This window comes from Netta rufina (genome assembly GCF_964035555.1).
Source record: "Netta rufina genome assembly, chromosome: 5".
Classification (NCBI taxonomy): Eukaryota; Metazoa; Chordata; class Aves; order Anseriformes; family Anatidae; genus Netta; species Netta rufina.
Genome location: NC_140128.1, coordinates 42,237,440 through 42,309,168, shown reverse-complemented (window position 1 = coordinate 42,309,168; position 71,729 = coordinate 42,237,440). Strand labels below are relative to the sequence as shown.

The following is a 71,729-nucleotide window of genomic DNA, read 5'->3' as shown; positions in this document are numbered from 1 at the left end:
TTTTGCTCCCCAAATCTTTTGCAACTTTTTCTTGTCGCTTCTTTGATGCTTAGACAGAGAAATGAGCTACCTCTGGAGCTGCTAATGAACAGAGCTGACTGGCTCCAAGCTTTGGCCAAAATGGAGGCAGATTTTGTCCTAGAGGCACATAGGGATATACAGAGCAGGCAGATGAAGATACATGGTGGAGCTGAGTTATGGATCTCTTTGATCCAACGTGAGCTAGGACTGGAGAATCCTAATTTAGGGACCTGCAACCCATTCCCTGCAGCAAATTTATTATCACAGCAATGCAAAACCCCTGCATTTACATTGCTGAGGCTTTCCATTTTAATCTTTGTAAATGATGCCTGAAAATTAGGTTCTCTTATTTACTAAAGAAGCCCCCTGTGTTGCCTTTTTTTTTTTTTTTTTTTTTTCCATGAACACTGCAGAAGTGCAAGATATTTACTGTTCTTCAATTAATGGCCATGTTGCTATCATTTCTGCAATTCTTTTTATGCAAAGGTCTCACCAAGCTTTACTAGTACCAGTGAATCAAATCTCACCCCCTAGCTCCTCTGAAAACCAGAAAGTATGTTAACTTTGTCCTGCGGTTATTCTACTTCACAAGCTATCAAGACAGAGACAAAAAAATCACTCAGCAACTCAGTCACAAGTCTGAGGACCTCAACTCCTCCTTCTGATGGTTGAGAAGCACTCTCTTTCTACAGCTTGCTCTGCTGTTGCCACAATGGGCAAGTACACAGAGAACACAAGAGTTACAAAGGTAAAACCCTAGACAGGAAATCTCTCATCACACAAATGCTCCTTGGGGCGACTTACCAGGCAGAGCACAAAACAATGAGGATAAATTCAGCACAGAGAGCCAAATGCGTCTGGCCAGGCTCCTTTAAAGCCAATAGTGCAGTATTTCATAACGCCCAACCCACAACGTCTTGATGTTGAAATAAAACGAATGCTATCTGCTTGACAAGCAAGACTGACCTCCAGATGAGGTTAACTAGAGATGGAAATTAGGCTTAAAATAAACTAATATACATACATATATATATATTCTTCTCTATAGTATTCAAAACTTGAAATCTGTTCTGTACCTCCCCAATCTTCCCTTGCAAGCAGCCAGTGCTTGCTAGATTTCTAATCCCACTCTGACCTGTCAGCATAAGGAACTTCCCCCCTTGAATAGGATTTCCCACCCACCCCTCACATGTATGACACAATACTCGAGGTACCTGGGACAAGCACTTGCCATTGTGTTCATATGTCATTGTTTTTTGTCATTGTGTCAGGTCATATCAAAACAAAGTCAGTTTAAGTACCGTGGGTGTCACTGTTACAAAAATAGTTGAATAGGCTATTAAAGGCACAATACCTTCTTTTGAAATAAACAGGCTCTTGAGATATATTGTAGGATACTGCTAAATTTTAGCTAATTTTCCCAATTTGAACTTGTGGGAATATGTGTGTGTAGGTTTTGAAGAAAATAACTTGAAAGTGTTTTGCAGCCCACCTCCCGATGTCTCATAGACAACAGATTAAGAAATGCTGTTCTGTATCAAATTGTGCCACTTATCAGAACTCCTTTTAGGTTTCCTTTGTTACTTAAAAGCCCATAAAGATAGCAACCTGTAACAGATAAAGTGCCATAAGCCTTCAGGTTGCTTGAACACAACAGTAAGCATGTGACAGTCAGTTCCCAAGGGATTTTCAGCCAGTCTTACTGATCTGCTGTGTCACACAACTTTTTTTTTGGTAAGTCCACACTAGCAATACATTGTTCGGTTTCAGAACTAATAACAAAAATAATTGAGTGAATTATTTTCAGCTTCTGAATCAGTGTACATTTTTCTTGTCCCGGGCACTCACTCAGATAAAAAGGAATACCCTCACCACTGTGCCTGGCGAGATAATGGAGCAGATCCTCCTGGAAACTCTGTTAAGGCCCAGGGAAAATAAGGAGGGGACTGGTGACAGCCCACATAGCTTCACGATGGGCAGGTTGTGCTTGACAAATTGAGTGGCCTAGGGGAAGAGCTTCTCTTCTAGACATAGCACCCAGGCTCATCCTCCTGTTGCCAGAAGAACTGTGCTGAATATATTCAAAAAGGCAATTTAAGAATGCAGTATCTGCCAAACAGTGCTCTCAAAGCATGGATCTTGGAGAACTTTGTGTTCAAGGAGATCTGTTAAAATCCTGCCGTTGCAGTCAATATACTTAATAATTTGGCTCTTGCTGTCTCAGAATGGATTTTATTTTTATGGACAATCAAAAGCATCCCCTTTCATTCATTTCTGGGTGTTTGTTTTTCGGTGGGTTTTTGCTTTGAGGTCACATGGAGTCCTCTGTGTGCTCTTTCCCCAATCACTACAGAGTAAATCAGATTGCAACTATTAATTGGAAAATACTTTTCAGTTTGCTGTGCTTTATTATAATTATATTTGCAATTTATATTACAGTCCTATAAAGTCCCCTCCTCATCACATGAGGAATCCTTTTCCTCACTCTGTGCACATTTTCCTGCATTCTGTAAGTGTTTTAACAGAGTGGCTTAGGTCTTTTACGAGTAATGTCTACATATTTCTCCCGCCATTTGTGCTGATTGTTACTTCACTGGTATTGTCATCTACTTTCCATTTTTCTGCCTTCCATCAATTTTCATTCTGTTAACTCTTTCCTAACTGGTACAGCACTGAGCAATCCTTTTCATCATCCTTAACTTGCACTCACTTATTTATTTATTTATTTATTTATTTATTTATTTATTTATTTATGATGATACGTGATCCTCTGACACTTAGAAACTTTCCACAAAATGCTCTGCCTTGCCCCCTGGCACTTTCATGGAGTGCAATGTACTTATCTCACCCTTCTGGATCTGCACTGTTGAGCAGTCTTATCTGCTCCTCAAGTTTGTATCGATAGCTTTTAATTTCCACTTGACACTTTTCCTTTACTGTGTCTTTGTGTGTCCCCTGGTTCTCAAGGCTGCACAGGCTTAGTATCATCTTTTAACATTACCTTTCTTTCCAGTTCCTTTACACTCTGTGCTGCTGTTTTCTTGATGAGCAAGACAGGTTTCACGATAAATCCTCCATTATGAGTGAAAACTGTGCATGGAGAAAGATTTTTTAAAACTCCTTTCCTGGATGTAGGCTGTCACCATACACTGTCCCTGTGCCCTTTTGTTTGACATTTTTTAGCCTGGCTTGCTGTGAGGCACACTGAACTGAGCACTTCTGGAAGCCTATCCGCATGCCACAACTGGATCTTTGCAGAGCATTTGTAGCAAACATCTGCATTTCTTGAAGTTTCAGGTTTCAGGGCAAACCCACAGCTTCACTAGCTTCTCTGGAACCTGTTAACTTTCAGAAGCTTTTGGAAGTGGCTTGAGAAGGGTGACTTCAGGTGGAAATCATGAAAAATTTGGAAGTTTTGATTGGATTCACCCAAAATTTTACCCCAAAAGCTTAATTCTAAGATGAGTCTGAAAGGCTTTAAGATTTTATTATTATTATTATTTTTAATCTCTGTTCTGAATGAATTATTTAAAGTACCATAATCCAAATTAATGTGACATTCAGGATTTGCAGTAATGGAATAACATTTGAAAGTTTATAACGTATATGCCACCTTAATTCTGCTTTCCTTGTGCAGATCCAGATTGCTGTATAACCAAATATAACCTTATGCATCTGCATCTTTCAGCAATATTTGATAACTGAGTTCTAAGCTGACGTGTTCACAGTGTGAGAAACTGCTGCTATTAAATGACTCCAATCCTACCTTTTTGGACTGACTGTCTGGGCTGGCCTGTGCAATATTGTGCTCGACCAGTTCATCTTACTGAAACAAATATTCATTCACACACACTTTCATTAATTGTAGGTCCCCTTACATGTGATAGGGAGGGAAAAAAATGGGCCTTTTCTTTACCTTTGTTGTACCAAATAGGTGTGTGTGGATCTCATGCACAGAAGCTACATCCAGGGCCATCCTTCCCTCTGCTTAAAGTCTTTATCCACATGCTTGTGGAAGAATTGCTGCCATTCTGAACACAGCTCACAACATCAGAAGATTTCCACATGGCTGAAAATGTTTGCTGCTACAGGAATTTCACTGTAACACAAGCAGGGATCTGTCAAACCAGCTCTGCCTCTCCTTCAGCATACTAGCATCCAGACACCCATCATGGAAAAATCCACACCAGAGTCAACAAAGCTCAGACCTGAAGAACGAGCCTTCCTTCCCTCGTTCCTGGCCTGCAGCCATGCTACTACTGTTGGCTCTGATCTCCTCATACAGCATCCTGTAACCTCAGGAGGGTCGGCTCGGGTGCTCGCTTATGGGAAGCTCAGCTGCTGAGGGGCAGGAGGGGCTTTGTGGCAACGGGCTGCTCTGGGGGCTCAGCTCGTGTTTCCATTCCCTCTGAACTTCACTTTCTGTGGTGTGGTTTCGACCTAAACACCACCGAGTTAAGCAATACTGAAGGCAGTCATTTAGCTGAGCTGAGCTGGACAATGTGGTGTACCCAGAGGTCCCATATCACTGCTCCCAGCGGAGAAGGTGATGGGATGTGATCGGTCCTGCTCCAGATGGCGGCTTCTTCTCCTTGCTAGCTCACCTCCTCTGACAGTTCCAGCTCCACACTTACACACATCTAACGCTGAGAGTGCAAATAATGCTGGTGTATAAGCACGTGGAAATACAGGGGGAGCACTTCCAGTTTGCAAAGAGCTTCTAGATCGGCAAATAAGATGTAAACATAAACCCTGCATATGTACATACACGTGTGTGCACACAGACAGATGCAAAGGTGGTGAGCCATGCCCTCTCATTTATATAGCTACTTTGATCTTCAGACTTATCTTACAACAACAACTTCCTTCCGAGCTAAGATAAAGGGGCATCTTCCCTTTCTAATATGCAGTGGAAAATAGAGACATGAGCTCTATCTAAAAGAAATAGTCTCCCCTGCCTAGTTTGTAGGTATTTGTTGATGCAGAATGATTAAAACCTCCGCAGCACTTTTATAGAGGCGAGTTTGCAGACTCAGACTCTTCATGCACATGAGTCAGAAGCTGATGTGCAACATCCACTACGGGCTTGCATTAGACCCTGGAGCTACTCTAATATCAGGGTGTTTCTGGACACCAGATCTCACTGTGCTGTGTTAGCACCCCCAGACAGCTTCCCTTCAGGGCTCACTTTCAGCAGGATTACTAATCGCCCTGGTATCAGGAAAGCATCGCATTGGGATGACAGCTGGACTTTTGCACTGACCTGCTGTGTGGCTTAAGACACCTCTGCCACAGTTTCCTTTCTCCTAAACCAGGAATATGCTGCCAGGCGTACAAACACATGCTACTTCTCATTCAGAGCTCACAGCAAAGAATTCAGGACATTTGTGGTGATTGTTCAAGTGAAGACACTGACAAAAGCAACAGGGCAGCTGCCTCGGCTTCGTTCTTTCCCTTCCCCTCCACATCACTGTGCTCAGAGGTAAAAATTTACAGACTTAATATTTGGAAGTGGCCCAAATGCCTTTTGCTTAGATACCGTGTGCAAATCGAATCAGGTCTTAGTTTAAGAATGTCGTTAAGAAATTTAACAACTCTACGGAAAAATAAAGTGAAAATCCCCCAGTCCCAAACCTCCTTTCTTCAGCCAGCAAGACAATCATTAAAGTGGGATGAGGTGAGCAGAGAACTGAATATGCTGTAGTTCTTCCAGAAGTAACTTAGTTTTGGAGACACAATAATAATAATTAAAACGGGCTTTATTAACCAAGGAAAACTCAACCACTAACAACAGCAGAATTTCAGGAGGGAGGAAGGGGACAAGTTACATGTACCTAGTTATAAGGTCTTTGATAGAGCCCAAAGCACATCCAGATTTCCTCTTGTCAATGCTGCCCTCTTCTCACTTCAGAGTAAAACAGGGTCAAGCAATGCCAATCTCTTTTTTCACCTTGGTTTCCCACTTCCCTGGTGGAAATTCATATCCTGTGGCCAGCAGATGTTATGATTCAGGTTGTCACCTGCTACCCGTGAGACAGTTTTGGCAGCTTGCTGGGCTAGGGGAAATGAGTTTGTGACTCATCTGCTAACAATCTGAAGGGACAGAGTCAATCCATGGCTTCCAGTCCAAACTTTTTAAGGCTAAGTGAAGGGTTTGAGTGAAATTCTGAGCCTGCCCTAGACTTCCACACAGACTCAGTGACCTGTCAGCTCAGCAAAGATCACTGCTTATGTTGCCTGGTGAAAATGAGCCCTGAAGGAAAACTCCTTACTAAGACCATGTCTTCACAAAGGGCACTATAATGGAATCTGAATTTTGTGTTAGTACCCCCAAGACAGCGTTTTTTCAGGGCTCATTTTCACCAGGATTAATAAAAAATATTTTATTTTGCTTCTGTAAAGAAGGCTAAAGCTTTGGATCATGCTGAGTTGAGGTCCTTGGAAAGAGCAGGAGGCCAGCATGAGTTTTTCACAAGCCAAGTCTAAACAGTGTTAAACGGACAAGTTTTTTGCTAGCCATAAGAATGTGTTATTAAAAGCTTTGGTTTTGACAACAACGAGGCTATTTTCTATGGAATTTCGGATATTGCAAGTGTCCATCGTGTCCATCATTTCTATCATATAACAGTCATGCTTTTTTACAGCTCAGATCTTAAAATAACAACTCAGACTTTATCATGTGAACAGGGCCGAGTGGCAAGGAGGCACCTTTGTTACATGACAAGAGTAGTGCAGTCAGCCCTGCACATGCTCAGTCATCGTGGAACCTATAGAGTTCCAAACACAGAACACCCTCGATGCAAAAATGTACAGAAAAATCTTCCTTACACCCTTCAAGAGAGTGAAGAGTTACCACTTAGACCAGATGAATGGATGAGTCTGCACAAAGTGAGGATAGCTAGTAATGTGTACGCTGGTATGATGGACACTTGCAATATCCACATTTCCATAGTTGCTTTGAGTCCTCACAAAGTAAGGATAAATAATAATGTGTACACTGGTATGATGGACACTTGCAATATCCAAATTTCCATGCTGGCTTCTTACTTTATGCTGTACCACTCCTCCTTTTTGTCAGGAAATAGCTAATGTCAGAACCCAGAATTATTCGGGTCAATGCCCTACCTACAATTTTGCAATCAAATGTTATATCATTTACAGGTTTTGTCTGCCTTTAAAGTGTTAACTGTTTTAGCACATACAATTATACCAAAGTATAATTCCAGGATAAACGAACTGCTAGTCTGATCCAGAATTTGTTCTGATGTGCTCTCTTGGTATGTGGAGATAGGTATCCCCTGTTAAATGGGAAGGATGGGGCCAGGCAATAATGGTGATCCCTTCTGTTTTGAGCTTCTGACACTGCCTTTCTGCCTCAGCCCCATGGGAACAACCACACTGAGCCCTTGCAAGCAGAAGAGCTTATAAAAGAGGTGTTGGAAAACAGGATGGCGTCTTCATGGCAGAGCTGATGGTGGTGGTGGTTGTTGCTTAGGAATGCGCGTAGAAGCAGAAGCACATGGTGTCGTGGGGAAATGCTTTTAAAAAAGCAATGGCTGGGGTTTTACCACAGAGAGTTGAGACCTGAATCCCAAAGAAAAAGAAAAGCAAATCATTAGCAATGTGGAGGATGAGTGCATTATCAAATAAAGCCTACAGAGCTAAAGGACTCTGAAAAAACAACCAACCAACCAACCAAGTGAACAATCAAAAATAAAAACACCACCACAAATGTCACAAGATGGACAGACAATTCACTGTGATGAAGGAAGTCAAAGAAGTGCTTGTCTTGGGGTCTAAGGTTCTTCTTCCTCCTTCCTAATGCTAGGCCGAGTGTCCTATAATGACACCTTATAATGACAGTGTAAGCCAAGCACAAAATTTTGATGACATTTTCTATATAACTCTGTTGCTTAGGAGAAACCAAAGCTCTCAGTTCTTTACTGTCTATGCCAGGATAGTGATTGCTAAAATTCACTGAATGCCAAATAGTGTAACATGTTTTATATATTACACGTAATGCAATGCTACTTAAGTTCCTAGCTTTGCTTGGTTGGTGATGTATCTGAGTGCCTCCAGCACTACATTAAGTGAAATGACTAACATCCACCACATGCTAAGCTTTCTCCCATCTTCTTCTCAAGTCATATGTGCAGCAAAGTGTCTTCCATCAGGCAGGTGCTTTCATATCTTTTGTGGGTGGTTTATCATGTTGTTTTTTTAGGGGAAAAAGTGATTTTATTTTCTTCCTGCACACACAGCTCTTTGTGTAGGGGTAAATCTTTGCTCTTGGGAAGTGGAGAGTTTTGCTACAGTGCTTCGTCCTTGCTGGAGCCCATGCTGACTCCTCAGAAAATTCTCTCTCTGACCTGGGGAGAGCTCCACCCTTTGTGAAGAGTCCCAAATCTTTGTTATAATCCTGAACAGCTTGGTGAGAAACTCTGTTGCCAGATCTTCCTGCAGTCTGGGTGTTGATTTTACCATCAAACAACGACATGTGATGGATCTCCCTGACACATTACCCTGGGCTTGGAACCTGGTGCACTGAGGGAGAAGTAAGTGAGTCAGTGCGCAGGCAGGAAATGGAGGTCCTCTTCTGGAAATGCTCGTGACAGAGCTCTGAAACCAAATTAATGCTCTTCAAAACTGAGTGACCATATTTTCAGTTTCCAGACTGTGAAAGGATGTTAAGGGTTCAGTGGGGTGTGGGAATATAATCCAGCGAGGGCAGAGTATTCACGCAGCAACAGAGCGGGGCCACTAACAAGTTCTACTGCACATGCAGGAATAGTAACTTTCATGGGCTTATAACTCAGCCAAACTGGGCAGGGTTTTTGCAGGGATGGCAAAAAACACCTCTTTAACTCCAGGAATATTTCCTTGCCAAACCTCAAAGTCCTGTGCCAAACCCCTAAGGTAATTTTACTTTTCTCTTTTTTATTTTTATTTTTATTTTTATTTATTTTTTCATCTTTTCCATCTTCTTCTTCCCTTCCCTTCCCTTCCCTTCCCTTCCCTTCCCTTCCCTTCCCTTCCCTTCCCTTCCCTTCCCTTCCCTTCCCTTCCCTTCCCTTCCCTTCCCTTCCCTTCCCTTCCCTTCCCTTCCTTCTCCCCTCTCCCCTCTTCCCTATTATTTTTTTTTAAAAAAAAGGTGAATCGTCTGAGTTTTGGAGACACTGGTGTTTGCACCCAGGCCGTGCAATAAGGAAGTTCCCACATCGGCAGCTCAGCCCGAGCCCTGCACTGAAGTAACAACCTGGGAGCGGAGGAGAGGAGAGCAGAGCGGGAAGGAGGCAGAGGCTGCGTTGGCAGCCATTAACTCCTTCCATCCATTTCGCAGCTCTCTGCAAAGCACTGCCCAAGGGGCACGGGAAAATTCATTAACACACACATAACACGGCAGCAGGGCACGCTGTGACTGAGCAGGGACATACAGGAGGGGGATCTGCTTATCCTCTCCTCACCTCTTGCCCTGCCCTGGCATCCTTTGACAGAGTAGATCACAAACAGTGGAGGCAACTGCACTGCACAGAAACAGCTGGGTTTTCCTTTCAGCTGCTTGGTTCCCTTAATTCTCCGGGTTAGTTCCCATTTCCACCATCTCTGCCTTTGTCTTGCTGATGCTGGCTGCAGCACACACCAGCTCATCAGTCCTGCTGAACAGGGGCTGTGCTGAGCATGGTGCTGCGAGCTTGTGGGCACCCTCAGCCACCACACATTGTCCTTCACAGGGGACAGGAAATCCTTCCTTATTGCAAGGGACAACCTTGGGAGATGAAAAGATCTGATTTAACTCTTTCCTAAGTGGTTGAGGAAATGTCAGTGTAAATTGCAAGCCACTGCCCACCCCTCCCTGCCCCAGCCTGCACTCATTTGTTCTTTCTGAGCACTTGCTTAGTAGGTGGGATGCTCAGGGAATGGCTGCTTTTCAAACATGTAGCTGCAGACTGATGCAAACTGAGCATAAACAAAGGAATTACCTCTTCTTCCTTTACTAAGGTCTTCCCAGATTAAAGAAGCTAAAACCATCCAAGACACCAAGAAGGGGAACAGAACCCCAGTAGCTAACTTCCACACCTCAGTTTATTTATTCGCAAACAAATCATAGGCTGAAACTGAGTCAGCAAGGTTTGTTGGGTTGTTTTTTATTTGGTTTTGTTGTTTTCTAGGATGGGACAGGGAAAAGGTCTCTCTCTTCTATCTGTGTTGGAGTTCCCAAGGCTGGGGAGGGGACACAGGGAATTTCCCTCTGCTGCTGAATCACATCATCACTAGTAAACATTCTCCTTATCCATCTCCCCCACCATAACTGGCAGCTAACTCAAATCCACAAGCCCAGACATACCTGTGGAATGACCACTGGTGGTTCATTGGCATCCAGTGGCCTCCCAGTCCAATGAGCTAGGACTTGGGACTGGGAGCTGGGCTCTGGCTCTGGCTTTGTTGATAACTGTCTGGCCCTTTAGGACAAGTGACTTAATAATGTTCCTATTTTCTTGTCATATTTATATGTTATGTCTCAGAAGAGCAACTTGCAAGAGGAGTGGTTAATATGTGCATATGGTGCCTACTACTATGGCATCCTAACCCACAGTTTTTCTCTGGGCTGTACTGTAATAATAGTAACATACAGAGATTACCCAACTCAGGATACCTATGGTAGCTAAAACAACTCTAATGTGTGAAGACAACTTCCGAGAGACTGATGTAGAAGGAAAGTAAAAATTACACTTTTATATTTATTTTTTTTTTTGCTTAACAGACCATGGCAACAACACCAAACCCATCAGCAAACAGAAGGATGAATAGCCAGGCTGTTGTCTCATTCAATAAACAGTATGAATATGTATGAACTGGCAAGCTCAGCACAGAATTCCTCAAGTTGGGGCAGCAGGGGTCCAAAAAGAAGGTTAGCACGTCAGATTTCTCCAGTTACCTCAGTTAAAGTGTAGCAATGCCTTGCTTCATGTAGGTCAGAAACCCTGGGTTTATGCGAGGCCTACAAATTAAGCATTCCTGCCAGTGTTTTAGTATTATTGCTGCTGCTAACTCACAGTCCCCACAGAATGCTTCTGTTTGCCATTTCATGCATCATATCATTGTATATAATCTGTCTGGATGAGGCACAATTAAAGTACGGTATGAATCTTGAATACTGGACATCCAGCTTTGAATTTCAAATACTCGTGCACATGTATGCTGATCCCTGAAAAAGTGGAAAGCAAGGCAGTGTAAATATTTAACCTCTACTTCCCTGCCAATCCTGTCTCTCTGTAAGTGATACAGAACAAAGATTGTATAGGTTTTAACTTTTTCTATATGAAAATAGCAGAGGTCTCTGTGTAACAGAAGAGAAAGCTGAGAAGGCATGGGGAAAAAAGTAAAATTAGCAAGTAGGTGGTGTGAGAAAGAACGACCTTTTCTATCCTGCCTCTGTAATCTAGCTGAAGCATCTCCTACCCAAATTCTAGGCATCAGTTGGCCAGCTAAAAAGAAACACTTCCTGGCCCTTATAGCTTCAAATGCCGTCAGTTCAACTAAAGCAATGGTCAGTTCAGATAAAGTAATGCTGTTTTTTTGTACAGCATCCTGCCAGCTGCCTGACTTGTTGCACTGTTGCACACAACTACATCCTACCTCAGAAGAGGCTGGTACTGCCCTGATCACTGATAGCTGGAGGAAGAAGTGTACCGTAATCACGTAAGGAGTAAGGATCAGACTTGTCCAACTCTGCAGCTCTCTGGAACTAGTCTCTCCACTCCCTGTTTCTCTCCAGCATTTTGTTTAGACAGAAAGACTCTTGGCCATTCAGTCTGGAGCTTGGGTAGCCCACAGCAAACAGATTTCCAAGCTCAGCCAAGTATATGGTCTCAAATGAATAGCAGCAGCACTGAAAACAAGTGGAGAGTGCCCAACTTCAGTTACGCTGTGTATTTAATAATGCTTGATGTCCAGATGCTTCCGTTTTCTCAGCAGACCACTTCTCCACTCATCGGAAATGACAAAAGGGAAGAGAAAAAATTAAAAGGTTTGGAGAGGATTAAAAAATCACAAACTGACAAGATTTTAAACTGATTGTGTCCTTTTGAAGACTGAAATAGCTCAGTCCCATATGCAACATCTCTGGCCCCTGGGGGTTGCCCTCCTACTTCTTTTGGTTTTAAATACCAAACACTCTTCATTTCCTTCATTGTCTGGCACTGCTTCATCTCACCTACAGTAGCACCCAGCACTTACCTATGTTGAATTTCATGCCATTTCTCTTTGTCCAATGGTCCAATCTATGTAGATCTGTCTGCAAGGCCTCTTTTTTCTCCAAGGAGGCAACAGCACCTTTCACTACAACCCTTTGAGCTCTACCTTTGAGCTGGTTCATCACCCAGCACAGCATGAACCTGTTTTCACACAGGTGGATAATTTTTCCAGAAGGCAAATGCTGTGAGGAATGGTATAAAAGACCTCACTAAAATCCAGAAAGATTACATCCACTGCCTTCCCTTCGTCCACCAAGAGGGTGACCTTATCATAGAAGGAAATTAAATTACTAAGGCAGGACCTTCCCTTCATGAGCCCACGCTGACAATGCCTGATGATAGCTTTGTTCTTTAAATGCCTTTCAAGAGCACCCAGGATAATCTTCTCCCTAACTTTTCTCAGAGTACTAGGCAGCTCAAGATCTATCATCGATACTAGAAAATGAGGCAAAAAATGTATTAAATACATCTGCCTTTTCCTCATCCTTGCTTGTTAGGTGGCCATCTGTGGTGGTTTTACCATGCTAGGCAGCTAAACACCACAACCGCTCTCTCACTCCCCCTCCTTAGATGAGGAGGGGAAGAAGTAAAGTAAGAAAAACTCATGGGTTGAGATAAGGATAATTTAATTAAAGGAAAAAAAATAATTATTATTATTAAGGAAAGATTATTATTAACTAAACAACTTAACTAAAGGGGGGAGGAAAAAAGGAAATGGGGAAAGGGAAAAAAATAAAAAGTTAACATCCCAGCCAGACTCACTACACCATCTTCAGCAAGTATCAGTCCAATATTTTTCTTAGACCTCCTCTTGCTGTTGACATATTTTTAAAAAGCCTTTTTTGTTGTCTGACACCACACTGGCCAATGTCAACTCAAGTTCAGCTTTGGCTTTCTTATTTTCTGCCTGCAGATACAAACTGCAGTGCTGTACTCTCTCTGTGAAGCCTGACTTTGTTTCCACAGACCACGTATTTTCTTTTTCTGCCCTACTGCCAGGAGTTCCCTCTTCAGCCAAGCCAGTCTTCTGCTCCATTTTCTTGACTGGCGGCACAACTGGCTCGTCTGCTCCTGGACTTTTAAAAGGGGTCCAGTTCTCATGGACCCTTATACTCTCTAGAGCCAATTCCCAAGTGTTGTGGTTTAATCCGACCTGCAGCTAAACACCACACAGCCGTTCGCTCACCCTCCCCCCTCCCTCTCTAGGATGGGGGAGAGAAACGGGAAAGTGAAGCCTGTGAGTTGAGATAAAGACAGTTTATTAAGACAGAAAAATAATAACAACAACAATAATAATAACAGTAATGATGATAATAGTACTAGTAATAATAATGCGTACGAAACAAGTGATGCACAATGCAATTGCTCACCACCTGCTGACCGATGTCCAGCCTAACCCCAAGCAGTCTGGCCCCCCACCCCAGCTAGCCACCCCTATCTATTGTTCAGCATGACATCAGATGGGATGGAATACCCCTTTGGCCAGTTTGGGTCAGCTGTGCTGGGTCTGTCCCCTCCCAGCTCCTGCTGCACCCCCCACCTGCCCGTTGGCAGGACAGAGTGAGAAACTGAAACGTCCTTGGCTTGGTGTAAGCACTGCTCTGCAACAGTTAAAACATCAGCCTGTTATCAGCACTCTTCTCATCCTAAAACAAAACATAGCACCCTACCAGCTACTAGGAAGAAAATTAACTCTGTCCTAACTGAAACCTGGACACCAAGGGACACTGCTAACTAGCTTCCTGAGTAGCTTGAAGGTTGTTCTCTTAAAAGCCAGGATGGCGACTATGCTGGCATTTTTTCTCATCATACCAAAAATTTCAACTCAACTATTTTACGATCCCTGTGGCCAAGGCAGCCATCTACCATCCCCTCTCCCACAAGGGCCTTTTAAATTCTCAAATAACAGATCCAGGAGGGCACCTTCCCTAGTTGTTTCCCTCAGTACTTCTGACAGGAATTTATCTTCAACGTGCTTGAAGAATTTCCCGGACTTGTTTGTCACAACAGTATGATACTCCTAGCTCATGTCTGGGAATTCAAAATCTCTTTTAAGGATGAGAGCAACTGATGCAAAGATTTCCCCTAATTGCCTGTAGAACAGCTCGTCCATGCTATTATTCTGAGTGGGTGGTCAATAATAGACACCCATGACAACATTTACTTTGCTATCTGTTCCCTTAATGCTCACCCAGAGGCCCTCTACTGCAACATCCCTAATGACAAGGGCTGTACAGTCTAATCTCTCCCTTACACACTGTACAACACCTCCACCTCACCTGCCCTGCTTACCCCTTCTGAACAGCCTATAGCCCTTGCCAGAGAGACCATCATCCTTTTCCAGAAGCTCTAAAATGTTTAGAGCTTCATCTGTTGGGCAAAATGAGGTTCTATTTTGCACAGCTTTCTTGAGCCACATTCCTCTGATTACCTGGGAGATGTTCCTTTTTCAGGTGTCCTGCCTTATGCAGCCATTGACTTCAGCTGTAATTATACACCTAGGTCCATGTGGCAATGGACATTTCTTCACAGTACATGCATTTTTTATGGGCCACTACACCCGTCTTTTAGTAGGAATTCCTTCACAAACCATGCTTTATTTCTTCTTTGTCAAGGCACACGCTTGAAAGCAGAACAATCCTTTGTGGTGTAGCAAATGAAGCTTTCTTTTCTTGCAAGAACAAAACAAGTGTCTTGGAAGAAAAAATGCCTTATCACAATTTATATATGAAGCCTAGGACACCACTGCTCTAATGAAAAACAAAAGATCAACAAAGTACAGGTTTAAATCCCTTAAAGTGTCCTGGAGATTATCCAATATTACATGATGACAAACATCATTGGAGCCATGACAGTGTGCCTGTGGGACATCCTTACAAGTTTCCAGTCTAAACATGAAACCGTAGTCTCTTGACTATTTAAGATGCATTTGCTTTTCCCTTGCATTCCTTCTCCTGAATTCCTTCTCAGTGCATTAATTTATCTTGTCCACCAACCTGAAGAAGCTCTAAATCACAGTATTCTCTGCCTTCTTCCTTTCATACAGGGCATTGCATTACTCCTCAAGACTTCAAAAGGGTGCCCAGTCAAGCAGAGAAGTGCAATTTGCACTTGCTGGGACTTGCACATACAACCACACCCTTTCAAACCACTTGGAAGGAGTGCCTCAGAGCAGGTTTTCCCACTGAGAGACGTGATCTTCCACCTGTTGACCTCTGGCATGGAAATTAAGAAGGAATCCATTCAGTGGACTATGCAAGGGTTGTGAGAAACCCTGTTCCTGCAACTTCTGAGAAAATCCTCTCCTCCTCTACCTTTCTTTCAACCCCTCTTCCAGAGTTGAAGAAATACTTCTTATTTGGCACATCTGTTCATTTACAGACACCCTGCTGCATTAAAAAAAAAAAAAAAAAAAAAGGCATACAATGAAAGACTTTTACTGTGTCTATCCAGAACTTCATAATGAGTAATAATAAAATCAGTAACACACCTTCTCCATGGAGCACAGAAAAGCTGGGAACAACTCAGCTCAAATCAGCCATGCCACAGCAGAAAACTCAAAGTAAAATGGAGGCTGAAAATCTTCAGGCTTCAAATGTCATCACAGCATGGAGTATTAAACTGGCTAGCTCAGATCCTGAAAACCGCTTAGCACAAACAGTATAAAGATTCATGAAGGCTATTTTACACCTTTTAGTTTGCAGTTAATTCAAGTATCTCCATGGAGTCTTCCCAGAAGACAAACTCTAAGAGGAAGAATGCAAAAAGCTCACCAGATTTAGTAATGTCTACTATAAGGACATCTAAAAAAGACCTTGCTGTGATCAGTATTCTAGGAAAAAAAAAAAAGAAAAAAGAAAAAAAAAAAGTTGTAAAGAGCAGGCAGGAAGTGTTTGTTAAGGCAAAGGAGGTTTGGATTTTAATCTTCCCTCTGATTTTTGCATAGTTTTGGCACTTATATTTAACAACTCTGTTCTAGTTCCTCTCTCTGAACAAGGAGCTAGGTGTTAGAGTAAGCTTATGCCAGTAATGCTAACTAAGCACTTGTGATCCTGAGAACAGATGGAGAAATGCAGCTGAGTGGCATCATATCCATTTTACTTGTTTCTCCTTTCCTCTTTACTCTAGTCCCCACTATCAAAATTAAAGATTACTAAATCCACGTAGTCCTTTCCCACTTAGGGCCAATACCCAATTTCTTCTGTAATATTTTCTAGTGCTTTATCAGTCCAGTCTTATATGACTCATAAAGCTTTCATCACTTTCTTCATGAGATAATTCAACAGTCTCCTAGACAACATGACAGCAGTACATAGGTCCTAAAATTAAGCAAGAGAAGCTGTATTCTAATTTCTCCATAAAGAAATCCTGTGAACGAACCTGGCTCCACAACTTTTCTCTTTGCATTTTTCAACTAATGCCAGACAGTTATCAAGCCTCCATATTATAGCTAAAATCTTCTTTATCTAGTTCTTTATTCTCACTGTCTTGTTTGAATGCAAATGTGACTCATGGTTAGAGTCGGAAGCTGAGTTCTGGCTGACACTGGACAATTTTGAGTCTTGCTACACAGCCATTGAAGTGACCAAACATTTCAATTTAATCCAGATGCTGTCAGTTCTTTGTTGCAAGTTGCTAATGCAGAGTTGAAACATTTTTCTAACCACTCTAATCTGATATCATTTTTTTTTTCTCCATTACCTGCCTAGGTCTTTCCCATTCAATAGCACCTTTCCTCTGGCAAAGTGAACCTTGTTGGACCAGGTATGGATTTTTTTTTTAAGATGACTAGTACTTGATAGTTCAGAAATCCAACACACCCAGGTAGAGAGAATTCCTAGCTGTGGAATAAATGGTCCTTGTTTAAGAAAAGATGGTGGGTATCAGGAAAGGCTTCTACAGAGCTGAAGTACCAATGTTGTTTACTTTACCAGGAACCAAACATTCTCTGGAAGTCTTCTGTGGAGGGTACACCTCTGCCCGAATCCCAAAAGGTGCTTAAGCAACTAAGTGGACATTAACAATCCAGTTCCTCATGGATTTGTGATGAAGTAGTATACTCAAAGCAATGAGCAGGATTTGTGCTTAGTATCTCTGAAGTTCAGCCGTGCTGAGGAGCTTCAGGACAAAATCTATTATAAAACACGGTGAGTTACGAAGAACAAAACTGCCTTGAAGGCCTGTCAGTTAGACACCACTTGGAGCTTGGTGTACCTACACAAAAATAATGAAAAAGAGAGTTCTTGTCAAGATTTGAACTGAACTCTAAGTATGTGTATGTGAAGCTTAGGGTTATTTGATAACTATTTAGGTAGGTAAACAGTAGAGTGCACTACACGCCTATGTTTTATAATAAGGGGACTCAGATCAATATAACAGGAAGAAGGTAGCAACTGGAACGAAAAATCAACAGAGAATTTTGATAGGATAGCATCTCTCTCTCATATTTCATTTATTACTAGAAAGCAGTTGTCCCAAACATACAAATATGAATATAGGCTCATGTCATTCCTGATCTGGAGAAATTTAGGGCCAGCACTATAACGTGAATCTGTAATATAAAATGCTTATTAGGTAGAATTTGTCTGTCAGGTATTTTCTCTACATTTATTAATATACATACACACACACCTATGAAAACAGACATATATAACTTAAATGCAGTGAAGAGCTCTGTATGACCCAGAGGACCAAGATGGAAGATGCATTTGGTCTTATGTAGTCTGATTAGACAAGGATTCTCCTTAACTGTGTTAACAATCCAGAAGCTGCCACTGAAAGAAAGAAAATACCAGTCAGATTTCTCAGAGTCACAAGGAAGACTGTTCTCATTCAGTTACAATACATAAAAGCAAAATAAATAAATAAATAAATAAATTCTAGTAGGTAGAATATGTCTATAAATACCGGAAGGGAGGGTGCAAAGAGGTTGGAGCCAGGCTCTTGTCAGTGGTGCCCAGTGCCAGGACCAGAGGAATGCACAAAGCAAAAAATGGAATAATGCAACCATGCATTTGTCCCTTCCTTTAAAACATGCTACCTATTAAAGATGGAAAACACAACTATCTTTTTTGTAAACTTCTCATTTGAGCCACAAATCAGCAGCATTTTGCCAAGTTCATTCAGAGATCCAGGAATTAGTTCGTCTACCAGATGGGAGAACGAAATGCTGCAGATGAAGGGGGGAAAAAAAAAAAAAGGAGGGGAACATTAGATATGAAACATAATATCCCTCAGGCAATTATATTACCCAATTGTGTTTTCATTAACATTCAATATTTCTTCTTTTAACTTGCAACTTGTATGCCCTGTATTTTAAGGCATCAAATTATACTGCCATATTGAGGCTTATTTAAGCAATCCCAGTAAGTAGGTCAGCCAGTAATTTACTCTTGGTTTATTAGAGTGTGCTAAAAGAAAAGAGCAACACCGTTATTTGTTAAACGAGCAGCTGGACCCAAATTTTGGGGGGAGAAAAAGCCATTAGTTGAGAAAGTGTTTTGTTAAGATTTCTAGCTTAAAGAAAGGTATAGCAAAATCTGTTTGTCACACAAATTTGTATAGCAAACAAACACAATTAGAGCAGCTTCTCTTCCATAGCAGGTTAGATTAAGCATCAGGAGGAACAATGCAGCAAAGAGCTCTGCGTGACCCAGGGGACCAAGATGGAGGATGCATTTGGTCTTGTGTAGCCTGATTAGACAAGGATTTTCCCCAACTGTGTTAACAATCCAGAAGCTGCCACTGAGAGAAAGAAAAAAGAAAAAAAATACCAGGCAGATTTCTCAGAATCACAAGGAAGACTATCCTAATTCATCTACGATATATAAAAGGAAAAATGATGAAGTTATGCTTATTAAACTAGGATACCCTTCTGGAGCCAGACCTCAGGTATTTACTTGTGAACTAATCTCCAATTTCCCAATGTTCCCACTGGAAATTCTCTTCAGTACCATAACGCATCAAACAAATTGTAAAGAGAAGGTATTGATTTTGATGTGTGGCTTTCAGTAAATATGCATGGCTAGGATGAAGCTTTTAAAATACACTAACTGAATGGCATACAAAGGGAGAAAAGGCCAAAGACCTGGCCTTAAAACTGTGAGATCAATGCCCTAATACTCGTCCTTCCCTCTGAAAGTGACATCAACAGCTCCTCCACATGAATACTCAGCAGTGAGGGATTTTCATAGGTTTAGATAAAGACAAGGGTAATGCCCTGTCTGTGCAGCAGTATCCCCCCCAGAAACTGCCACAGTGACTCATTGGTCATTGTGTGCATTTATAATTAGCGATCATGAAGGAGGTAAATTGTAATGTTCTTCTGCCTCAGTCCTTTTACAACAGTGCAGCTCTGCCTGGGCTGTGGTAGTGAACCAAAAGCTTTGCTGTTGTTGGCCTCAAGAGCTTCCTTGAATGGCAGCACTGAATTACAGTTCTGCCTTTTCCCTTAGAAACTTCATTTTTAACAAGCTTTATTCATGAAATAACTGGCCTTCCTTAATGCAGGGGATTGATTTCAAAAGTTCAACTTCCCTTTCCCTTTTCCCTCCCTCACAAAGAATTTTTTCTTTCATAAGCTCTGAAGAAAAAACATCATTAAATTTCCTTTCAAATCCCTGCTAGAAAGTTTAATGGAAAGCTTATTTCCAAATGAGCCTGCAAGAAATCAGGAAGAGCATTTTACTAACAGCTTATTAAAATATCCTGATAAATGTTTATATTTATAAAAATGTAGAAGGCAATTAAGATGGTCATGTTGTTCTGCTATAGGCAAGAGAGAATTTGGGACATCGAGCAAGGATTGGTATTCAGAAGGTGAAATATTCAGATAGCCTTTGGTTTCTATTTATTTCTCTCTTTTCTAATTTCATAGCTTGTGGTGGATAACAGGATGTTCCTGCTAAATATTAGCGAGCACTGAACAGTTACAGAATACATTTTCAGATGTATTAAAGAACCACCTTTCTACAGAAGGTAGCTTTTACCAAGTTCCTACTGTTCAAAGGGTTGGAAAGCCTTGGTGTGCATACAGGCATCACCATTTTTAAGGGTTTGGAAAGTATATTCTCAAAATACAAAGTGAAACTCAATGGATTTGGGTTGTGCCAACCCAATGGAGGAAATTCCATTTCAAGAAAACTCCAACATCGTTCTCTCACACTCGTCCTGTGACTGAAGAGGATCTGTCTGAAGAGTCAGTATCTATTGTCAGCTTTGGCCACCTTGTCTGCATCCAGGCCCTAATACCACAAAAGTAACCAAACAAACCAAAACAAGAGATAAATAGCCTGTATGACTTCACCATCACCTTCAGATGGCTCCAGCACAGGGGAGGGACTGACAGGAAAACTTAAAATTCTCAATTCATTTTGAGATGGTAGAGGAAGGTGGTGGAGTCAAAACATATAAGCAAAGCGTATTAGTGTCTTTTGCCAAAAATATATGAATAAGGCCATGTCTCTGATTTGATGTCCACTCCTATCAGCAGACTGATGGTCAAGATAAACAGAGAGAAGACCTGAAAGGATCAGTAGTACCAACAGGCAGCCACAAAACTAATACAGTCACCCTACTTTGTACATGGTACAAAAATCAGGCAGGTTACAGAGGGTTGGAGGGGTCAGGTATTGTGAGGGATGAATCGCCTTTCTTCGTAATTTTCTCCTAGAAGAGGAGGATTAAAGAAGAATTAAAAATAAGATTGAAAACAGCTAGAGAGCAAACAAGGATCCAGTAATCCCCTGTTTGAAAACAAGCTGGACACTGTGCTGCCCAAAAGAAAAGAAAAGGGCCCTGTCGCTCTGCTGTGTGTACCTACTGTCTCACCACAAGGCGTTACTGGGACACACACACAGTCCATTAATAGATCACTGGTCAAAATTCCCTCCACAAAATTCCACTTCAGAAAACCTTTTCCTTCCAAAGAAGCTGACAGCCCAGATAAAAATCAAATCATCCTACCCACGAAATATAACAACAATTTTCACATCAAGGAACAGATAGATATGTACCTAGACAAAGACAGCAAGGATTTTACAAAACCTCTGCTGTATATTATCTGTCTGATATCATGAATCACCAAATCACTGGCTTAAGCCCTGTGGAGTTTCCAATCCCTGGCATAAGAGAGTGGGATATGGGCTAGAACATGCTCTAACAGAACAGCTCAAGAGTACAGCACTTGGATAGTCAATACAAAACCCTACTGAAAATTGCACCACGAGTCACCTCTGCTAGTTCTGCAGATAGCACTTACTTGTGTTTCAACCAAACACATTTTTCTGCCTTTAGCACACAAACATATGAGGGAAAAAATGTGCAGACAAAAGGGGTTTGTTTGTTTGGTTGGTTGGTTGTTTTGTTTTGTTTTGTTTTGTTCTTCTGTTTTTTGTCTAGTATATGTAATATGTGGATTGCTTCTTGACCAAGTCAGGAGGGGCCTTTTGTCTTTGAAGAACTTACAGGGACTGCGACTAGACCACTGTTGATTGCTTGTCCCATATTCTTGCTGGCTAAAGTTTCAACCCCAACACAAAGCAACTGCAAAAAGAATGGAAAAAAAGAGAAAAAAGAAAAGAAAAAAAAAAGTATCTGCAACTCTATGGGAATATAGAAATTATCACCTGAAATCTATACCAAAAACTTTGGTTTGAAGATGTAACAGCCTTCCTGGTGACACCCAACCTGATGAGCCCTACAGCTCTGGCAAGTCAATGACTGGAAAGAGAGGGCATCAGCATGAAGTGGCCTCTTTGGGGCAAGGATGGGTGAGACTGGCCAACCCTGTCCTACTAGCCCTGCCGGCTCCTCCTAATGCCTACTGGATGAAGGGAGGAAAGGCCTAGAGAACAGGTTAGCTGTTATTACGGGGTGCAATAGGGCTGGGAGACCAGGAACTATATATCAAAGGAGGTGATGCTAGGTAGGATCCTGTGAGCTAGAGTTTTGGTATTTAGCACTAAGTTGCATTTGCAGCCCAAATATGACTTTAAGCAGTCTTTAAACTATTTTTAAAGCATCCATATTGTAACTGAAATCATTGATCTGTTACTTGTATCTATACATTCTGTATGAAAAACGAAGGCAGAAGCCAAGATTGTACCTATAACAGACATTACACGTTTCTACAAAAATAGTTATAATAATTAAAGCAAATTTATGATACTCCATCAAAATTGAAGGAAGGCCCAGGCTTATCAGCTATAATAAAGAACGAATTTGGATTTCAGTCATGCAGTTCTTTAGTGAGGTTGCTGTTAAATACCAGATACTTCTGCTTTCTTGTGGAGAACACTGTTTCAGGAATAAAGTTAGACTGGAAAATTAACGATTATCCTTTTTTGCTTCCCAATTTCAGCATGGAAGCTGTTTCAAAGTGAAGCAAGAACTCATTCTGTTATTTCTCGAGGCAGCTGTAAACCAGAAAGCCTTTGCAGATTGCTGTCAGTGTACACTAATCCCTTTGCATTTAGCACAACACTGCAGATCCAGTAACATCTTTGGTGACCGGGGCTTGCACACAGTTCCCTTTATGCACAGGACCTCAAGGACGTCCCTACTGGCTGATCTGGAGCCTGGAATTCTGCTGTGGACACATGAGCCCTGGCAGAGTCTATCAGCCTTAATTAGGCATAGTTAGGCTAAGTAAGGCTGATAGACATTTAAGAAGGCATTGCTCTTACCCGCAGGGTCCTCAGTGAAACGAAGGCCTTCCCACTGCCATCTGCTTTCCCTAAAAATTCACAAACCGTGATGCCAACCTAGTAGTCTTTTCTCAGGACTAAGCATTTTTAGCTGCCTGGTAGCCAGCAGGTAGTTATTTTTTTCCAGGTTAATGAGGATGTGAAGAGGGACACATTGACAAACTGGGCTCTGACTCCCTCAGAAGGAAAAGTCATCCTGCGCAAGAGGCAGCTCAGGCCATTTTGACCTTTCCTGTTGGCAGACAGATACTGGAGAAGCTGCTTTCTAACAGGATGGTACAATGCACTTCTGAAAGCAGGATAACTACAAAGTTCCTCCACATGTGATAAACCACAGACTAGAAGAGGGAGGATCTCCTGAAAAGAAAAAGGGGCTTCTCATCAAATATTCAGAAATTTCAAGGAATGTTTCCCCTATTGTCTTATGTGCTCTTGCTTTCACTTAACAGGAATGAGGAAGGATAGCAAAGCATAGAAAGGAGAAGCTAGATTTATTTGTCTTCTGTATGTAAGCATTTGTGCAAGCATCTACTCTGATCACTTCATCCATATTCTCATTAACCCAGAACATGGATGGAAACTTCTTGTTTATCCTGGTGCATCACTGAAGAAGTTTCTCTGCTCCTCTCCACCTCCCCTCAGAGGCAACTTGGAGTTCTTCAAAGCAAATGGGTTTTGGCATGCAAGTGGCTGGCCTTCAGCTACAGACTCAGAGCCCCAAATCATGTGAGCCAGATCTGTGCTCAGTCCTCGAGCATAGGCTGCTTCTTAGGCAACACTTTATTAGAGCAGTATCTGTGCACTGGGGCCACTTTTCAGACACTCTTAAATCACATAGCAATCCTATGTGGTAGATGTCATTAACTCATGGGTAGGCATAAAAAAAGAGAGATAATGAACTAACAGAGAGACAGGAGATTAGTGAAAGGTTTCCTGTGCAAAACTAGAACTGCGTGGAAGAATCTGTCATCCCAGTCCTTTCCTTTCATGCTCAATGAGTTCGGTTTGTAATCACCCCTCTTACCTCTGCCACTTTGCAGTTTCACAGAAAGGCCAAAGTCATCAGGATGAAGCCCATAATGAAGTGGGGGGGGAACAAGCCAAAAACCTTGCTGCCAAGGAAAAGACCAATCCAGATGTTTTGGTAATTTCTCGCTTGCCTGTACTAAAAACAAACATAAAATTAACAAAAGCGAACAAACAAACAAACAAACAGCACAGATACGCCCAAAATTCTATGAAACAATTTCCACCTCTTCCTTTCCATCCAACTTCAGTGAATAACAAGCAGTCTTTTCACAGCTTAGGACAGAGCCACCAAGCGACCTCCACATAGACCCGTGACAGTAGCCAGATGATTTCTTCCAAACTTCAGCTCCAGACAGAGCTTCAGAGTGTGAAAAGACCATTTCCAGTCACACTCCCAGAGCTGATTTGGGTTTGTATTGTGCTAGACCTGTGAAAAGCTCCTCAGAGAGCCAGCAGGAAGACAGAATGTATTTCAATGTGTTTCACAGTCACAAGGAAGCAGGTCAGTTCTGACAACTCCTGAAGTAATAATAACCGAGGCAGATTTATTGCATTGCTCTTTGGAGTCCTGTGAGACCTCCTATCACGTTTAAGGACAGGATGTTATCAAAGCTGTAATCCCATTCCTCTGAGATATCCATGCCTGTAGCAGGCACACCGAGTGACTAAAACCTCAAAACCATAGTCAAAGGATCTATTTTTCTTTCCATTCAGAGTAACCAAAGCCTTATGTATCTACCCCAAAGACTCGGAACCCACTGTTAGATAACCAAACTGGCTGACTTGACCTTCAGACCAACAGTTTCAAAAGCATTTGGAGCAGCTAGCACCTGCTTTGTGACCACTTACAGTGGTCTATAACTGCAGAAAGAGCAGATCAACAGCCTAACTCAGTCAGCCTAAGCTTAAATAGCTGGCAATTGGGAAAACAGACAGAAGAGTTTCAGAGAACTCCATCTCTACAGTGTGAATTTGCCTTGGACCTTTGAGAACCTCTCCTGGAGATGTGAAGTGCTCTAAAACAGGGCCCCCATCTCCCATAGCATGGTGTGACACTCCCCTCTGCAGAGCTGCAAGGGTGATACAGCAAGAAAGCTACTTTGTACCTGGAGAGCTGAATTACCAGAGAAACACCACAACTGGTATATATCTTAGAAGTGCTTTTGACCACATAACTCATAGCTGGTAGCGTATCCGAATGCCTAACAAAATTTGTCTGGCTTTTAAAGAGCTTTTTTTTCCATCTTCAATCTGCTCCCAAAGCTGCCTCCAAAAGATACTAGCCTCCATCTTAAGAGAGATGCAAGTAGAATAGAGGTTCATTAGTTGCCTCTGTTAAATCCCCAGCCGTTTTCCCTTGTTACAGGTGTTGATAAGTCTAGTCCAAACTTGCTTTAGCCCTTACTTCTTACCCTCCCCAACAGCAGATGAATGAAGCAGCCAAGGACAGAATTTGTTTAACTTCTCATCCTTCCCCCACCCCCTAACTAACCTCTGGCATTTTTCTGAAATGTGTACTCAGGTAATGGAAGAGAACCTCTCCCCTTTCTGAGCAAGCCACGAACACAGCAAACTCCATTTTGCTTGATGAGAATGCAGCAGAGTCGCACAGAACTTACTGTTTTTTACTTGATAGAGATGCTTTATTTTTTCTAATTTTTAATCTTTTTACAGGGAAATGAGAAATTCTCATGCTAGCCCTATGACATGAAGTGAAAATTGCACACACAGAGATTTTTCTCCTTGCTGAACCATTCCTGGGTAAAGCAGCCTCTCTGGAAACAATAGCTGAAGCTTGAGGTTTCCACAGGGAAAACAGAACATCATGCTTGATTTAATGCTTTCTCAGGGGATTCACTCATGCCAAAGTGCCTGTGTGGTTTATGTCAGAAGGGATACGTGATTCTCATGTGGATCCAGTGCTCCCCGGGAAGTAATTCTTTAGTACTGATGGAGCATAACAGAAGAGAACAGCCCTTGGATTGAAGAGTGCACCTGAGATCTATCCTCCATCAGGAGAAAACCAAAGGTGCACCTGACTCTGGGAGGAGAAGGACAAATATTAATATCCACATCTCTCCAATATAACCAAAAGCACTGACCGGTGAAAAAAAAAAAAAAAATCATTAAATTCTGCAGTCAGATAATGAGCAGAACAGGGTCAGCGCATCAAAAGTTGCGAACAAAAATGTGAAATACAGAGTCTGACCTCTGAATCTTTTTAAAAATGTTTTTCATCCGTGAGATAATTCATACAAGCAACATATACAGGCAAATAATGCCTTGATCAGCATGCTCGATTGCAATCAGAGCAGTACCATCAGAAATTTGCCACCATCCTCTACTTTAAATATAAATAAATAAGACAATCTTTCATAGCAACAAAGCTTGCAAGGTGAAAAAGCATTTGTCCTTGCCCTGCTACTTGACACTAAGCTTCCCTTTGCTGTTCACAAAGCTGGAGGCTCTGTCCAGTGACAGAACTGCAAATACCATGATTTGGGGGTTAGAAATCTGTAGTGGATACATGAAACTCCACCCTATCTTCCTATAGGTGCAGTCTGCATGATCCAAAGAGACAGCACAGCCAAACCTGGCTCACAGTTACTTGCAATGGGTCTATAAGTAATAAACAGTAGGTGTTTCTTCCAGTAGCCATTTAGGATAAGATATGTAACCACTTCTATTTTGCAATTTAGAGTGATTGAGGGACTGAGAGCACTTGGCTGCTTGATGCTTTTTATGAAGGAATTGTCTCAGAACTTACAGAAATAACGCAGAGATGGGGAGAAATAATGTACATCATCACACCTCACAACCCCACAACCTTGCAGTGATTTGCCAGTTTGTATAGGGAGGAAAAGCCCGGCTATAAAAGGGAGATTAGAGAAAGGTGCTGAAGCATAGCATAGGACTGGTAGCCTTCCCTGTCTGTACAACAAAAGAAAATGAAAAATCCCTCCCAATATAACAAATATCTGAATGACAATAGAGCTATGGGGTGACAATAGAAATCTTCCTCCTCAAGCATGAAAATACAAATACCTGAGATCAATGCAGTTTAAATTTGTTATTTGAGAAGCTATTGTGTTTTGCTTTGTTGTTTTGTTTTGTGTTTTTTTTTCCTGCCTCCTTCATATAAACTGAGTCCAAAGTTAACAAGTAGACATGTAGAAACAAGCAAAAAACAAACAAAAGCAAAAAACTAACCTCAGTTTGAAAAGGAAAAGGAAAGAAATGGGTTCAGATTTAATTTGAGAGGAAATGAAGGAGCTTGTTCCAGAACTGACCTGGAAGCTGCAAACCATGGACAGACCATGGTCCAGCTGTCCATCTGCCCTAGGTATGGTTCCCAAACATTTAAATGGTAAGAAAGGAGAGACAAGCTTTTGGATATATGCTACTACAAATCCATAAGCAACAGCTCATTGCAGAAAGCAGGAAAAATAAAAAATAAAAAAGGGACTTTTTCCTGTTTCTTGATACCCTTCTGTACATTTGTATAACATCTGACATAGTGGGATCCCAGCATGATTGGGTTTTGTCCATAACACTGTAATGGCAATAATGGGCTTGCTGAAATTAGTAAACTCATAACGACTTCAAAGGGCTTTGCCTGAAGGCAACAAGCAGTTTCTGGAGCCTGTTTTTCTTCAAATTCTAACCTTTGCTTTCTGTACAAATATCATCTATTTGTACCTCTTCAAGACAGGTCACTTATGCAGACAGATGTCGGTGAAGGAAAGCAGGAGTGAAGGAGGATTTGTTTCATAGCAAAGCAGCATTTCTTGCTGACGACAATAAATGCAGCCCTCTCCAAATGGCCAGTAAGATCGAACCATCACCAAACAAACGCCATCTTAAAGAGAGAAGGCTGGAAGGATTTTCACTGGCATCTAGCTAGCATCTAAACACTCACTGGAAGTTTTGTCCAGAAATTCTACATCTTCAGCAAAAATAATACACAAAGTTATTGGCAAATGAACTCCGACTGCTCCTTCCTGCCATGCAACTCTGTCATTTACTCTCATTTCCCTTTTCTTCTTCCTTCCAGAACTTACATTACTTGTTGGAAATGTATCCCTTACTTGAGAAACAGGATTTTTTAACATCCACTCCCATCTCGGTGGGAAGGAAGAAGGGTATGGAAATGAATAGTAGTTAATTTGCTTGCATATGTTCACATTTTAGAAAGATGAGATACATCTGACAGGGAAGTGTGTATCATCGCACTGAGAACTCGAGAGATCGCCTAAGAATGAGTCTTGGATGTTAAGGTGGGATGGCATGTGAGATAAAAACTCTTTTACCATGCAGGAATTTTATGGAAGAAAGAAAGGGTTTCCTAAACAGGGATAGTGTTAGGAGACAGGACAGTCTCTTCCATGGACATGAGGGATTTTGTTTTCCAGGTGCCTTTTCTAACCTTCTGGATCTGTTGCCTCCTTCCTAAACATCCAGTTATTATTAGATAGCACTTATTCCTGTTCAGCATTGACCCCTTTACTATCTTTTTTGGTTTGGATGTAGCTCAGTGTGAAGAGAGAGTGACTACAACACTGAGATTGCTGGCAGAGAAGATACTGACTTTATTCATATTTGATAGTTGGATCAATGATGGAGAAAACAAAACAAAATGAACAAACAAACAAAAAAGCAGGACTTATGTAAAAATCTGCAGATGCTGATTAGCTTATTTAAAAAAATAAAGGAAAGGGTTGGTGTTGATACGCATTAGCAGAGAAAATCTGCCTGCCTTTACTGCAGGCAGGGAGCTGAGCTTTCACACTTGTCATTTCAGCACTGTGCCCCTGTATTACAGTCATATAAAAAATCCCTATAATAACTAAGAAACACAAACCTCTGTATTTTACAAATAACAATCTGCAGACCCAAAGTGAATACAAGGATGTAATTCACTCTAGGATTTCTGCAGCTGTTAATAAATCACTCGGGCTGCACTCTGGCAGCTTATGACATCAGCAGAAGCCCTCAAGTGAATTACAGCCACTAATTTACCCAGAGGAGGCCATCTATCATCTATTATTGACCATCTGTTACTGAGAATATGTACATTTTGGATAAATTAATAAGGTTCTGATAGAAACGGTCTTTAATTTTATTCGGTTCTTACATTCATTTGTGATGTTTAACTTCGGGTTTGTAATCATCAGTGAAAACTGCGTTGTGACACTGCTCAGAGTTTGGGGAGGCACAGTGACTGGTATTTAAGGCCACACTCCTGCATGGATGTCAGTGGCAGGGACTGATCCTCTTAAAGATGTCACAGGAAGATATTTACTTGCTCGGCGTAGAAAAGGAGCACATTCTTAGTGTGCCCATGCCAACACAAAAGCGCCCATCCGCTGCTTGCTGTGGTGCCTGCAGTTTTATCTGCAAACAGCAGATAAAATATTACCTAAATTGAAAGATCAGGCTCCTTACACCTGCCCAGTTACTTCGGCTCCTTCTTTGTATTCCCTTCTATTTCCTCGTGCCTCTGCTTCCCTGGATGTCATTGCTGTGCCCTTAAAACCAGCAGAATTGACCATATGGAGCTGGGTAAGGTATATCCAGCTTAAAATTACAACAGGGCATATAGCACTTACGAGACGTGGTTTTATTTTTAAAAGGGAAGGTTGCTGTCAATGCTTTGGCAAACTTTGAGATTTCAGCGTAGGGCACATGCAATATAGAGGAGCGCTTCTGGGCCGTGAAACCGAGACCTTCAGAGTAATGGAGAAGGTGGGGTCAAACTACCCACGGGAGACAGCTTGGGGCACGTCAGGGTAATAGAGACTTCAGTGCTGGCTCAGAAGAGTAATGCTGCCGGTTATTTAGTATTCAGCATGCTCTGCTCCCAGATACTCCTTGCGATGCTCCAAGGCCTGCTAAGGAGCCAGAACATATAGGACAACCTGGCTCTGTTACTGGCACATTAACACTCCCAGATGCCCATTTCCAAAAACGCTTACACTGGGGCTACGCAAAAGTACCACAGAACAAAAGTAAGGGAAAAGAAAAAAATAGAAAGAAAAAAAAAAATCCTACATGGCTGAGTTAAACTGTAAAGTGGTAAATGGACTTTTCAATTGGGATGATATGTTTGTGCTCCTCAAAATTACCCACTGCTACAGTCTTCAGCAGGAGCTGATCAAGAGCTGTATGTTTTTCAGCAGCAGCTGATTTTGGCTTTATATTGCTGGAAAGGTTTTGTTGCAGTGGCTGTTCTTCGTGGAAAGGGAAGGACTGAAGTCCTCACTCAGAAACTGCAGATGAGGGCCGAGGTTTGGACCCCTGCGATGCCCCAAGAAACTGCAACACAGCAGCCTCCATGCATGCCTCGAATCCAAAGTTTGAGTTTCATTGCCTGAAAGACGTAGTTCTACAAAACTCTTCATCACATAAAGATTTTAATAACTACAGATTTTCAGTAAAAACTGGATGCTTTCCAACTTTTTGCTACATTAGGAGCGTAGCACCATAGTGCCTATGGGATGTCGAAAATGCAAAAGCTACTATTCCCAAAGTGAGACGATCTACAGAATCAGCAAAGAGCAAATGCAGTTCCTTTTAAATTTTATAACAGTAACAATTTAGGAATACTACTTTGGGAAATAAAAAATACCGATTCTTGCCAATGCACACTGAAATAAACTCATCTGTTGCCTGGCATATGCTCTAAATCTTTCAGTCCTCTGTTATCAGGAGAAAATTATCAAGCAGAAGTCACAAAATTGCCATGTGACTGAAATATTGAGTAACGTAACTGAAAGAAATTTTTACTCCTGCAAAAAATAATGCCTTTGTCACAGTCCTTTGATAATTAGTAAGAAAACAATACAAGTTTTAGATTTGAGTCCCTTCACATTCTGGTGAGGATTAAGCCTATTACGGTAGCATTAATTTAGGAAGTGAAATCAACATGGAAACTATTGATGGGTTTTTCAGAATAAATTTCTGAAATTACATTTATTTAGAGTTAGTTACCACATATCTATGGTTTTTCAGAAAAAAAAAAAAAATTTGCAGTCAAAATCATTTAACATAGTAAACTTAGTAAGGTATGCTCTCAGGCTTTGACCACCCGACTTCCTTATTTCAGGGCCAGTATTTTGTGTAATAAAATGAAAGAACTACAATGGGAAAATGCTAAAAAATAGGGGGAAAAATAATCTAATGGAAAAGTGTCTTTTTTTTTTCTTTAACTTTTGTAATTGCTACCTGAAGAGCAGAAGAAGCAAGTTTTAGATAAATGTATTCTGAAAAAGCATCCTTTTGGACTCAGCCAGGGTGTTGTTGTCAGATCACTGGCTGGAGTCCATAGTAAATAAGTTTTTTTGTGTGCCCTGCTGCAGCTACACCCACTGCTGGAGCTATGGCAAACCCTTGTCACCACCAGGACCAAAGCTGGCATCTTCCCATCCAGCAATATCTGAACTCAGGAGATGGCTGTAGTCATTCCCGTAAACACACCAAACAAGCTGATACGTCTATAAAACGATATTCAAATATTGTTACTAATACTATCAGTGGCACTGCTTGTGGCCCTGTTAACAGCCAATTCTGGCCTGAAGTAAATATTCCAGGGGTTTATAATTCAGGTGTAAAAATCTGTGCTAATCTAGTTTAACAACTCAGCCCAAATCTCAGCTTCAGAAGTCATTTCTTGTTACTGCAGTAAAATCAATGTATTTAAAATTTGTTTTGTTGGAATACACGCCATTCCCAGATATTGTATCGCTTGGATAATTAAAGAAGAATTAACGCCAGTTCTAACGTGAAATTAAATTTTATTTAAAATCTTTAGTTCCCTACTAAGGATAATACCAGAAGACAACCGAGGAATTGATATTCCTGGCAAATAGCTGTGGAAAGTCGCCGTGTGGTGAATCTGCTCCTTCTCCACAAGCGTTGATGGCACCTTACAATGAACTCAGCCTAAAAGGCTTTTGGTAAACTTATAAAAATAAAACACATTGGAGAACAAGAACCGCAACGGGTGTATCATACGTCAAGAAACACAAAGGACAACTCAGTACTTTAAGGATGTAACTAAACTTCTCAACTTCGAGCAGAAAACATTTGACTTTTCCACCTCCTGCAAGGGGACAATGGTTGGCAGCACGGCGTTTCCCCTTTCATATATTTAATCGAGCACCGAACAGAAACACGCTTTCTGCTGGCGGGAGGTCCCGAGGTGTCCCCGCTGCAGTTTTTCCCGGCGCAAAGGCGCCTTTTGTTCCTGCCGGGGGGCGCCCCCACACCGCCCCCGGCCCCTCAGCAGCCCGGCGGCCGCCGCCTCCCCGCCGGGGCCATTTTTAAATGGCCCTGCGAGGACGCGGAAGAGGGAAGCAGGTGTCCGATGCTCCCCGAAGGGGCTGCCTCAAGCGGGACAGGGCGGATCATCCCCCGCACAGCCTCCTCCGAGCCCTCGGGGCTGGGGGAGAAGCGTTCAAACACAGGGGGCTCAGCGCGATCCCCACCCGACCCCGGCTCTGCCCGACCCAGCCCCACACTGAGGGGACGCCTCGCATTTAAAGGGCAGCCCGCGCGGAGGGATCCCTCCGCCGGGACTTCTTTCCTCACACGGCCGGGCCGCCCCAGACCTCGTTTCCTACCCCCCCCCCCCCCCCTCAACAAATCCCTGCGCTGCCTGCACGGCGCCGCCATGGGGGCTGCGAGCCGCGCCGAGCCTCCTCCGGGGGCTCGCTGGATGGCGGCGTGAGGGAGAGGAGGAGAAAGAGGAGGAGGAGGAAGAGGCGGCGCAGGTTGAAGAGAAGGCGAGGTTTATTTCGAGCGCCGTATCCTTCCGCCAGGCGCAAGGCGGCCGCGGTGTCCCTCCGCCGCCGGCACCACACGGGCAGGCGGCGTCTCCCCGGCCGGGGCGAGGAGGTCGCGGGCTGCGCGGCGGAAAGAAGAAGAAGGAAAACTTCGCAGCGCCGCAGCTCGCCTCGACCGCCGGAGCGGCGGAGAGAGGGTTCCCCGCGGAGAGAAGGAGAAGCGACAGCAGGGGGGAGCGGCGGCGGCCCGGCCTCGCCGCCGCCCCGCGGGGGCTCCGCGAGGGAGCCCGGGGGACTCTTTTTCGCGGGGGCCGGCGGAAGGATCCGGCGGCGGCTCTCGCCATCGCCTCCCCCCTGCATCGCTCGCCCCTCGGCGCCGCCATCTTGGATTTTAATCCGCCATTTTTTTCCTCCCCCCACTCGGAATTATTTTTTTACCATTATCGCCGCTTTTTTTTTTTTTCTCCTCCTGATTTTTTTTTTCTCCTCCCCCTCCTCCTTTCTCGCCGGCTCTCCTCTTTTTCTCCCCCACCTTCCTCCTTTTTTTTTTTTTTTTTTTTTTTTTTCCTCCCCCCCCTCCTTTCTCGCTCTTTTCCCTTTTGATGATTCATTTTTTCCCCCCGGCGGAGGCTGGGGCAGCACCGGCGGCGGGGGCACCCCAGCGCGGCGGGCGGCCGGGAGGTGAGTGACGGGGAAGGGGGGGGGGGGGGGGGGGGGGGGGGCGAGATGGCGGCCGGCGACCCCCGGGGCCCTGCGAGCAGGGGGCTGGGGGGGGGGGGGGGGGGAGCTGTGGGCTGTGGGGTTTGGGGGGGAAGCTGGGGGGTGATGGGGGTGTGGGGTGGAGTATGGGGTGTGGGGTGAAGGGGGGGGTGTGGGGGGTGAGGGGGGAGCTGTGGGTTTGGGGGATGGGGGAGTAAGGGGGGGGTGGGGAGGGTAAGGGAGGGGTGTGGGGGTGAGGGGGGGCTGTGGGGTTAAGGGGAGGGGTGTGGGGTTAGGGAGGTTTAGGGTTAAGGGGGACTGGGGTTAGGTGTGGGGGCTGTGGGGTTAAGGGGGTGCTTACGGGGGGACTGGGGTTCAGGGCGGGGCTAAGAGGGGGCCTGTGGGGTTAAGGGGGGGCTGTGGGGTTGGGGTAGGAGGTGTGGGGTTAGGGGGGCTGTGGGGTTAAGGAGGGGGTTAATGGGGGCGCTGGGGTTAAGGAGGGGCTAAGAGGGGGGTGCGTGGGGTTGAGGGGGTGACCGCGGGGTTAGGGGGGCTGTGGGGTTAGGGGGGGCCTGGCGTGGCGCTGCGGGGCCGCTGGGGGCCGGGGGGCGGCCGCAGGCGGGGCCGGGCCCTAGGGGGCAGCAGGGGAACGGGGAGCGGCTCCCGGCCCTGCCCGGCCCTCCCCGGCCCGCAGCCTCCTGGCCGGGCACCCTCCGGGCCGGGGGGGCCGTTTGGGGCCGGGCCCTGCCGCTCCCGAGCCCGCCGCGGAGCCGGCGGCACTCGCCGGGAAAGGCGGAGCGGGGACCCCGTGCGGCCGCGGCACGGACAATGGGAGGGGCTGCGGCACGGGGCTGCGGGCATGCAGCACGGGACAGCGCGCAGGGGGTGGCCGGGGGTGGGAACCCCAGAGCGGTGGGAGCCTTTAATCGACGAGGCTACCGCTTGTTAGAGAAGTATCAATCGGTACGAAGCCGTGGCCCTGCTCGGGAGGCCTGCCGCTGAAGCATCCTTTGCTGCTTTCGTTTAAAAGGAACTTTTCCTTTGCATAAAGGAAGGCTTAAGGCACTGAAGTGGCACCGTGTGAGGAACTCGGAAAGATTTCAGTCAGATCGAGTAAGCACATCAGGCTCACTTGGTCGAAAAATAAGATATTTTTTTTTGTTTACCTTTGTGCTGTTGTGTTTCTGGAGCCCGGCAGAAACACACAAACAGCTCCGCGTTACGCCCGGCCGAGCTGGACAATAAGACCCGCTCAAAGCCCGGCATCAGTGCTGCCCGTGTGGTGGCCGTGCAGCGGAGGTGCCTGCACCTGCTGGCAGCACCAGCGCGGCTCCTGCAGCTCCCTCTGGCCCCGCTGGCGCTGCCCCGCGGCAGGACTACAGCTCCCAGCGTGCTCCTCGCGGGGAGCAGCGGCCCCGGCACAGCGGGCGGCAGGTAGGGTGCTCCGGGGCTGAGCAGCGAACCCAACGCTGGGCTCGGGCAGCTCGGAGAAGGATTTGGGAGCAGAACGAGCTGAGTGCTGCTCACCGCTTCCCGGAGCGCATCTTGCTGCCTCCCCACACCGTCCTCGTGTCCTGCGAGCTGCTGGAGTTGGGGCTTTGCCGGTCCCTGCTCAGCTGTTGCGCCGCTGTTAGGCTGCTGCGAAGTGCTCGTGGCAGCCAGCTCGTGCCCACTGCGGCCTTGGCTGAACGTGTTGAGCTCATTCAGCCAGCAGAAGGGACCTGCTCCTGCCTGCTGGGTTAACAAGGTGGAGCCCTTCAGGGTGCTTGGTGTTGGCTTGCTGCAGACTGAGCTTCACTCAGGTTCGCCCCAAAGGGGCACCGTGGTGGCAGAGGTGAGGGGGGAGAAGGAGCAGGAGCTGCTCAAGCCCTGCTGTCCATTCGTTCCCTCTCTGCCTCTTTATACTGGCACGCTGTTCCTTCTGTGCCCACCTTGTAACTGGATTAGTTTCCAAACTGGTAGGCAAAAATCTTGTGGCTGTGAACGGGCACAGGAGAAGGTGGAACGTGTAGACGGAGCTGTTGGGGAGGGACTGGAGCCCAGTTTGGGGTCAGTTTTGAATCCATGTCCTGTCACGAACCTGCAGCCCGGAGCTGCAGCTCTCCAAGTGTTTGAGTCGTCCTGAGTGAGTTTTACCGTGGTCCTGGAGCCTCCAGTGCCATGTCTGAGCCACGTCCCGTGCTGCCCTGAGCTAGTTGTGAGACTAGTTGAAATGCTACAGGAAAAGCAAATGTTCTCCTTGTGTTTTAATTTGCTGAACAGCTCCATGCCAGGGGCAAGCAAAGTCTAAAGGGGGTGTGGGATCAGGTGGCCAAAGGCAGCACCGCAGCTGCAGGGTTGCAGAAGCTGCTGCCTGGGTGCTTGTGACACCCCCGAGGAGCTGCAGCCTCAGCTCCTGGATCCCTGAGGTGCTTTGGGACCGCCTGAGCTTTCTGTAAGATACGGCTTGGGCTCCAGAGATTTGTGGGACATAAACCAAATCTCCGCTTCTTTTGGGGCCTTCTGTGGTTGCAGAGACCTCTGCTCCGTGGCCAGATCTGCTTTGGCTTATTACCCGTAACAGCAGGTCGTGGTGTCACGTGTGGCACTGCGCTCCCGTTGGAAGTGACGCTGGGCCCTTTGTGAGCCAGCAGAAGGGGAGGCACAGAGAGCTGCTGGCCTCAAAGGTAGTAACAGAAATCAGGTGTAGGAAAGCTGTAAGAATGACTTGAAGCTACGGGAGGTTTTTATTCAGCTCAGCTTTTGCCCGGAGGCTTTCTCTCTCATCCCCCCAACCTGAATGCTTTGAGTAGTGCTCATCTTCTGTTGCCCAGGTGAGGCGGTCACAGCGAAACCATCTACAGCCTGGGGATCCCACAGAGAAACTGACTGCGTGCTCTGGCTCTGCCTCCTGAATGCAGAGGTTTGCTCCTCTTCTAGAGCTCCCAGCAAGGGAACGTCCCCCCTCTCTTGCTCTCACTGATTTGTCCGGAGAAGCAGGAGATGTGCTCAGTGGGTCTTTTTTGTTTGCAGCCTGCATGTACTTTAGCTGCTGTCCTCTTGAGGAAGGCTTTTTGCAGCTGTAATTAAATTACAAAATGACTGGGTCAGGGACCAGCGCTTACCCTGCCTGCCTGTGCACTGGAGGGGAGGATGACCCTGCCTGTTTGGGAACCTGGTGGACCAGATCCCCTGTTTCTGCTCAAAACTGTCCCTGTCCTTTAAATAATAAGGATTTATATGCCAAAGCTGTGTTATGGAAGACTAAAGTAAATGATAGCTGAATTTCTTAGGGTCGCTGATCTATACGTTTGTATGGTGTAGGGTTTAGTGATTGGTTGATTTCGTGCAGCTGTGGTTTTTCTCTTTTCCCTCCCAACAAGCCGTTACTGACTGCATAGATAGCACAGACTGGAGCTCGGGAGGATCAGCCAGCCTTTGAAGTCTATTTTAACAGTCACAGAACTATTTTACTCAAATGCATGGAGACTTTACTACGTTTTCTACTGTACAAAGCCTTTCATATGCAATACAAATCAGAAGCGTTCTCATTAGTCAGCCTCAGAAACACTTGTGGCAGCAGCTGCCTTCGGGAGGGCCTGCTGAGCAGTGGCAGGGTGAGTGTGCTTCAGGTGCTTCCCGGTGGGGCTGAAACAAAACAATGCTTGGGAAGTGTGTTGACAGGTTCAAGAGACTGCACATCAGGTGAAGGAAAGTGGGGTTCTGTTTTGAAAGCCCAGTTTTAGGGAAGCACTGAAGTGCTCCATGAGAGGCACAGCTGAGCTGCGTTTCGAAGCTTGGGGAAATAGTAAAGCTACAGCAGGAGGAGTGTAAAAAGCAGCAGAGTTACAAGAAGTAGGAGGAGGAGGGGTAAAGGGTTAAAACAGTGGGGATGTTTCCATCGAATTAGTGTTGCTTGGAAGCTGGGATTGTGCTGGGGGCTGTAAAAGCATGGGTAAATCCATCCGGTAGGTGAGCTGTGCCTGGGGTGAGACATTCGGTGGCAGAGCCCTTCCCCAGGACTGCAGGAGTGTGGAGGTGCAGGTGGGCTCCAGGCAGAGCTGCTTGCTTGAGCAGGGAGGTGGATTTCCTCTCTTCCTCTTCTCCCTTTATCCCTAAAGGGCCTGTCAGTCGGTGTGAGCCTGACGGGGCAAGCAAGTCACGTCTGAGGCTGTTAGAGGGTCTCCCGGTGGTGATCAGTGGGGCATCTCTCGCTCGGTTCTCTCTGGGCATAAGGAGCCATGATGCTCGCTGTGAAGGAGCCTCTGTTGGTGCCATCTTCTGAAAGCAGCATCTGTGTGTTGGTGGAAGGGGAGCAGGGGCAGCAGATGCACACTGGGGTGCCTGCAGCTCTTCGTTTGGCCAGCGTTGGAAAATAAGAGGCAGCAGTCAGTGGAGACAGAAGTTTCCTTGCTCACCCGGCTGCTGGGCTCAAACGAAGAACGGGTTTTCGTGAGGATTTTTGCTGGGCTTCACTGAGTTACTCGCTGGTTTTGCTGCGGGGGAGACTTTTGGTGTCACCTCTGTAAATACGTTCTGCAGCAGAAGCAAATATTTATTTTTCCTAATGCTCCGTGTGGTGTGAGTGCTCTTCTGTAGCCGTGGTCCTTCTTACCTTGCTGTCGTACTTCCCTTTGCCACCTCGTGTTTAGACAGAAGCGTCTTGCTGCAGATAGCAGCCGCCCTCCTAAAGCCTTGCATCATCTTCAGAAGTGGGTTTCCTTCTCCATGCAGCAGCCACTTTTTTTTCCTCGCTCGAGTGCAGCTCCCATACTTGGTAGCTGCCAGTCAGCTGCTGCCTCGTGCCAGTATTGGTGTGCGGGTGGCTTCGTGCTGCCCTTGGGTTGCCTGCGGCCCCTTAGCTGCAGCGCTCTGCCATGCCAGGGCTTGCTCCTGGTCACAAAGACCGAGCTTGAGTTTGGTAGAAGTCTGTAGCAGTTTGGTTTAATGCTCTTTATTACCATGGCTACTAACACAGAGCACCAGGATTTAAGTGGCATATGCAGACCTGTTCAATCAGTGGATTGAGGAGCGGAGAGAGTGAAAGGTAAGGGTTGTTTTATCAGGTAGATCTTCCCAGAGCAGCTGTATTCCAGAAGAAGTTGGGGTGGCAAGAAGTTTTATTTTCCTGGCTAACGTATCTGTGCGTATATATTTATCTTCAGGTAAAAGCCAACCCCTTCTGTCACTGGCAGCAAGAAAATTCCTCATCCACTGAACTCCTCTTATTTTCCTCTCCACATTGAGGCAATAGCTTGGCTGCTTTGTCCTCGGTCTACTCCCATTGCACTTGGTCAATAATATTCCTGTCCTGTGACAAGTTGTGAAAGCTCCTAAAACCTGTAAACCTCCGGGTGGTGGCTCTAGTGAGACGTTGGAGGCAATGCAGCTGTTAAGGCTCCACTGTCTAATGGCTCGGGTTTCTGAATCTTTTAAGTAACTTGTAGTTACTTATGATCTGGCCATAAATACTGCTGTGGCTTTAAGGAGCCTGAACACATCGGTGCCCAGCAGAAGTCCAGTATTTTGCCAGCCTTGGCTGATGAAAAGCAGAGCTCCTACAGGAGATGCTGTTTCAAAACGTCTGGTAGTTTCTGATGAATTTCTTCCGCTGGATTTAAGTGGGGTTGTTCCCTGATAACATGTGCTGAGCGTAGACAGCTTGAGCACTAATGCTGTTGGAGTTTTGTTAATAATAAAAAAGGCACAATTTCTTTGTGCCAAAACTGCAAAGAGGAGAATGACTTTAAACCAAGTAAATGGATCAAATGCATAAATGCAATTGTAAAATTGTGCAGATCACCGTTAGGCTTTTTTTCCCTGCAAGTTATGGACAGTTATAGACACAGCCATGTACAAAAGCATTAGTAGCTTTCTTGTATGATAATTATTTATGCAAAAGGTATCCAGCCTGCAGGCGAAAACTAGCATGTGCCGTGCTGACTGTTCCTATGCTGTACGTTTAATGCTCCGCTTGTGACCCCACGTAACACAGCTGGCTCAATGGGCCAGCGATGTGCTGTGTTGGTGGGTGGTTAGTTGGGTGGTTTTGTTACCTGGACCAGTAACTAAAATAGCTGCCCAGGTCCTCTAGATCATCACTGAAGATTTTTTGAACTCTAATTCTTCAATGAGGTTGTAACATCTTCCTCCCCCCTCCGTTCCAAAAATGCTGCCAGCTTTCTGTGTTTTTTAATATCTCGCTGTCATCTTCGCTGCTTTTTAGGGGATGTTTGTATAATGTCATTTGTAGCTGTAGAGTTCAAAGCAGGTTACGTTAGATTGATTAGGAAATCCAATCTTAATTGGGGGTATATGTAAAAGTGACATTTTAGAGTCAGACACTTTGTATGTGACATTTGTGGAGTCACATAGCTGTGTATTTGTGTGTGTCTCAGTATAATTACATAGGGGGTGTGTCTCTCTCTGTATAGATGTTGCCTTTAATTTATCAGCTTTAGGATTCTGTCTTTGCTTCCAGATGTGGTAGTAAGTTGTAGGACAGAAGTTCACCCATGGATGTCTGTATTTGTGACAGTTTCCCGTACTGGTGCTAATCAACTACTTTTCGTTCTTCCTAATGCAAATACAGCTCACTTTTTTTTTGTTGGTGTTAAAAGTTGTGTCTTGGAAACAGGTCTCCCAGGAAGTTCTAATTATGATTATCTTTTTTCTTCCAGTAGGAATCGGAACTGAAATTATTCATCCACTTCTCCGAGCCTTTTGAAAAGAGACTAAATGCAACTGGGTCAGGCTGTCTGGGGGAATGAAGTGGCTGGGAGAATCCAAGAACATGGTGGTGAATGGCAGGAGAAGTGGAAGCAAGTCGTCTAATGACCACGCACAGAATCAGACCAAACTGCAGCATACAGGAAAGGAGAATCCGAAGACTGGCAAAAATGGAGTCGAGAGAAGATCAAACAGATGTACGTACACATTTGTGCAGTTTATTGTTCTTTGTGGCTCTTCCTTCAATTTGTAAGTCAGCTTCTGTCAGATCTTAATTCGCAAAGGAGGTGTGCACTCAGCATGAAGCTCTCACCAGCAGTATGAAGTAGGTTTGTATGTGTTGGATGTAGTAACTAATTTCAGGAATATGGATCTCTTCAGATCAGTTTAAAAGTTAAGTGAGAGTAATTGTATTTTGCACATAACCGGTTCAGAATTTACATACATGATGGGCACTAGCTGAGACCTAGTGTGATTGGAAGTAGATAAGGTCCCATTTGAGTTATGAGCCCAACTCTTAGTGAATGTGCATGTAGGAGTAAACCCTGTTTTCAGGGAGGTTACGTGTATCAATAATAGCTATGAAACCGTTTTAAGGACCATGGATTTTTATTTTTTGCTGTTGACTTGGGGTGAAGAACAAAATATAAAGTTGGAGTAAACCCTTGATTCGGGTTTTAGGACAATCTAGTTTAAACTTTCACGGCTTTGTCACACCTATAGACCTGAATAGAGTTGGGTATGATTGGGTTGCTTACTCTGGAGAGTTGCTTGCATTTGGGGAGGTGGAGAGAGCAGGAAACCAAAATAAAAGACACACATAAAATATATTCTAAAATACTCTCCTTGCTGTCAGCTATATTAACCAGCAAAAGCAAGAGTGAGAAATTTAACTGTGCTTTTGCTTCTTCAGAAATTCTATTATCTTCAGGGTGGTTTCTGTTGTTGTTTCTGTTTTATTTTGTGTGTATTTTTTTAACCTGCAACCTGCAGTTGCTTCTCATTCACCCCCCTGTAGCTGAGTTTTAGAACGTTCCATAAATGATATCTGCTTTATGCTTTCTCGTTTGCAGGTAGCGGTGCTTCAGGATTTGAGGGTCAAAGTCGTTATGTGCCTTCCTCTGGAATGTCTGCCAAGGAACTGTGTGAAAACGATGACCTAGCAACTAGCTTGGTTCTTGATCCCTATTTAGGTTTTCAGACACACAAAATGAATACTAGGTAACTTGTCTTTATTTTCCTAGAAGAGAAATGGTCCTCTGATTACATCAATTAAGATGATAACTGTGGAATTTCCTGCATGTTTACAAAAGTCTGAAAAATGATAATGTGCAAGTGGCTTCAGCCTTTGAAGTGGTGCTGCCTTTGAGACTGGAACTCAGAGCTCTGTAGCAGTGTGGGTTTGTACCGCTGGTGTAGGTCATCCTATCAGCCTTAACAACAGCTTCTGCTGTGGAACAGAATGTTAATAGACACTGCTTTCTGGCTTAAACAGTTAACTAATCCTAAGTTTTAAACCTTCTGTCATTTGAAATAACACTTCAAAGATCAGAGTTATTGTTTGGGGAGTGTATTTTCTATTTATTTCATGGGTTAGTTTTTGTTTGTTTGTTTTTAACTTGTCCAAGATCTCAAGATTTACTTCTGAGCACTCCAGTGTTGGTGCCACTTGATCTCAAGTTGTTGCAGATCCACGCTGAAGAAATGCTGCTCAGATATGTCTGTATATGGAAGACAAATTAACGTGCACACTGGGAGCCTGTTTATCAGAACTGCAAATGCTTTTGCACTGTTACGCACCTGTACGGATACTCCTGCCTAAATTCAATGTGGACCTGTAGTTTAGTTGTTGCATGCTTCTTCCTGTTCTGCAGACGTACCACCAATTAGAAGTGTGCTCTGTAGATACCCATTAAGCTTTTGTTTGCACAAAAGATCTGTATTGGCAGCTTAATGAAGAAGCTGTATACAAATAAGTTTCTAAGGACAGGAACTATGTGCTTCTAACTGTACAAATAAATGGGGGAACCTTGGTCTGAGCTGGGGTTTCCAGGCAGCACATCATGAAAAGCAGGCTTCTCAACCCTCACAACTGTTGCTGTGGATGTTTTTAAAGAAGAACCTGTGCATAACCAGAGTATCAGTTGCGTAGATTCTGTGTGTATATAACAAGGTGATTGTTTGACAAATGAATGCTAGATTAATTGGTGTTCTCACATAACATAAATGGTCGCTGGTATAAACCGACCTTGCAAATTCTACATGAAATTGCAGCAGTGTGGGTCTAGTAACTGTAAAGACTTGCTACAGAGAGATTTTTCTTTTTCCATGGAGTGTGCAACATTCATCTTTAAGAGGAATCCTGGCAGTCTCCCTGGTCTTTCCGTGCTGTTGGTCACAATAGATGTCCACATTTGGTAGATGCTCAGTTGTCGTTGTATGTTTGTGTTTCCAGCAGTTAATTGAGCTAAATATATATGCTCAAAACCCCATTTTTGTTTGTCTTTGTTGCATGAATGGTAGTCTAAAACTTTATAGAAGTAGCTCATACTTTTGCTTTTCCCTAAAAAAGGGAATTCTATATTGTTCAATAGTTGGAGAGGCTGCTTTTTTAAACATTATTGTTTCTGCAGATGTTTTCAACACATAAAATACTTTTTGAATTATTAATTTGAAAGAAAAGACTACACAAAGGCTATCACCATGTACTTCTTCTTTCTCAGACCTGGAGAATAGTTACAGGCAGTCGTCAAAGCCAGTAATTAATAATCTTGGAGTGCTGTGGGAAATACTTAGGTGGGGCTTACAACTTCCATCAGAAACCCATCTTCTCAACTCTTTCTTAATGTCCAGTTGAGAGGGTTTCTGTTATTGTTATTGCAGTGAATTAAAATAAAGATATCAGCATAGTTCTCGTTTGCCTTTTGGTGCAGCGATGACTTCTGCTTATTATAGCTACATATCTTGGATTATCTTTGTTCTGTCTAAGAAGCTGCAGTCTTTTTACAATTGTGGAGATTGCTTGTTGCCATATAACTCTGAGGGGAAGTTGGGGAAGGAGAATATGAAAAGTCTAGACCAACTGCAAAATATCAGTACCTGAATACTGAGTTTGTAAAGTTCTCTGGTTTTGCCAGGAGTATGTTGGTCAGAGAAGAAACGGAAATAGGAAAATATCTAGATGATTACTGGAAACTCTTCTCTTCTGGTTGACCATCTTCTTTATACTGACGCAGTAGTAGAGTGGTGATGAGAACCTGACTGCGTTTTTGTTTTTTTTTCCCCTCGAGGCAATAAAATGAAGGTCCCCAATTCCATCTTGGGAATTGGGCTGTTAGCTTTGTAAGCTGTCAAGTCAGTAATGTCTGGAAGAGCTGAAAGCTAATTCTCAAAAGATTTAGGTTGGATCCCCACCTGAATTTGTCCAGTGTTTCGCTGAAATCTTTTCTTGCCACCAAGGATTTGACAGACTGCATAAAAGGTATCTGGAAATGTCTTTAGAGGCTTTACCCAAAAGTTACTTTTTTTTTTTTTTTTTTTTTTTTTTTTTTTTTTTTCATCGTCTTGGATTTCCAAGAGAAAAGCAGATCTGTTTCTAGAGCTTCTGGCCCTCTTTACAGGCCATCTGCTCCTCTTCCTCATATTGGTAGCTCATATCTCAGCAAAAGAGCAGGTTAGTAGTTTGTTGTTGTTTGTTTTTTTTTTTTAAAAAAAAAAAAAATGATAGTAAGAATTATCTTGTCAAATGTAGATATTCCAAGAGGTTTTGTCATTTCTTGTACAACTCATGTGAAAGCAGACAAAGGCTATCCTGTGTGTATCATTAATACGGTTTGTATGCGTGTTCTGTTTGAAAAAAACAAAACCCATTTGTTGTTTTGCAAACTATTATTTTCTGGTTTGAAGGTTGTCAAACACTAGGGATTAAAACTGACAATTGGAAAAAGTGACTTGTTGCTTATCTCACCAGTGCTATACTCAGTTGCTTTTCCCCTGGCTGAGGCTGGGTCCCGAAGTTGCATGCGTTGATTGCTAATCCACCTTGTAACAGATTGCCTAGTGTCAGTATTTCAATCTTAAGCAAGTCTCTTGATCATACTGCAGCTCTTACCTGTCCCTCTTGTTTCCTGGTACCCTCAAACTTCAGCATCGTGCTGGGGATCCCTGAAAGCAATTCCAACGTCTTAAGTTTCCTGGCAATTGAGGAAGTCAAACCCATCACAGCCTGTTTCAGGAGAAGTTAGGGGTGTTTCTGAGCTCTGTGCTGCTGCTTTGAGTGAAGTTACAAACTGGTGGTTTTGTCTGATGAAGGAGCAAGCTTTAAGAACAATTGTTTTCCAGAGCAAAGGTGAGAAGGTGTGTTTGGGGATGGTGTAGTGGAAGCTGCTTTCTCTCCAGAGCGCAGTGTAAGCAGTTGGTCATTCCTGAGCTTGACAGGGTGTGCCACTCTGCCGCTTGGAGTCCCTGTGGCAATAAAGGCAAAAAGGGCAGAGCAGATCCATATCGCTTACATCCACGGGTCTGTGCTGAATCTCTTCTCTTCAGCTTACTGCAAGCTAATAATTAAAGGAGTCAAGAGTCATCTTGACTGAATGGAGTTCAGAGGTAGAAGAAGTTATTTGGCACCTGCTGAGGGAGGTGGCACGGCCATTTGTAGTTTGTTTTTGGCATTGTGGCACTGTGGAGATGTTGTGTTAGAGGCACACAGCTCTTTTATGCAGTGATACGCTTTTTCATTCTGAAGTTTGTACATTCTTCAGACACCAGTGTCTGTGTGCTTACTGCCAAAAATGACTTTGACTTCGGTGTAAATTCCATCTTCCCCTATTTTTATTTTGTACTTTACTGAATTCAGTAAAGTTGTCTAACTTGCTCCTGGTTCTCTTCCTCCTCTCTCCTCCTTTCCAAAGACAGTGACACGTTGGAACTAGCTGCTCTGCTGCTGCTGAATGTTTTGGACCTAAAAAACAAAACAAAGCTACTCTTGCACGTTTTTTCTAGTTGCACCTTTAGCTGCACTGCATTAAGAAGTGTTCTGTTTCCAGAGGATGGAGAGGCTTACACACAGTAGTCAAGCTGACTGTTAAGTTAAATTTGCTGTGTGGAGTGGCAGGGTAAGAATGAAGGGACGTGGGCTTTCCCTGCTGTGTTCTGTCCCCAGCATTTATTGAAAAATGCATTTATTTGCCAGCTATATTAAGAAGAATGGATTTTTTTGGCTGCTGGAATTTTTGTTACTTCTGTCTAGGCTGTATTTGGGCTTTGACCACAGTGGTATGTGCAAGAAATTTTAAGTAAAGCAGATTATCATTAAAAAATGTGATCTTGAACTTTGGCCTTGAAAGAATATGGCATCTTTTTTTCTGATAACAGCACTGGCAGTTAAACGTGGAACAACTTGGGGGGAATGTTAACTAAAAAACTGTTTCCACTTTGATTATAAACAGATTCTTTTCAGCTCTTGTTATACTGTCTTGAAATGTTCAACAGCCTTGCAGTGCTAGCTTTGTGCTGAATCTCTGGAATGAGCTAAACAGTAATTTGCTGTCTTTCTACAGCCACTGAAGTAAAATATCTATCAAGGGCTTGTTGATGAGAGAGGCCAGTGGGATGCTGTGTTTTGATAAATTCACTCTTCCTGGCATTCCCAGTCAGAATTTAAGAGTTAGGCCTAGCAGCAAAACTCTTTGCCATGCGGTGGTGCTGTCAGATGCACGCATTACATGGGGTTCTATTGCAGAACCCTCTCAGGGCCTGTTATCCTTTTTGTTCAAACTCACTGCTCTCAGTGACTGAGGAAGGTGCTGTGCTTCTGAACTTACCAGAACCTCTCCTTTAACTTCCTTTATAGGCAAGCATCTCACTGACCTTTGGCTTTATACCTTGGAGTTTCAAGATTCTTTAAGTATTCCCAAGGTAAGAGAAACTTGAGAGAGAAAGAGCTTTGCTTCACCAAGCCATTTTCCTACGTCTTGCTTGTTGAGACAGCCTCAGTTTGGCCCTTAACTGGGATAAGATCATCCTCTAGCTGGTTTGAAAATTGCAGTAGCCTAAGGTTATTTTTTTGATCTTGGTGACTAGCGAAAAATAAATATTTCCTATGGAAATTTAAAGTTTTCTATTCTGCAGCTTGTAAGGATACTGGGATAGCTGAGTTTGTCATTCCTAGCTTACTTCTAACAGCCAGACTGTTTTGCAGCAGGCTCCATCCATGGTCTGTGAGACTTGGTCCCTGAAGCTGTTTGTAGGATAGTTCAAGGAGTCAGTGCCTGTGGTCAGGTTCAAAGAGCATCTTGTCCAGTTTCCACGTTGGAATCTTATACAGGTGCTATTCATGGGAGCAAACCAGAAGTTTGGATCAGCATAATTCAGGCTTCAGTTGGCTCTCTGTTCAGAGACAGGGGTGTCTTGTTTTGTTGGGAGTTTTGGGATTGTTGTTTGTGCTTTTTTGTGCTCTCTGTCTCTCTTTCTCTTTGAAGTACTCTCCCATTTTACTGACACACAAAAGCCTTTTTAGGTATGTTTTTTTTTTTTTTTTAATACATTTAGCTGCATTGTCTCTTCAGGATCTCTTTGTGGTGTTGGTAAACAGTCATGTAGATGCTTCCAGTAGATAAATAGATTGTTAATGTCATGTGTGAATGAGGAAGCCCTGTAACACCAAAACTGTAGCACTTAAAATAGTTTCTCATAACTAGTTGGCTTCCTTGTAGGCAGTGCTGGGAAAGACTAATGAATAAACTGCTATTTCATAATGCTCCTTGGAGAAGTCAAGTGTCTCTACTAAATACAGCAGGCCCTCAGGTTCTTAAGGAACATAAAGGTTTTAGGCTTTCTTGGCACGTCGGCTTCCATAGTGTCTCAAATCGGCAGGTACCTGTTCCAGTCTATATGGCGATAGCCACTTGAAAGTACCGGGGCTTTCGTGTGGAATCGGCCTCGCAGTGTTCTCCACTAGCTCAGTCTTCGTGCTTTCAGTGCAGTTACATGTGCTGGTGAGCAGTGAAAAGCTCGCTACCTCAAGGTACAAAGCGGCATCCTGTCGCACTGAGTTTTGGGAACCCTTGAGGTGAGATGCTCTACATCATGTTGCTGGTTTCCAGTCTCTTTCCACGTACCTTTGGACACTTCTGTTGCTTGCTTGGACACCTTCTTGTCTTTTTATTTGTCTCTTTGCCATGTAAGTAATCTCAGTAAAACATTTTGGTAGAGATGCTGCAGGAGATCCTTGCTAAGATTTTTGAACCCTTGGCTAAGGAGTCATGTACTCCAAAAGACCCAGTTCCCATTTCAGATTTCAAATGCCTGACGTACACCCTAACATTACCTGACCTTTTAATGGTTTGATTTGTTTGCTATCCCTTCACCGTTTTCTAGCCTTCTTTTTGGTCTTTTCAAGGCTCGGGGACATACTGTTCCTGCTTGCCAGGAATGATAATGCATGAGTTACAGCTAGACTAGTAAAGGAATTCTCCTAGTGGTGTGGAATGACCAAAAAAAAAAAACCAAAACTGCAGAAACACGTGTTGAATGTGATTGGTAGAGGTATGCAGGATTGGTGCCTGGTTCTGAGCTACTTATGGTAAATAGTCCAGGCTAGGTGTCTAGTCAGCCTCTGAGAACAATATGTTGTGGAAGAAGGGAAATAAGAGAGCCACTTTGGGACTATTAGATGTGCTTCTAATCCCTAGAAAACATAGGCTGTAGATTCTTTTTCTGTAGGTGTGTTAAGAGACACTGTTTAAGCTTTGCATCTGCTTTTATTTTTTTTTCTTCCTGGGAGTTAAGATGCTGCTTTCTTTAGCCAGCTTGAACCAAAATGCTGCTTAATGTATTATTGTGTCTATCAGCGCAAAACATCTTTCAGATGCTAATGCAATATTGAATGTGATGGTTTTTCCATCTACCTTTGTTCCTGCAGATAGCTCTTCTAGGGAAAAAGAGAGCAATTTTAACACAGAAAATGAAAAGGAGAGGGCAGTCATGCATTTAGCCCAGAAAGAATGGCTGAAGACCATTTTTTAGCAGCAAATCGTACTCCTTTTCCTCGTGTAACGTTTGTAGTTACGGGTGTAAACAAACTGCTGACCTGTCAGGTTTGTGCGTGGCGTGTGCTCTGTACTTGTGCTGCAGTACAGAGGGTCTGTGTTTTGAGAGGTGTCAACGATTCCAACTGAAAACAAGTGTCATCTTCTGAAACTAGTCAGCTTCAGTTCAGGCAATCTCATTTTGAATTCCTGTCATACCTGAGGATGCTTTATGAGTTAGGACTATCAAACCTGGGAGAGCTCCTTTGTATTTTTAGGCTAACTGGGAGATTGTCTCCAGCTTGTATCTGACTGGGAGTTGAGGAGGACTTTGTATTACAGATTAAAATGCCAAGTGTGTCATCTGAAGGGAATTTTCTTCCACAATAAGGTCTCACCAGCTTGTTAGGCAGTTTGTTCTGAGGGAGAGAGGATAAGTATGTTGTGTTGTTTTTTTTTTTTAATTAAAATCTTAATTTGAAACTTTGGTGTAATATTTGCTTCATTTTTAAGTGGGTATGTTTTAGAAGCGCATCATCTGTTTCTTGACAGAAATACTGTAATTTTCTTAGCTCTGATCCCAGCCAGAAGAATACTTACCTGAAGTCCCTCAGAACTACGTACTGTATCTTCTGCTCTGAAAGCTCGCAGGGTTATGCTGATATTTTTTTTGCAATATTCAAAAAGATCTGAAGACTTGCAGAGTCGTTATCTTACACGGAAGCTTTTTCAGATGGAGACTGCAGAGAAGATAGTTCCGTGTAAAAGCATGGAAAGCTGATTAACCTGCACTGCCCCTAAAAGTGATAGTACTGTTAGGAGGCCTTTCTTTATTGTATTAGGAGCATAAATACAGCATTTTTCTTCCTAATGAATCCCCTCCATTATTAGCTATTTCTAATTAAACTAAAATTGGGATGTGCAGCACTTAGGGTTATCAGACAAGGAGCTGATGAAGTTCCTTCCACAAACTTAAACAACTAAAGAACATGTTTCCCATTTTTTTGCTTTTGTCATCAAATCCAGGCTTCATTTGGTAAGTAAGAGGGAAGTAAAATCCATATGGTAAATCCCCACTAAAGATAAGGAAGCTGGTATACACTTAAAGAAGCAAATAATAGGTCTTAACAGCTTTTGATTAAATCCATAAGATTAACTTGTTTAACTGTTCTGTCATATGCTGTGTGAGCTGTAGAAGGAGCTACAGAAAATTGTTTCTTGTGGCCCTAGGAATTCTCTATCTTTCTGATGTCTCTCCTGGGGCGTGCTATCCAATTAAAAGCACACAACTCCACGCCCTCCCTCTGCCTCAAAACTATGTGTGGGTATATGCTTAAAGATAATTTGTAGAGATTTGACATAATCTCAAAATTCTACTTTCTCTTGATGGTTTTGTAGCTCAGAAATGGGGCTGCTCGTTCTTACATTGATATAGGGCATTGTTTTTTTCCATAACCTTTTTTTCTGTTGAAAATACATGTATGAAGGACAGTTCGTCTTAAATCTCAAGCTTTGGGAAGAAGCCAGAATTCTCTGCTAATATACAGGGGTTTATTTCCAGATTTTTGCCTACCAGTGATTTTTAGTTATGTAAATTCTCTGTAGCAAGTATTTTTGGGGAAAAGATCTTAAAACTGTATGGGTATGTGGAAGATCACTCCTGCAGTTTACCTGTGCTATGTGTTACTTATTATCAAAACTTTTTTGTGAAGTCACTAATGGGTGTATTTTCTATGAATGCGAATAGTAAGTTTGTTTGGTACGGCAAGAGCTGATCTGGAATCCCTCATGAAAATAGTTCCTTATTTTCTATTTTGAGATTTTTTTTTTTCTTCTGACTCGGGCTTTTCAGTTGCATCATCTAATTGTTTGTTCGCTATTTAAAAAATCCCAAGTGTAACGTGAAGTTGTAAAGAGCTTAAATTTCAAATGACACTTCTATCTCCCAGCCCAACTACAAAAGCCAGAACTGTGCATAGATCCCTTTATTAGGAAACTTGCAGCATCCAATTAATTTTCTGGATTTTCTTGTACATGTGTTTCTAGTGATATTAAATTGTCCTAAATCTCCTAACCACTGACACTTCTATTATACTAGTTCTTTAGCTGTTGTTTTTTTTTCCAAATGAGAGGTGTTGAAAATATTGAAACGTTACTCTGTGTTGGTCAATCTTAGCGATTTGTTTTATAAATAAAATGTGCCAGCAGAATAGAGGGCTTCAAAGTTCCGAGCAGTACGCTTGGCTTTACCTTACCTTTCTCCTTATCTCAGGAAATGAGGGGCTGTGATTTGATTGCATAATGGTCAATTTCTTTATGCTAGGAGTCGATTTCTTTATGCATTCATCTGGCTAGCAGAAGATCTATGTGCTGTGAGTTACTGTGAGGAAGAACTGCAAATGAATAACAGTGGACTGGAATAGCTTTATTCTTTATTTCAGATTTCGACCTATAAAAGGAAGGCAAGAAGAACTAAAAGAGGTGATTGAACGTTTTAAGAAAGATGAGCACTTAGAAAAAGCCTTCAAGTCCTTGACGTCAGGTGACTGGGCCCGGCACTATTTTCTTAACAAGAACAAAATGCAGGAAAGGTTGTTCAAGGAACATGTAGGTGTATTTGTAATTAATGTGCTTTTTCAGATGGTTGAAAGGCTAAGAAAATGTACAAGTTTCTTAGGATTGTAGCAGTAGTAAAGGGAAGTAATCTGCTGCTCTGTTATATATTACTTGTTTGACTGCTTTTTAACATGAACTTCCTGTGTTTTTCAAAACCCAGAGAACTTGAGAAGGGGGTTTGGGAAAAGGCTAACTTTCCATTGCCTTTTATTTAATAGACATGTAGAAAAAAACAAAATTCCTTCTGCTATTGGCTTAAGTCCTCAGCAGAAGAGAGAAGTCCTACTGCTGGGAGAAAAGAGTTTGGAGGACTTTTTTGTTGTTACTCTTGGTTTGGGTTTGTTTTCATTATGGATTTTGGGGTTTGTTCTAATGTACAGCTACTGTAAATCAAATTGTGGGTCAAAGATGAAGGAAAAGGGAGAAGCCCTGATACCGCAATATACCTCAGCTATTTTGGGTATAGGGCATTTACGTAGAAACATCATTCTGCTTCCTCCACTTCTAACATCCCAAAATGAATTTTGTGTATAGCACGAAGGTTGTTGACACGCAAATTTGCAAAGAAATTATAATATTGTTTTACTTTTTTTAAAAAAGAGCTCCTTCTAGAAAGAGTATATTGTTTGCACAGACATCCAAAAGGAATTGGCCTTTTCCTAGTCTAAAATGGATCAAATGTAGTAGCATAGAATAAAGTAACAGCAAATGCTGCCTTCTAAAAATGTTTTTTTGAGTAATAAAACCTCACTTTTAACTAAAGCCACCAAAAGGAACAACTTGAAAACTTGAACTGATCCAGCAGTCCCTGAATTCAGTAGCTAGACTTCTCATGGAGAAATCAATAAAATTGGACTCGATGAGATTGTTAGGTCTGAGTGGTTCTTAAAGACCCAGGAAGAATTCTTGAACACAAGTATTCAGTGACTTAAAGAAGAAATTATCCATTTTCACTAGCAGGGCCAATTTCGTTCCATTCAAGGCATCTTCAACTACTTTAAATTTTTTGGATGGTCACGTTATCCATGCGAGAATTTTTGCAAGTCACTTTGAAGAAATAAGGTTATAAGGTTAACATCTTAACTATACGCATTATTTAAAAACATAAATATATGCATTTCAGCACAAAACATTCCTTTGCAATGTATTTCTTTTGTCTTTCTTACGTCATTTTATATACAGCTTTTCTTGCTTTTTTTTTTTGTTTTGTTTTGCTTTTAACAGAATAGTATTTTTTTTTTCTTTCATTGCAGGTATTTATTTATTTACGGATGTTTGCAACTGACAGTGGGTTTGAGATACTGCCTTGTAATCGGTATTCTTCTGAGCAAAATGGAGCCAAAATAGTTGCAACGAAAGAATGGTAAGTAATACAGCTTACTGTTGCATTCTGTTTCTGCCTGTTATTTATTGTTTCTACTTATAAATCAAATTTGGGAATTTTTCTTTGACTAGCTAATACATGCTACATGCATCTGTGAGGTATTCCCTTGTATAGCTGGACTTAGTCACGGAGTTTTCAATATACAAATTTGTTATCTTGTTTCTGTCGGATAATTATTTTCTTCAAATCATTAGTCATTGGTTTGCTATGAGAAACAAACCCATGTCAAGACTCGGATGATGTCAGATTTGTTACAAAACAGGTAATTGAGGGGGGGAATGAGTTTTCTACCATAGTGAAACTGAAGGATGTTATTTGCATATTTTGATTGTGAAAGATAAATATCTCTTGGAAGCACAAAGCTGGAACCCTGGTGTATTTTTCCCTTCTCCTTTTTTCCTGTTTGAGTTTCAAGATAGACCTGTCAGTGGCAGCACTACAAGATAGCCAAATTAACCCAGATTTTAAAATTAATTTTCCCTTTCCTCACCTCCTCCCTCCCCCAGACATTTCTGTTTGCTTTGCTGTGTGTCTCTGGATGCTCGTAACAGCACATCCGGGATGATGATATGCTATTCTGTGCTGGGTAGGATTGAGTGGCTAGGCATTACACTGGCAGCATACCAAATAACCATGCTGTTACTGTGGGGCTGGGGCCTCAATATGTGGGAGAGCAAGCTTCAAGAAGGCTGAGGCCAGTTTCTATATCATGACTATAGCTGGAAGTTCCACAATCATGGTATAATCTTTTTGTGTGTGTGTGTGTGGTTTGTTTTTTTTTGTGTGTGTGTGATTTTGTTTTTAATTCTCCCTTGCCTGATTCTTTGGGGTAGAAGCTTTGTATATTTAGATGTGTTGAAAATGAATCAACTTCTTGTGCTCAAAATCTTGCCTGACAACCTGAGCAAGACAAACAAAAGTCGTGCTCCAAAATAGTTGGAAAATAGTCAGTAGTTTGAAAACTACTGTTCAGACATAATGCTAGTAAGGAATGTTGAGCAGTCCCTATAAAAGGATAATTTTGCACTTAAAATGCTTGGTTTGAGGGAGTAAGTAAAAATGAAAAAAAATCATTTTAGTTTTAACAACTGTAGTAGATGAAGTAATCGACTCTCAGTCTCTTGCTTGTTTCTTCAGAGATCATAGAAACAATGACAGTGATGTCTGTCAGAAGTGATGCATTTGGTACTGTATAGTACTATATATATATATATATACATACATATATACACTGTATATATATACAGTACTATATAGTACTATACAATACTGTATATAGTACTATACAGTACCAAATACAACATTTATTTCATATAGATGAAAAAGTATACTTACGCTAACTATCGACAGCTTTTGTTTTTGTGAAGAAATGCCATGCTATTATACTTTGCAATTTTTGATACGTATTCTTACTTTTACTATTTCTTACAATAAAGGAAACGGAATGATAAAATAGAATTACTCGTTGGGTGTATTGCCGAACTATCAGAAATGGAAGAAAACATGCTGCTGAGACATGGGGAAAACGACTTCAGCGTAATGTATTCCACACGGAAAAACTGTGCACAGCTGTGGCTTGGTCCTGCTGCATTTATCAATCATGGTGAGTAACGAATATAGGAACTATGTTGAATGACACAAGCAATTCTGTTCAGAGGTGTTATTGTATGTGAGATAAATGACACGGGAATTTAGAGAAAATACCTGAATCTGTTATACTGGAGTAGTGCAGGACAAAGCTCTGTTGGGAGTTTAACAAACAACAGCTAATGAGCTATGAACTGGGAAAGTCAAAGGAGGCTCTGGAAAGTGATGCCTTCTTCCTTCACAGAGGTTTTGGAACTGGCGGTTGAATTAGTGGAGCGCATTGGGGTCTACTCTGTCTTGCTGTAGCAAAGTTTGTGAATGTAGTCAGCTGTAACGTATTTTTTAGGTGAACTCATTGTGGCTCCTTCAATCTTGTACGCAGACCCTTTGCTTATTCTGTTGCATTTGTATGCTGAAGGAGAAGTGAGTAGGATTTACCATAAACCCTGTTACCTTAAAAATGAGGGAATTTGAAAACTTGTAGGTAGCATAAGAAGAGCTCAGGAACCAAATGATATCAAAGTGAATATCTCCTGGTACATACCTTCATGCAATACTAATATGACTCCCAGTATTTAGTTGAGATTCTAGAGTTACTGAAGTCAGAGTGAATCCTTACTTTAGATATCTACAACTATTCATGTTTCAGGTCTTATCAACAGTTAATTGACTTTATCTTTTGGACCTTTTTCAGATTGCAGACCTAACTGTAAGGTAAGCAAGACATTAAAAATAAATAAATAAAACACCCCACTCTTATATTTTTTTTGTCCCTTCACCTTTTCCTCCCCAGCTGTTTTACTTCTTGTTTTCTCACTTAGATACTGTTCAACCTTAATGACTAGCCTTTCTTTTACTTTTTTTTTTTTCCTCCCCTTCCTGTCATCTTCTTCCCAAGTTTGTGTCAACTGGAAGAGATACAGCATGTGTGAAAGCTCTAAGAGATATTGAGCCTGGAGAAGAAATCTCTTGTTACTACGGAGATGGATTTTTTGGAGAAAATAATGAATACTGCGAATGTTACACCTGTGAAAGGTATGTGTTGATATAAGTAAGTTTCCAATTGAAAGTTGATATAAATAAGTTTCCCAATTGGGCATATTCATGATATATTTTGTGAAACTGAAGGCACCTGGTTATGAGTACTCCAATCTTTGATATATTATTATTGCCTTCTAATTATTCATCATAATGATTTTTTTTAATTGTTACTGAATTATCTTGTTTCCTGATAACTCCTGCATTCTGTTTTTCTTTTAGTTTTCTGTCTTAGAAATAGCCAGAATGACAAAAAGTAGTCTAGATTCTTTAAAATATTTTTCTGAATAAGGTAGAATTGGAAGGAAAAGCAGTTTAGCTGCTATGAGCTTGTTAGCATCTGGCTCCTAATGGCAGCTTTTTTTTTTTTTTTTTTCCACTAGAGAAGGCAAATTTCTCTGTTAATCTGAAGTCCTGTTCTGATGGAAATAGGCAAAGTAGTTTTCACCTTATATTACTAGAACTTAATTGTTTAAGTATTTATTGAAGGTCTACAAGTTTGGACAGTACTTGACTGTATCTGTCCATTGCACCATAACAGCAAACTTGTTTCTGTTTGTTTTTTACCCAGGTTATCACAACCTAGCTTCTTCACAAAATCAATTGAAAGAATTTCATAGTTGTTTCCTGCCATGGCTAAACAACTTCTTACCTTGAGCATGGTGGTTCAACATGATTTGTGCCAGCCTTGCCTGGTTCCAAGAGGAACTATGCAGAACCCATAACTATTCTGTTAGTTTGAGCTAATTGTAGAGAGAAGAAACCTATGAAGGACAAAATATTAATAATATTGAGAAATAGTTTAATGCATACACATGTAAATAGTTTCATTACCAACCTTCATTTTTACTAGCTACTATGGTCACTAACAATTCTTGCAATTCAAGGGAAGACCTGCTGCTGTGGGCCTCCAAGGTCATATGATGTTGGTAGATCATTCCAAGTGAAGGCTACAGTCTTAGGATTTATCTAAAGAGTTATTAGTAAAAATGTACATCAGTCCTGGGAGCTGTTAAGTGTTGAATAAATGGGTACCATTTAATATTTTTCCTTGCTTCTTGGAGAGAGATGTTTCTTTTTCTTTTTGCTCAAGTTTCTTTGTTGCTTTTGATGTAATATGGACATACTTCCTTGCAGGACAGACCAAGATCTTGTGTCAGAATATTTTCTCAAACTAGTCATCTTTGGATTTTAAGTCCATGAAAATGTTGTAGTTTAAAGCTAAGACTTTGGTAATTCTCATTTCAAGAATCTACTTTTCAGTCACAAAATTATGTTACAGAAGTCAAATATGGGAAGTTTTGAGTTTAAGGAAGCTGAGCAAGGGAAAATGAGTCTTTAATAGCACAGATAAGCCAACCTAATGGATGACTATGTTATGAAAAAGGAGATGTGTAGTGAAGTCAGTCATCTCACTGAACACCAGGAAAAATAATTTTTGAGTGATGACATTTTGACTATTCTGCAAAGATTGTTAATTTTGTAATGTTAAAATGCTAGACTTGTAAGAGCCTAGGGGATATACTTGGGAGTTGAGGGAAGATTAGCACTGTACAAATATTTTTAAGCCTCCAAAAACCATCACCAAGAAAATGTGCATTCACACTGTTAGGTGAGCGAGCATGCTGTTCATGATGTCTAACTGGGATAACTGGGCACCGAAGATGTGTCAGAAGGCAGTTGTGGTTATTTATGGCATTGATCTGAAGCGACTGCTGCTTGTGCTGGGTTCAGCCTAGTATCTTATTTTAGCTGCCTGTAATTTGTGGAATTGAAAATAATACTGAAAGAATGTTCCATATCAAAGAAATATCAGTTAATTTGAGAATAATTATTGTATATGCATAATAATATTTAACCCTGTGACACTTGAGATCCTCTCCAATCTCTTTCCGGCGTACTTTTGGTTACGCTTTGTGGATTTTCTTCCAGTGCAGCACACTGGAATCCAAACTGAAGTTGTCTTCGATAATTCTCCAAAGTGCAAGCTTACTGGATGACAAGTACCAAAGTGAACATGGTAGTAGTGTTTGAAATGCAAGTGATGGAATTCTTAATCTCCACCCTTTTCTGTGATTAATTTTTTTAAAAAAAGTTTCAAGTTAACTCAGATGTTTTTGTGGTAAATAAAGACTAAAAGTATGTCAGTTCCAAAAGTAAACAGAAATATGAGATAATCTTATTCGATTTTATGCACTTTATAACTCTTGCTGATGCAGTAACAAGCATTGTAACTGCAGCTAGCTTTTTTTTAATTAGGCTGTTGTGAGTAAGAAAAATAATTAATTTAAACTGTTACCTCAGTTGATTTCAAGTAGTGTTTTGAACTACTGTATTTCATTTTCACCTGTATAACTTCATTATGAAAACGTACTAAAATAGACAAAAAGCAAAATTGCAAATTAGGTTTGTTCTTCTTCCAATAAATATATGGAAGGTATTTCGGAACTTCTTGCTGAAAAGAGATATCTATGTGGATATTTGTAGGCTGTTTTAATAAAATGTTAATAAATTCAGTGGTTCTTGATATTGTTTATCCAAACACAACAAGATTCAGACTAACATATGAAACAAAGATGTAAGTTTATACTAACAGCTATTAATATATTGTCATCCTCTTCTTTACAGACGCGGAACTGGTGCTTTTAAATCAAGAGTGGGATTGCCTGCACCTACTCCTGTGATTAATAGTAAATATGGACTGAGAGAAACAGATAAACGATTGAATAGACTCAAAAAGTTGGGTGACAGCAGCAAAAATTCAGACAGCCAGTCTGTCAGCTCTAACACTGATGCAGATACCACTCAGGAAAAAGCTAATGCAAGTAAGTATGGGAAAAACTTGGAGTGCAGGACTAAAGGATTCATAAAAAAATGAAAAACTTTCACTGTGATGGAATTGCTGTCTTAATGTTGAGATGCATCTCAAATACTGTTTTTTAGAACTAATTGATTCAGGAATCCAAAGGTAATTTATATAGCAATTTAACAGATTTCCTTAAGCCTTTCTGTGATGAAAGGTAGTACATTCTTATTTTGTTTGTATGTTCTCATTTTCGTTTTTTATGTACACCAGTAGCTAATAGCTAGTGACATATTTCTAAATTTGTCAGCTAAAGAGCTCTGTTGGGAAGTTACATACTTCAGAAATATGGGAAATAATCACATGCAGTACTATTGCTTAGGAAAGAAAGCTCATAGAGCTTGAGGTATCTACATTCCGTAGGAAAACAGTTTTTATATAAATACTCCTAGTTGAGATTACCAAGCAAAATAGTCACTTCCTGTAGAGATGCTTTAAACTGAGCACCTATTCCCTTTATACATCCAGGACTGATAGTTTAAATACCTCTTCTGAAGTGACAGTGTACAGTTAGTAATCTCAGAAGAAATGGGAGGGGTTTTTTGTTTCTGATGCTCTTGACACTCACTACTTGATGAAGAGAAGTCTCATTTTTTCCTCACAGAATATAGGCAAGATATAAGTAATTTCAACTTTGACTTAACTAACAGTTTTTGAGTCACTTCAAATATTTTGGTTCCATATGTCTCCTGTTTACTGCTCTGAAGCTGAAAAACAAAACAAACAAAAAAAACACAACCTTTTCCCAGTTATATGATCTCTAGCTATAAAGCTTTGGAGTTGTAGCTTTGCTTGAGCAGGCTATGCTCAGTTGCTTATCGCTGTAAGTAACAGACAACTGGAGACTTGAAAATGAAATCATTACAGTAGTTAAGTTTTGGGTTTGTCTCCCCAAAAGAAAAAATCCTGGGATTAAAACAAGAGCTTGCTGATCCTCTGCTTTTGCTGGAATAATGCTCAGTAAATGCTGAGGATCATGCAGGATCAATTTGTGGAAAATTCAGTAGAAGAAGAAACTGAATAAAAATAAAACAAAACAAACAAAAACCCACCAAACTGCATATATTAGAGGTAGTAAGGGAAGTGTACCTGGAATGTAGAAGTACTTTTGACTTTTTTGACAATCTTTTCATCTCTGAGTTGCACATTAGTCAGTTTGTCTCCTTACTGCATACTCTGTAGGCCATTTGACATATTCTGATTAAAGTGATTGCTAGAGCCTTAGTTAGTTAAAGTTTTGATTAAAAATAAATAAAATAACTACAGTGTTTGGGGAGTGGGAACCTTGGGTTAAATCAGTGTCATTAACACCTCTTTCTTTTGCAGCTAACAGAAAATCTTCAATTGGTGTAAAAAAGAACGGCAAAAATAGAACATTAACCAGACAGTCTATATCAAGAATTCCAGCATCATCAAATTCTACCTCATCTAAACTAACTCATCTAAATAATTCCAGGGTACCAAAGAGACTGAAAAAGCCTGCAAAGCCTTTACTTTCGAAGATTAAGCTGAGAAATCAGTGCAAAAGGCCAGAGCAGAAGAACGCTTCTAGAAAGCTCGAAATGGGAAATTTAGTTCTCAAAGAGCCTAAAGTAGTTTTATATAAAAACTTGCCCATTAAAAAAGATAAAGAATTAGAGGGACCAGTCAAAGTTGCAGTCTCTAGTGGATGCTTAACAAGGCATGCAGCAAGGGAGTATAAACTGAATTCTGTGAAAGGTGCTCATGAGCATGGTGATATACCACCCTGCACATACATAACAAGGAGGTCAATGAGAACAAGGATGAGTTTGAAGGAGACCTCTGACATAAAGCTTGAACCAAATACATTGGATAGCTATAAGAATAACTTGACTGGAACGCGATCGGACGTTTTAGAGCAGCAGTCTCATGTGACAAATGAAAATGATCTGGCTCATGGAGCATCACATAAAGGGGAGGTTAGGTGCCAGAAAAACGATGCAGGCATGTCAAAAAAGAAGTCTCGACAAGGAAAAGTAGCGAAACCACCTGCAAAAACAGATGAAACTGATAGTACGCACAATACACCCGTGACCGATGAAGTACCAGATTTGATCAGTTCTCATTCAGAACACGGAGAGAGGAATAATGTGGTAGAGACACCTGTTGGCTATAAAGACTGCGTCCCTGGATCTGGTGGCTGCTCTGTTGTAACATCTGACAATTTTAAAGCGAAGGAGAGCTTTAGAACTGCAAAAAGTAAAAAGAAAAGACGAATCACGAGGTATGATGCACAACTAATCCTTGAAAATAGCTCTGGGATCCCTAAACTGACTCTTCGTAGACGCCACGATAGCAGTAGCAAGGCAAATGACCAAGAAAATGATGGAATGAATTCTTCAAAAATAAGCATCAAATTAAGTAAAGACCATGAAAAAGATAATAATTTATATGTAGCAAAGCTAAATAATGGGTTTAACTCAGGATCAGGCAATAGTTCAACAAAATTAAAAATACAGCTAAAACGAGAGGAAGAAAACCGAGGAACGTACCCTGAGGACCTTCATGAAAATGGTGTGTGTTGTAGTGAAACTCTCTCCCTTTTGGAGTCGAGAATGGAGGTAGATGATTATGCTCAGTATGAGGAGGAAACAGCAGATGAATCTTCATCAGAAGAAGATGATGAAGAGGAAGATGATTATGATGATGAATTCGATGACTTTATTCCTCTTCCTCCAGCAAAGAGATTAAGGCTCATTGTTGGCAAGGATTCAATAGATATTGATATTTCTTCCAGGAGGAGAGAAGATCAGTCTTTAAGGCTCAATGCATAAGCTTATAGGTCTTAAACTGACCTGGATGTCATTTTTAAAAAATAAAAATTTAAAAATTAAAAAAAAAAAAAAAAAAAAAAAATTCCATTTGATTATTCCTCAACTGAAGAACTCTCTGAAAGACTTAGTGGCAGCACTTCTTTATTGTTTATTCACCTATCAACATAATATTGTAGAAAGTGTACAGCATACTGACTCTTCTTAAGTCTGATTTGTGCAGATTTTTATTGTACTTTTTAATAGCCTTCTTATGTGCAATTCTAAGTTAGAGTAAGAGGTAATGCTCTGTTGTAAAATAAAGGCTCAAGCAAAGTTATGAAATTGCATCAAATCTTTTCCATGCAGGACAATGAGAATACAGTGTGGCTACACAATTATTTTTGATCTGTAAGAGCATTAGTTTGCTCTTACAATATTTGACTAAACAATTAAAAAAAAAAATCATAGTAGCAGCATATTTAAGGTTTTCTAGTATATGTTAATATCACCAGCAATGAACTACAGCTTTTCAATTTATTTGCTAGATGTTTTTTTCCCCTTGGAGTTTGTCAGTTTTAACACTGTATGCTGTCCCAGACGTACTGTTTGTGGCCTTTGTTATAGTAGCAAACCGTTGGTTGGAAGTCAAATTGATTTCTTTAAAAAAAAGAAAAAAAAATTAAAAGGTGTTGACAATTTGCTGACTTTTTAGTACATTATATGTACAAGGGTAGCAGTATGCAGAATAAAAGTTTGGATATGGTGTATTTATTGCTTGTTATGTAAATTAAACACCTTGTATTTAACACTTTTCAATACTTTTAGATAAAATTGTTCTTTGCAAGAATGATTGGTGCTTATTTTTTCAAGAATTTGCTGTGAAATAATGTGATTACAACGGGCAACATTTATCCAATGAACTGCAGCTATCCTGAATTGGTTCTTCATATTTTTTCTGTTGCACTTGTAAAATGCTACAAGGAATTTAAAGAAAATCTATTCACTTTAACTTATGATAGTTTTATGAAATTAAAAACAACTAAGTCACAGCTTTTGTTCTGTGGTAACCTATAAAATGTTTGTCTTTTAAGAACCAGTTGTAAAAGACTGAAAAAATATGTATATGTTGTAAATATTTGTGTGTTGTGAGAAATTTTGTCATAAGAAATTGAGATAACTTGCCAGAAGGGTTTTTAAGTTTAGAAATACATCCATGCCAATAAAATAGGAACTTGTAAACCTAGTTTTAAACTCTGCATCAGTTGGAGTTCTTTGCTTTTATGTAGTTCACTTGATACTTCAGAGTCTACTTTATAACAATGAAGAGCACCAGGGCAATGTTTGGCTCCTTTTTTTTTTTTTTTTTTTTTTTTTTTTTTAATAAAAGAACATTAGGAAAACTTACCACTTGTGGGCACAATGAACTTGTTCTTATGTATAAATCAGCTAATTTGCAGACCTGTTTCAAGGAAACTCTTTAAAGTTACCATATTTCATAGTTGTCATAACTGTGTAGCAGTTTGGTATTTGTGTTCTTACTCAACCATGGGTTAAGGTTTAGAGTTCTTGTATCGAAGGGTGTAGAAACAGAAGTCACATCAAAAACCACGTACTGTTGTATTAGTTTAATCTCCTCTTAATTGCATAGTATTTTCATGTCAAGTCCAACCCTCTCTGCCCAGAGGAGCAAGAAATTGAGTTATGTGACAGCTGTCCTACCCAGGTTTGAAAGCACTGAGTAACGTGTGAGTAGATTTGCGTATGAGCTGAGCAGAGGGGTCTGGCCAGCTCTGACCCTCGCGTCTGTATTCTGAGCAGAGAATTAAGTGTAGAATTAAACACAACACTTGTAACTTCATTTTCACAATGTCCAGTCTTTGTTAAAGGCCAGCTGTGTCTCATGTACAGAGTGTGTGTGTATATATATATATATATATATATATATGAGGGCTTTTTTCGTCAGACGTGGTTGACTGAAGGCTGAATGCAAAAGGCTTAGGTAAGTATGCTGACGTTTCTGAGTCCTGAGTCAGCTGTGGGGGATCGTCCTGTGGGCTTTGTAGTTGGAGTGCATCGTGTGAAAGTGAGTCACTGAAAAAGTAGGTTACAAGGAGAAGAGAATTGAAGAATTATTAAAGAATTCCCTTGTGGTAGGAAATTCACCAGCAAACAGTTAATGACAAATACGGCTCTTTCCCCAAGCCCTCACTCCTGTTTTCACGGGGTGAAAATCCACGTGGCTGTATGAGCAAAGGATGGGACGTGTCCAACATGATGCTCAGTGTAGTGTGCTCAGGGACACCAGCCCTCCAGTTCCCCTTCTTGGCTCCGCAGTTATTCTTTCTTCCATTCTACTTCCATTACAAGTAGAAAACTTCCCTGGGATAGCTGTTCCTACTAACTCATATTTCAACGTGGGCTGGTTTTGGCTGTCAGGTGTAACAAGAAATGCTCCAAGCACCCCAGAGACAGCGGGTTGGCTGCTGCTTTACAAGCATCCTTGCACAAGTGGTGCGTGCTGAGGGCCCTTATAGGTGAGGGCAGGGTTAGCAAGAGCTTTTGGATGTAGGTGGTAGGAAGGATAGCTCTGTAACTTGGCTGGCTTGTGTCTTTGGCGTGGAGAGTCAATAGGGAGCAACAGTAAGGCAAAAGCAGGTGATTCTATTTCCCATGTCTCTTTGGCATAAAAAATTCATAATTTATAGTTTTATAAGTATTATAATTTCATAGTCATTTCCAGAGCAATTTGGCTAGAAATAGCCAAATAGGAATCAAGCCCTCACCATTTCAGATGTTCAGGAAAGTTGCCCTGGACATCAGGGAATTTGTGGAAAGTTGCTTGTGCAAAGAAGCAGCCTTCTGGTTTCTGCAAGCAGCAGAAGCTTGCAATTGTGAAATGCTCTTGTCACATTGTCTGAAACGTGTCTGAGCTAATCAAGCATCTTCACGTCTACCTCATCTGTAGCTGAAGCAGCCTACCAGCAGGGTTTGGACTTCAAAAATTATTTCTCATAAAATTGTTCCAGATTTTCTGCAAGACTTTTATGAACGTCCTGTTACTGGGGGTGTTGCAAAGTTTTGTTTTTTTCCCCTGGCATATTTGCTGGCAATGGGGCGTTCCTGTGTCTGCTTTGAGTACTCGGGTATTTGTTTCTTGCAGGTTACTGTCACTCAGTGTTGTTCCAGTTACCTTACCTGCCAGTATGTGATAAATGCATCCCAGGAGCTCCCCAAAGCATGGATCCGGGTCTGCTTTTGGCTCACCTTTTTGGTTTGTTTGGTCAGTTTTGCTTAGAGCTGCCAGTGCGCGCTCTTTAAAATAAACTCAGGAACATAATTCCTCTGCTCCCCACGTTGCTCTGGTTTGAAGGCTGGGGATCTGTGTGGAGTAAGACTTACTGAAAACAAAAAGCAAAGTCACTTAAGTTTGCCTTATCTCCTCCGGTATGTGTTTTACTAAATCCTCTTCTCTTCTTTGGGTTGGGTCACAAAGAAACCTATAGCCTCACATAATCCACTGCCCTTTTCTGAACTCCTGGTTTCACAAGTTACCACGTTAAGTTCTCTTTAGTGTCATTTCATGGCTGTAACACTTAGTACATATCTGCTCTTTATTGCCTGTTACAGCTACTCCTTTTTGCCTCCATGTGACTTCTGTTCTAGTCATAATACCATGTTTACGCCGATCCCATGAAACGTGTTGACAATTGCAAGGCACAGGTGGTTATTTCAACACTATTCCTTCTCTCCACAGGGAAAGGAAATCTGCAGCTTCTCTGAACTAGGCAGCTGCACATGATTTAACTAATTTCACTTCATCCATACATAAAATGTGAGCAGAATAGCCAAGAGCAGCTTGAGAGGTGATGCTGGAGGTCTGCTTGCTGTAGGCACAGGGATGTCGTCTCTGAAACAGGTGTGGATGGGACCAGCTAGCCTAGGTTGCTCTGGAATTGGTTTGACTCAACAGGCAGACTCATAGTTTTGGTGGTGGGCTGGTGTGGAGCTACCAATGGGTCCAACAAAACATGGATTTTTCCACTGGTGCTTTATGATACGCATCAGAAGTCAGTTCTATAATTAGATTTACAGGGTTTTTCTGCTCCAATTACTATGTCAGCTGCAACCTTTTACAACAGAATTGCTTGGAAACTGGTAGAACTAAAGTAGAGAATGAAAATCGTAGAATTCTAGAATGGCTTGGGTTGGAAGGGACCATAATGATCGTTTGGTTTTATTTTTTCAAAGTAATCTGTTGATAGCCAAATATCACAAGATACATATTTTTTAATGTTAAAGTATCTGTAGATGCCTTTTCTGCATGCTTTCATTTAAAAATATTTTGAAATGAAAAAATACTTTTGTATTCTTCTGTTGAGGAGGAGGAAGGCATATTTTTGAGGCAGTACATTTTTTTCCCGTCTTCTCTCAACTTTCTGTTAACTTTTATATTGAATGTTGTAAAATCAAGTGGGAAAAACAGTTTCAACTCCCTCCCAAATCCGCACTGGTCTTACTATGAGCTGCATGCATATGAACAAGTCTAGGGTGAGACCCCTTCTGCAGGGTGAAGCTGGGAATTGTGGAGCAGGCATTTAGTGTCAGAGATGATGCATCTGTTGGCGATGACCAACAGGGAACAGTTTCAGCTTGCGAAACACGCCATGTAATTGAATGAAAATCTTCTCTGGATTAATATTTAAAAATAAATAAATAAATAAAGCCCGAAGCTCTCAGTATGTCTACTTTTAGTTTCCAGCACAGGATGGCAAATGTAATTTCTGGTGAAACTAACCGTGTTTGTGTGTTTTGGTTATTCCAGTTATTTTCAGCAGACGCAAAGAGCATCAGGTGTGAACAGCACCAGTTTGTGCTGGTTTACTTTTTTTTTTTTTTTTTTTTTTTTTTTCCCCTCTCTTTTCTTTAAGGGCTTTTCCAATGTCATGCTTCGGTCCTGTGCAGCTGACGGGCGCGCAAGATGCAGCTGCTGTGCTAGAAGTGGTTCATCTATAGAGGGAAAGAAGAATTTTTTGGTCTTTATTATTTTTTTCTCTATCTCTGAATATCTAGCAGTCGGGTCTAGGACTGCAGAGCTAGCAGAGCTAGCCAGAACCCCGAAGGATGCTCCCAGTGAGTGCTGTTCTTTGCCCTTCTGCTGATGTGGAAAGTTCAGCATCACCTCCAGGACTACTGCCGCAGTCATACTCAGACCTGCCTCCATCCCTGTGCAGATGCAGTGGGGTCACATCTCTTGGTCACATACAGGCACTGCTGGAGCAATCAACAGTGACTGGCACTGGCTGCCAGAATGGGCATCTCTTTGTCACCTCAGCTGCTGAACTGTGTGACAGCATAAATGATCCGTCCTGCTATGCCAGGGCTTGTATGCTGCACATACCAAAGGAGGCAGGGACCTGGGAGAGGGAAATGGAAGGCAAAATCCAGTGGTGCTCCTCCCTCGGGATGTTACGATACTGTCTGTCAAAAAGCTGGGACGCACTCCCCCTGCCCACACAGTCACAGGGGTTAATTAGTAATGAGGAAAATGATACATCCAGCTCTTAGTTTGATTCAGCTTTCTGGGTATGTGCGTAGAGGATAACTTTATATGCGTCCCTGGTCTTGCAGGAGACAGGAGGACTTGCTTGGACACGTGGCTTTGGGATTAAACTTCATAAGACCCTTTGAGGTGACAGCAATATGCTTTAATTGTGTTTCAGTGGCACATCCAGCTTTCTTCTGAATATAACCGCATTCCAAACATTATCATCTTTCTGCTTTTGCTCTGGGGGAACACAGTATTGTCCACGTGGTGTTTTAATCTTTAACTGCTGGATTCTGTTTGTGCACAGTTTTCACGAACAGGATACTCGTGCCCTGCTCATTTCCAAGGTGTTTGCAAAGGAATTCCTCCTTTGTCACAGAAATATTTATGAGAAAGTGCCTTTTTCCTTCTCAAGCTTGTTTAAAAAATAATAATAATAAAATAAAGCAAATAAAACTCAAAATACTGTCTCTGTATCCATAGGGAGCTTGTGTTTTCACACAGTAACAGCCTCCTGTTTTTAAACAAAATAAACATAGAATCATAGAATATCCTGAGTTGGAAGGGACCCTTAAGGATCATCAAGTCCAACTCTTGACACCGCACAGGTCTACCCAAAAGTTCAGACCATGTGCCTAAGTTCACAGTCCAATCTCTTCTTAAATTCAGACAGGCTCGGTGCAGTGACCACTTCCCTGGGGAGCCTGTTCCAGTGTGCAACCACCCTCTCTGTGAAGAACCCCCTCCTGACGTCCAGCCTAAATTTCCCCTGCCTCAGCTTAACCCCGTTCCCGCGGGTCCTGTCACTAGTGTTAATGGAGAAAAGGTCTCCTGCATCTTGACACCCCCTTACGAGGAAGTTGTAGGCTGTGATGAGGTCTCCCCTCAGCCTCCTCTTCTCCAGGCTGAACAGGCCCAGTGACCTCAGCCGTTCCTCGTACGTCTTCCCCTCCAGGCCTTTCACCATCTTCGTAGCCCGTAACATGTCCATGACCATGGTGAAGCTCTCAGCCAGGAGTGTCCAGGCATATGCTGGTTCAGGACAGCCACTTTAGCAGTGTTTTACATTTGGAAATTGCTGCCAAAAAGCTTTTGGCTTTCGCAGTGGTGTTACCTAGCGGCTTACGTGTTGGGAACCAGGCTCCAGCATGGAAGTCAATAACACTGAGCACACCTTGGCTTTCTGACACTCTGCTGTGTTTATCCCAGGATGTCTGTGCTGAGGACAGAGTCATCCGTGGTCCATGCACAGTTACATCTGAGGCCTGACTCGTGTGGGTAGGCCCGTGCTGACGTTTGGGGTCAGGGCACGTCTGGAGGGAGCTGCTCGCTGCGGTCCAGCCGTCCCTTCGAAAAGATCAAACCACCTGCAGCAGGGCTGTGTTGGGCTGGGAGGGGTTTTGGCTGGTACCAGGAGGTACCAAAAGCCAGAGCTCCGAACGCAACTTTGCTCCACCTCTTGCCCCGCTCTGGATTTACAAATTTTAATCTCTTTGGCATTACCACTCCCAGCACAAGGTGGCACTCGCCTTCCGAGAGAAGGATCTCTCAGCCCAGCTCCCTTTCCCAGTTGGTAAGGGTTTGCTACGAGCTGTTTGTCTGCTTACTGCTTTTCCTGTGCTATCCCAAGGGTGCACCTGAATGACAGCCGGGGCAGAAAGCCAGCAGCTGTCTGCAGGGAGGGATTAATCCAGGTTACTGAGCAGTGCTTGGCAAGGGGGAACTGGAGCTAACGGGATGCTGAATGCAGTTGCGCTAACTTGAAACGTCCCCATTCCACCAGGAGGTGGCTCCTCCTTTAGCCCTGCCTAGCCTTGTTCATGCCCCTCTCTCTCGAGTTTCTGCTGTTTCCATTAGTCAGAATAATTCCTGCCAAGCTGTGTGTTGCTGTGCCTCCCCTCCAGCCAGCAGCCCCTGTGCCACAGATCCTCAGATGAGGGGACGTGCAGGGTGAGCGGGCTGGTGGAAAGAAGCAAGCAACGTAACGCTCTCCTCTCGTCCACTAAGTCTATAGGAATCCTTGCTTGGTCCAGTTCCAGCATTAACACTTGCTTCAGGAATGCTGCATGCATTCTTGGGGGGGAAGGGCTGCTGGCTGGTCTTACACCTCCCAAAATCAAGTGAGAACAAGCTGGCTGCTGCCCCTTCCTGCTGCTATATTGCTCTTAAATCGCCGTTTGCTCGGGGGCTGCACCTCCTCACAGCGCTGTCGGCAGTGGGAAGAGCCTGGCTGTCCTGACAGCATCTCTTTCTGGAAGGCTGATCTCTCATCCTTGGTTTGCTTCATGTTCTCTCCCACACTGCAAGGGATTGATTACCTAAAGCGATTAGGAGATTCATTTAAATGAAATCTGAATGAAGGCTCTGGGAGAACTTAAACTGTGAAGATGCAGCCAGCACTGCCTGGCCTTCCTTCCGGCTGGCCTACGTGACCCTTGCTCTTTGTTCTGGCTCTCCAGGCTTGTTACTCTCACCAAGGCCACAGAGTTAAGTCTCAGCTGTTACTTTTGCTCCTGAATTTCTGTGGATCATGAAATACCAAGAACAACACAGCAGGAACCTTCCACATATCACAGTGGTTGCTGAAGGAGATCAGGTGCCAGTCATTCTGCTGGAGGCCCTGAGGCACAGAAATGGGAACTGGCCTCCCTAAGGGTGCATGGCATAGCAGTGCCAGACTCTGGTCTCCTAAATACTGCTTATAGTGCAGAGGAAAAGGCTCGATACCCATGCACCACCTTCTGTGCAGGCTCAAGCGTCGCCTGACGTTGCCTGGCAATCACAACGCTTGCTGGCCTCAGTCAGAAAGGCTGCAATAGGCATCATTGTTTTATAGTCTTGAACTCCTCCACCTTATATTTATTACTTCTCCTGTTCCTCTCCTTCATTGGGCTTGCCTTACACATCGATAAAGAATTTGAAGTTTGGCTCTTGATCTGTGCTCTGTCTGTATGACAGGGATAATACTGCCTGTCACCAGCCTAACAGAGCTATGGCACCTCAGGACAAGGACCTCTTACCCTGCAAAATTTTCTGTATGTATTATCAGTCTTGAATTACGTAGGCATAACTCCTGTTGTTAGAACACTCCTATTGCTAGAATGAAAACTAAAATAATTAAAGGCCTCTTTTATGGCTTGTAGAAGCCATAGGGTGGGTGATAGTAACTTTCTTTTCCTTTTTCTCTCTTGGAATTTTTTTTTTCTTCCCTCTATTCAGATCTAGAATATCTGTAAAAAGCAAGTCTTACACGCCTTTTATGTTGGCACACAGATGCAGCTGCATTCAGTAGGAATGTGTTTAGGCAAAGTGGATTTTCCCCAAAGCTGGGCTGCCTTTTGCAGACCCAACTGTTATGGGAGGGCTTCTCCGCAGCTGACAGGCATGGCTGCAAAACGGGGTAAGAAGGAGGAGTTTTGGCTTCAGAAAGCAGCTGTAAAGCCACAGGGGAACAGCTGTAGGCCTTGTGACATTTTCTGATTGCGTGGTTGCCCAGTGTGATATCACTTGATGACTCTCATAGACTAGTAAGAATCAAGCAAGACTTTTTTTTTGTTTTTCTTTTTTTTCCCTCCTTGCATCCCCAGGATAAAAAAGCTGGCACAGGCTGTGCACCTAAGCAAGGTGGATGACTTTGGTAAAATTCCAGGAATATGAAAAGCCTTAGTTGTTTTTTTTTTGTTTGTTTTTCACAGCCCTGCCACTTCTTCCTTCGCACAGTCAAGCCTGTCCCCCTTTTTCCCTCTGTAAAACTGAGGGAGTTGTCCTCTCGATTTTAATTGTGTCTGTTTGTCATACATTTCCTACAGCAAAGTTCTTTGACTGGGATTGAGAAGGAAGAGGCTAAAGGAGCACTGGTTTGGCACCAGTACCACCCGGTAGGGTTTGTGCCCCTGCACTATGAAGCTCAGCAGAGCCCTTCACCTCTCCCTCTCTCCCAGTCAGACCAGTGCTGCGTGATGTGGACATTTACTGGCGGCTGCCAGTACCATTTACTGGCCCATGCTGGGCCAGCTGGTTCTGATCTTACTGCAAGATCTCCCAAGCCAGCTTCACTGCCAAGATTTTAACTGGTCCTTGGAATCCCAAAGGAGTCAAGGGTAGGTAAGTGGTGAGTATTTCTCACCGGAAGAGTACGTTTCAAGATTCTTCCTTCTCCTCACTCACAGACGCTCACATTTATCTTTGTGGCTACAAATACCAAGCCACTCATGCCTGGAATTGCTGATCTCTGTCCTCTTCCCAGAAAAGAGGCATTTTCACCCCGACATTCACTCTGAGGAGTGCTTGTGAGCACTTGTGTTGGGCTTTTTTCTGCCCATTTTCCCCAGGAGAGGGAGCAGGCCACGCAAGCGAAGGCTGGGGGATGAATCAGCTTGTTGCAGCTCTAGCTGAAAGGCCTTTGCTGGGATGTTGTGGATGCCTCCTTTCGTCACCCTACTCATCTTCAGCTGCTCTGCCATCACCTCCTGGCCTCCTGACATGAGCCTCCTGGCTCATGCCACTTTCGTGCCTTGGTCTGTGACAGCCATTTGAGGCTGCTGTGCTGGCAGCAAGTGCACCGGCTGCCTTCGCCTCCTTCCTGCTCCAAACTGCCTTTCCAACAACCGTGTGCCCTAAGGGGGCTTCCAGCCCCCAACCCAGTGCCCGTTATTGTGCCACTGCTCCCCCAGCTGAAGCCATCCCCATCCCAGTGCCACTTCCCTGCCCGTCTCTCCCCTGGGAGCGGGGCTGCTCGGGGGCAGCTCCTGCAGCCGCTGCGGTGGCAGTGATCAGACAGAACAGGACGCCACTTCACTCGGGAATTTGGGGCTGCTTCAGTGAATAGCAGCTCCCGGAGGCTTGCTACTTCTTAAATACCTTTTTGAAGCCTGACTGCCCGGCAGTCGATTGCATTTCCAGTAATGCACGCATAGAAAACCAAGGCAAAGTGAGGGGTTGTGGAGTTCAAAACTGCCACCGCCAAAGTTCCTGTCTTTACGCTGTCTTTTGTTGCATCAGGAAAAGTTCCAAAAAATGGTAGCCTGGTTACTGCTTAAGGAAGGGTTTGTGGCTTCTTGCTGGCCCTTTTGTTCATTCTTTCATTCTTTCCCTGAGTAATAAGCGACAGAGGATACAAGGGAGCAAAAACCTTGTGATAATTAAGCATCTGCCGCATTATATCCTGGTACATCTGATACAAAAACATCTCCTGACACATGCTGAGGTTCTCAGTGCTGCTGTAAGCTGAACTGCTCTGGGAAATTTTCCAAGGAATAATGGGCAGAGTTCTCAAGGACGAGGCGAGGAGGACAGAGCAAGGTATCTGCTCCAACAGCCGGTGTCTTCCCGGTGACTGGCACTTGGGAGAGAGTTACTCCTTATCTCGGTGTGCCTGGAGAAAGATTTAAGAGATGGGTTTCTTTTTTTTGGGGGGGAGGGGTGTGGATGACCCTGAAATGAAGGGAAAAACTCGAGTAGTGGATTTTTCAGCATGAACTCAGACTTCTGCAGTTGTTGGGGGAGTGAGATCTGCACCACGTCATCTCTGGCAAGGACATAGCCCGAGATAGCCGCAGTCATTTAAGAGCAGGGTTGTGGCAATTAAATCTCTGCTGTTATATCTCTGAATGTTTGATACAAAGACATCTGCAGGCACATGCTGTGACTTTTAGTGCTACTGTCAGCTGAACCACTCCGGGAAATTTTCCAAGAG

At 42.6% G+C, this 71,729-nt stretch overlaps 1 protein-coding gene across 2 annotated transcripts; it reads left to right on the top strand.

The window, feature by feature from the left end:
* The first annotated feature begins 33,368 nt into the window (after positions 1–33,368).
* KMT5B (lysine methyltransferase 5B) lies at positions 33,369–61,788 on the top strand. Of its 2 annotated transcripts, none has more exons than XM_084287883.1 (10): positions 33,369–33,474; positions 40,155–40,397; positions 41,274–41,421; positions 50,669–50,834; positions 52,097–52,206; positions 53,664–53,830; positions 54,509–54,528; positions 54,713–54,849; positions 57,481–57,677; positions 59,042–61,788. In XM_084287883.1, exons 2-10 carry the CDS (start codon positions 40,238–40,240, stop codon positions 60,508–60,510), a joined length of 2,574 nt encoding a protein of 857 aa, XP_084144009.1. In that variant the 5' UTR covers positions 33,369–33,474; positions 40,155–40,237; the 3' UTR covers positions 60,511–61,788. The 2 variants fall into 2 exon arrangements, with proteins under 2 accessions (XP_084144009.1, XP_084144008.1); XM_084287882.1 differs by having other exon boundaries at positions 33,379–33,474; positions 40,152–40,397.
* Positions 61,789–71,729: the final 9,941 nt, after the last annotated feature.

What these genes read in the sequence shown, in the direction of transcription:
- KMT5B (XM_084287883.1), top strand. Translation starts at nt 40,238, where the DNA reads ATGAAGTGGCTGGGAGAATCCAAGAACATGGTGGTGAATGGCAGGAGA. An exon ending in ATAGTTGCAACGAAAGAATG is followed by an intron (nt 52,207 to 53,663) that starts GTAAGTAATACA and finishes CTTACAATAAAG; the next exon opens with GAAACGGAATGATAAAATAG. An exon ending in TGCTGCATTTATCAATCATG is followed by an intron (nt 53,831 to 54,508) that starts GTGAGTAACGAA and finishes GACCTTTTTCAG; the next exon opens with ATTGCAGACCTAACTGTAAG.